Consider the following 72089-nt stretch of genomic DNA (forward strand, 5'->3'; position numbering starts at 1 on the left):
CTCTAGGAACCCAGCCCCCCAGGCCAACTTCTGACCCCTCTTCCCTGCTCCTCTCCCCTATGCCATCATCCCTTTTCCCTCTTCCCATCCCTCCTCCCCTCTTCCATCTCCATCCTTTCCTCCCCTCTCCTTCCCTACTTCCTCTTTCCTCTTCCTCCAGCCCTCCATTCTCTTCTTCCTTTCCCTCTTCTTCTCTCCCTCCTCCCTTCCTATCCTCCAACTCTCCTCTCTGCTTGCTTTGCCCAGGAGACAGTACACCAAGTGAGAACTGAACCAAACTACCCGGATCCAAATGTAGGTCTACCACGATTAACTAAGCCTTAGATGACTCAGATGTAAAATGCAGATGTTGCTAAAAAGCAGGACTTAACTCACAGTTGCTTTGAAAATTAAATAGATATGTAGGTAATTACTTAGCAAATAGACTTGCCCTCAGTAAAGTGCTCAAGTGTTATCCATCCATTTTCCTTCTTGCCCTTTTTCTTCCTTGTCACCGAAGCCCAGGGTGAAGATGAGAAAAGAAGTCTAAAGGGTACAGTTCACAGCAACAGCACCATGACTTTCAAAGAAAGAAGCTCTTTGTAGTCTAATGCTGGCATCAAATAATGAGTCATCTTATTCACCTTCACCACACATATTTCTGGCCAATCTAGATTTTGTGGTCATAGGTGAAGACCTGTGAAATTAACACCAGGTTTTCTGATGAAAAGCAAAGGGTTTGCTTTATATGACTTCGTTCTATTTGCAGAAGTACATTTTTCTTCTGTTCTTACTCAGGAAATACCAAGTATTGGGAAAGCAAAAGATTTCGTCTTTACTAAATTAAACCAAAAGGAGAATTACATGCTATTACATGGGACAGATCCCTCTTAAAATTCTCTTCTGAGACCAAGAAAGAAATCATGAAGAGGAGTACAAATCAAGATGTGGCCCTATAGACCAGAGACTGTGTATTGTTTGTGGCAAGTTAGCACAGAAATTGGAAATGTTTAGAAACTTTCACAGCCATTAGGCATTGTCTGGATGCCCAAGCCCCCAGTTAGTGGACTCTTCTTATTCAGCTGAGTACAGAGCAGTTCAGATGTTAGATTAGTCTTTTGAGGACAGATCTGCCTATTGGTAATGCACAATGGACCACGTACTGGTCCTAGAAGAATTGGGGGGGGGGGGGCAGGGGGCGGCAGCGACCTGGCCCTTCATCACAGACGTTTGAGAAGCACTGATGTAAACTATAGTTCCACAGTTTTATGTTCTCGGATCACTGAATTATCAATCTTTAAGAAGAGTTCACTTACACGAAGTTCAAAAATGTGGAAACATCAAATGTGTGGGATTTGATTGTACATTTCTTAGATGGAAAACTGTAAAACATTTTAATTTTGCCCCTCCTTGTCTAACCGGTTTTTGGCTAAACCAGCGTTGGAGCTAACCGCTCATCCTAGAGAGAATCCTGTCATCTCGTGGCCGAGAGCGTTGACTGTAAGAAAGAGTAGCGTGCTGGGGCACCGCCAGTTGTGATTGGGCAAAAAGACCTTTTTCTCGGGCAGTCCTCTTTTAGGTCAGTTTTTCCATTTCCCCGTTAAGTCCATTTTATAAACAACGGAATGGACTTTAGGGGAGGGAAAGAAAAACGGGTTCCTACTACTTTTTAAGCGTTTCCGGCCCTTAGCAAAAGGGTTTGGTTCATGGTAGGCGCTCAATAAATGCTGTATACGTACATTTTGAAAGAATCACTTTCTACATTATTTCATAGGAGGAACGGTGGAAGATGTGAACTCCTCCGGGAGAAACCAAACATTCTCATTCGGAAGAAGACGAAGAAGGATTGAAGTGAGGCTGTAGATTCCCACACACTAATTTCTGCCGGTACTTGAAGGCGAGCGAGGAACCTGCTAATCTTAGTCCACGGGAGTCGGGGGTTGGGGGGGGGGGGGCAGACCGCGCAGGTAAACTGCAATTCCCGGCATGCCCGAGGGGGCGGGCCCGGCGGCTGCGCAGATAGGCGCGCGGCCATCACGTGATTTCGCCATGGCGGCGTTTGCGGATTTGGACCTGCGGGCGGGTTCCGACCTGAAGGCGCTGCGCGGGCTAGTGGAGAATGCTGCTCACTGTGAGTCTCCCCGGCTTCGCGGGCCGCGGTGCCTGCCCAGTCTCTCTGTCCCCCCAGACTGTCAGGCCACGCTCGGGAGGCACCCGGGCGGGCCTCGTCCCGTCTCATGGGGTCTCCTGGCTGTCCCTGGAAGCTGAGGCCCCTGCGGTGTCGCTCTGATTCTGGGCGCGGGAAACTCGAAAGCACTGGGGAGCTGTTACCCAGTCTAGCTCCTTATTTCTTGCGAATTGAGGAAACTGAGGCCCTGACAGGACGGGGAATTTGCATAGGGCCCCACGGCTGATGGATGGCAGAAGCCAGGGCTTCCAAGTATAGTCTACTACGTCAGTGCTTTTAATATCGCCCGTTTCTGCGTCTCACGACAGTGTTCTGACACTCAGATGCAGGAAGCTGGTGCACCTGTGGGTCCGAGAAGTGAGGGAGGGACATGGGGTCGCGAGTGTTTGAAGTATACTATGTCGAGGGAGGGTTGGTGGGGGCGGAGGACATACTAGGAGAGTGAGAGGGGAGCAGGATGGCCAGAATGCTAGAATGTTACGCATATTTGAATCCAAGGGAAGCAAAAGCTCTGAGAGTTAAGACCCCCATTTTAATTACTGGAGTTAATCGCGACTGCTGTCTCTTTCCTTAGATTGTAAAATGTCTACGTGGGAATAGAGGGAGTTAAAAATAAAGAGGTTTCTGCAGGGCCTGTTAAGTAATGGTTGCTCAGTAAATAATTGAGGGAGGAAGAAAAGAAGGAAACTGGACAAACTAATGAGAGGGAGGACCACTATTTTGGCATTAATATGCATTAGCTTTTAATATTAATATCCTGTTGTTCCCATTGGTGTTTAAATAACTTAAAGATTGGAGTCATGATTTAGGCATGTTTTTGATAGTCCACATGTCCAAAACAAGGCTGTGTTGAGGCTGATAAAGCAAGGCCCTGGCTTCAAAGAGTTCCCAGTCTCTTGGTGGGTAGCTCAGAGGCGTATGTGGACAGTGGTGTGAGGGAGTCGTTACTACATTTTTCCTTAGCAAAAGGGCCTTTGAAGTAGAAAGGGTAAAAAGCAAAAGAAACGAGTAAGAATGAAGGTGAAAAAGTATACATGTGATGGGATGAAAATGAACAAAAGGACACGAAGGAGAATGATGGTTTAAAGGAGTTGCGCAAAGTGTCTTTGGTATAATGCTAATGATACACCACCAAAGTCAAACAAAGCCGTGACTCTGTGCCAGCCACTGTTCTAAAACATCCTTTGTGTGTTATCTCATTGAATTCTGCCAGTCGTATAAGGTGAGTTCTGTTATTATCACCATTTGGCAGACGAAGAACTTGAAATTTAAGGTTAAGTAACTTCTAAGTAGTAATGCATAGATTTGAAAATGGGCCATCTGACTCCAGAGCCCATAACCATTCTTGTTAGTACCTTCTAGTCTTGACATGAATTGGGATGAGCTTATGTGTAAAAGAGGTTGTTGTATTTAACAAGAATGTTCAATTTTTCTTTTCAGTGGGCTATTCAGTTGTTGCCATCAATCATGTTGTTGAATTTAAGGAAAAGAAACAGGTAAAATACAATTTCTTAAGTTAATAATAACCAGCATTTATAGTTATTTTGTGTATATTGGTAATATTGAAGCTACAGACGAGCGCTCTTTGTGCATTATCTTATTTTAATGTTAATAGTTGAGCTGATGCGTATTTGTACAAATGATAGTTTTTTGTGAAGTGCTAGGGCATGGTATAAGGATTCTTAAAGTTGATTTGATGTTAAGTAACTTTCAATAATTTCTTAAAAGTGCATTGTTATTCATTAAACTGTAATCACAATATTTAATCTTTTTTATTGTACTGTCATGGACTCATTACTAATTGATTTCCCTCCCAAACATACTAGTAAATATGTATATCTCCCTTTAGGCCAACAACTGTTCCTTACAGATTGTTTCATTCTAACAACTATTGTTCATCCCTCCTATCCATTGGTGTTCTCAGCTGCTTCTCTGCTTTAGCTTTCTTCATTAAAAAACACACACATGCACATACACACAACTTATTTAGTGTTTCTGAGTGCCAGAAATTAGCTTTTTAAAAAAAATATTCTTCTTTGTTGTAGGAAATTGAAAAACCAGTAGCTGTTTCTGAACTCTTTACAACTTTGCCAATTGTACAGGTAAGTGTTTTGTTTAAGAAACATAGTACTTATTCATCCAGCTCAGACATGCCCAGTCATATATGTGGTTCTCTAATCTGTACTGCCCCTTCCTCTGTCTACTAGTCTTAGCTTTCCATGAAGACTCAGCTCTTCCACGAAACATTATGTACATCTCTTTTTCTCTGGCTGTACAGGTATACCTCAGAGATATTGTAGGTCTGGTTCCAGACCACCACAATAAAACGAGTCACACGAATGTTTTGGTTTCCTGGTGCATATTAATTTACGCTTACATTGTACTGTAGTTCAATAAGTGTGAAGTAGCATTATGTCTAAAAAAAAAAAATCAATGTATATACCTTAATTTTAAAATATTTTATTGCTTAAAAATGCTCACCGTCGTCTCAGTCTTCAGCAAGTTGTAATCTTTTTGCCTGTGGAGGGTCTTGCCTCAGTGCTGAAGGCTGCTGACCGATCAGGGTGGTGGTTTCTGAAGGTTGGGGTGGCTGCGGCAGTTTCTTAAAATAAGACAACAGTGAGTTTGCTGCATGAATGGACTCTTCCTTTCACTATGATTTCTCTGTAGCATGCAACGCTGTTTGATAGTATTTTACCCACAGCAGATCTTTCAGAATTGGAGTTAGTCTTCTCATACCCTGCCATTGCTTTATCAACTAAGTTTATATAATATTCTGAATCCTTTGTTGTCGTTTCAACAATTGATTAAGTTCAATGTCTTATATGGGTATGGTTTTTTTCACTGAAAACAATTACAATAGTACCATCAAAGATCAGTGATCAGGGAATTCCCTGGCAGTCCAGTGGTTAGCACTCGGCACTTCCATTGCGAGGGCCCTGGTTCGCATTGATCATAGATCACCATAACAAATATGAAAATAATGAAAAAGTGTGAAATACTGGGAGAATTACCAAAATATGACACAGAGACATGAAGTGAGCGAATGCTGTTGGAAAATGGCGCCAATAGACTTGCTCAACACAGGGTTGCCGCCACCCTTCAATTTGTAAAAAATGCAATATCAGTGAAGCACAACAAAGCAAAACAAAATAAAACTAGGTACACCTGTATTATAAATTCCTTGAGAGTGAGGACTAGGTTTTACTGATCTTCACTATCTTTTATTGTTAGTACCTTTTAATGAGTACTTTCACTGCTTAGGAGGAAAATCAGTCATTTCTATTTTGTGCTTTTTTGATTACAGGGAAAATCAAAACCAATTAAGATTTTAACTAGACTGACAATTATCGTTTCGGATCCATCTCACTGCAATGTTTTGGTAGGTTAGTTGTTTTTCTTCTCTCTTGGCCTTGTAAGTTGTATTGATTTCTGCTGAATACTGTTGTTTTTCCAACTCCTCCCATTCTTCCATCTCCCCCGACCCCCAGTGTGTGACACTTGACTGCTTTCCTTAGCTCAGAATTCACATAGTATAACAGAATCTCTTCTACTCATGGCACATGTATAAGAATACCACAATTAAAGAATCTTTCAGCAAGTGGTTTTCATTGAACTTACATGAAGTAGACATAGGTGGGTACTGGGGATATTGCTATGAATAATACAGACACAATCCTTTTAAAAATGGGAGGGGGCTTCCCTGGTGGCGCAGTGGTTGAGCGTCCACCTGCCGATGCAGGGGACACGGGTTCGTGCCCCAGTCTGGAAGGATCCCACATGCCGCGGAGCGGCTGGGCCCGTGAGCCATGGCCGCTGAGCCTGCGCGTCCGGAGCCTGTGCTCTGCAACGGGAGAGGCCACAACAGTGAGAGGCCCGCGTATCGCAAAAAAATTAAAAATTAAAAAAAAATAAAAATGGGAGGAATGTTTAAAAAGTGGGAGGTAGCAAATAAGGAATGTCCTGGGAATGTGCAGCAGGAGGCCCACCGAGGAAGCTGATGTTCAAACAGGGGCCAGAAGAATCAGTGTTATAGGTGCCAAGTGAGGGAGAGAATGTTTCCACAGACAGGATGGATTATGCAAGGTCCTGAATCCAAGAAGAAACATGATGCATTCTGGAAAATGAAACACCAGTTGAGTTGAGCCTGATGAGCTGTCTATCCTGGGATGAGGTTAGGGAGGTGGGTCTGGGTGAGCAATTAGAAGAAGCCTTTGAAGGTTTTAACCAAGGGAGTACAATTATGAAGTTTGCATTATAGAGAATAGATTAGAAGGGATAAAGGAGGGGATTTAAGAGGCACTGGGGCTGGGGGAGATGGGAGGATTGATAGGATTTGGATGGATTTGTTGATTGGATAGAAGGTGATGACTCCCTGCCTTGGCCTGAGCAGCCAGGTAAGTAGATGGTACCATTTCCTGAGATGGGACATAGAAAGAGAAGTAAGTTTAGATCATCATGTTTCAGACGTGATGGGTTATTGTGAGAGTTCCAGTGGAGCTGGAGGGGTTGGAAAAAAAGGTGTGACCCTCAGAAGAGGGACCCTAATTAAAGATACTGATTTGGAAGTGGTCACCCTGTAGAGAGTAATTGAAATCATGAGACTGGATGAGACTTCTTGGTAAGAATATGTGGGAAGAGAAGGTCTAGGACAGAGCCCTGAGGAAATTCGGTATTTAATGGTGGAGTAAAGGATGAGGGATGAGCTAGGATTAGAGACTGAGGCAGGACTGTCTGAGAAGTAGGTGGACAACGAGGAATGTGAGAAGGCTCAGCAGCATCAAGGTGCCTAAGTAGTTAAGTCAGAGAAGGGCTAAAACATGTGTTGAATGGGCAAGTCTCCTAATGACGTGGAGGTCATTGGTTGCCTTAGTAAAAGCCATTTCCACGGAAATGATAGGGACGTGAGAACAGGCAGCCAGTGTGTGCTGCTGACTTTGCTTGAGAAAATTGCTTCTGTGGAGGAACAGAAGGCATAGGGAGGCTGGTGGATGAGAACCTGCTGTCTAGATTTTGTTGGTTAGATGGAGACTTGAGAATGCCTGGTGCTGATGGGATGGGTCCAGTGAGGGAGAGAGAAAGTGAGATCTCTGAGAAGGTGAGCTGTTTCATCTTTAGCTGGAATGGCCTCCTCTATCATAGAACAGGAGTAATCAAGGAAGGGCTGGCCTCCTTTCTAACATTAGCATTGCTAAAGAAATTACAGAAAGCCAAATTTTGGGATTTTATACAACTGCAGGCAGCATTCTGGTTATCTAAGCCCAGGGAGACATAAATGGAGCTGACTTTTTATGGTCACGAAGAGTTTGATTTTCTCTTGTTATCATGAACATCCTGGTGGCCCCTATTTGCTGGGCAAGCAGAGGACAAAGAGTCCTGGATCCTGACTTTTTCTGAGACCTGGAGCCTGCCCTGTCTCAGCGTACATCTGCCCAGCAGGTTTTCTTACCTGCTCAAGCACAGTACCTGCTGCTTCTCTTCAACCTATCTCTTTCCTCCTCTAATTTTTATCATGGCTTTTCTTTTTGCAGAATAAGAGGTAAAAAAATTTTTTTTTTTTTTGTGCTGTACGCGGGCCTCTCAGTGCTGTGGCCTCTCCCGTTGTGGAGCACAGGCTCCGGACGTGCAGGCTCAGCGGCCATGGCTCACGGGCTTAGCCGCTCCGAGGCATGTGGGATCTTCCCGGACCAGGGCACGAACCCGCGTCCCCTGCATCGGCAGGCGGACGCTCAACCACTGCGCCACCAGGGAAGCCCGGTAAAAAATTTTAAAGGTGCCAACAGGCAAAGAAGAAATATCCAATATCTCATCACTCAGAGATTGTACTCTTGAATATATATTTTTCCAGCCTTTTCACATGCATACACATATAAGTTTGAGACTTTCTTTTATAAACAATCTTTAACGGATAAATTCCTCTTCTTCTGTCTTAGAACTCTCGGGTATTTTCTTGCATGCTTAGCAGTTTAATTTGTATTTAACAGTATTCTCATTGTGAACCTAATCACATCACACTTAGTCACGTGTATTTCTTATCTCACCAAAAAATGGTGAGTTCCACTGAGAACAGACATATGCCTTAAGTGATTTTGTATCCCCAGTGCCCCACACACAGCAGGTGCTCAGTAAATTTCTGGCAAGCTCCTCCACTAGCTTGTAAGAGCAGCAGCTATCTAATTTGATTTTTCTATCTCAAACAAAATGTTTGGTACACAGTTAAAGCATAACAATGTGGGAAGGAAGGAAGGAGGATGATTCCTTCCTCCTTGGTGGGATGGAAGTTGGTATCTGGAGTCTCATGTGCTGAGGAGGTCTTTTCTGACAACATACGAAGCAAAGCAGAAATGTCGGTGGCATATTAGAAGTATTACACAATTGAAATATAAGTGCAGCCAGGACATTAGTCAGAATTCCATATGCATTTGTTGTTGCATAAGTATGGTAACATTCTTTTTATATTACTAGAGAGCTACTTCTTCAAGAGTCCGGCTGTATGATATCGTTGCAGTTTTTCCAAAGACAGAAAAACTTTTTCATGTAAGTAACAGATAGTAAAAGAAAATAATACTCATTATTTTATATAAGAAGTTTGATGTTATACCTTTGTAGGTGACCTGTATCATCTCATCTGGAAAATTTGAGGATTTTTCATTTATACTTGGTGTTCTGGAATTGCACAAGGGTGTATTTGGGTGACATATTTTGTTTTGTTTTATTTATTCTGCTAGATATTTGATGGGCTGAGATTAAAAGAGTCCATCAACTTTTCTTCTGTTTCTTTATCTCTGCTTCATTCATTCATTTGAAACTTCTCTTAGGTAAATGATGGTCCATCTCTTTCTAGCTCTAAAAGCGCTTCAGTTTCTGCCCTTCTTACTATTCGTTGCTGCCTGTGACAGAAGAAGGGAGCAAGGTTCTACTGTGGCATAGAAGATTCCTTCTCTGTTTTAGCTTTCCCGTTTGTGTGCTCTGAGGTGTGGTCCATATGCCAGCATGATCATATCAGCCTTTGGTCTTCTAGAAATCCTTCAGAATCAACCATCTGCTGATACTATTCCTTTTTGTATAAGAGAACCTTTATGAATTTAATTTCTTTTGTCCTTTTCAAATGGCCATTTCTATGACTTTTCAGGAGGGAAAATTGTTTAATGTGTATGGTCATTTTGTCAACTTGAGACAGAACACACTGGGCATTGTAAGTGATCACAGAAAAGAAAAAATCAAATGTAATATAGTTTTTCAGGAATATGTTTTACTGTGTAAAGTGAGGTATAGCTCCTTTAAGAAGTTTGGAATGTTGTCTTTATTTAGGTAGCCATCTACCAAAAGTGTATCCACTAAAGGGATATTATGGTGGGGGGGGAAGAAAGCACTGGTCTTTGATGTTTTACTTTTACAGCATAATTTGTTTTTAAGCAAAGTTCGTTCTAAAATTAAAAGATTTTCCCTAAGTTTATCCAGTAGATGGAGTTGCTGACTAAGGAGACTCGTGTGTGGCAAATTTCATTTTCAAGTCACATTAACAATTCTTAATTGTTTATACACTAAGTACCCTATATACGAATGAGCTCCGTTCCAAGAGCTCGTTCGTAAGTCCAATTTGTTTGTAAGTCCAACAAAGTTAGTCTAGGTACCCGACTAACACAATCGGCTATATAGTACTGTACTGTAATAGATTTATAATACTTTTCACACAAATAATACATAAAAAACTAACAAACACAAAAAATAAAAACATTTTTAATCTTACAGTACAGTACCTTGAAAAGTACAGTAGTACAGTACAACAGCTGACATACAGGGGCACGTTTGCATCTTTGAAAGTTCGTAATTTGAAGGTTTGTATGTAGGGGACTTACTGTATTAATGCAGAGAAATAGTACAAGTTATCTGTGAATTCCTGTTTTTTGGTGACTCCTTTTCTAAAATGCTCAATTATAGTAATTCTCAAGAATTTCATTTCAGAAAAACGGGGAGTAGGATTGAGTAGTTCTTAGTCATCAGAGACCCCTGTGGAAACTTTTAAAATCAGGCACGTTCAGATCTCCACTGTTGGAGATTCTGATCCAGTAGGTTTGGGGTTGAGTTTGGGTATCTTTTTTTAAGTTCCACAGGGGTTCTAATTCAGTGCTGAGACCCTAAGATGGACCATGGATATGTCCAAATTTGTTAAAATAGCTATTTAGTTTTGTTATTAAATATTAACAACTCAGTTATACTGTAGACTAAAAGTTGGTAGTGTACCCAGTTTTTTATTGTACACTTGTTTTTCGAATGGATTTTGAAGAGCATACAACTTAAAATTTCCATAGCCATTTACTGGTGATTAGAGAAAACAACAATCCTGGGGATAATTGGGACAAAGGCCTATTATTATCCCCATTTGTAGAAGAGAAAATTGAGACTTAGGCTCAATGATTTGCTCTAAACTTAAGGTAGTTATGTCATAGAGATAGGACTTTGGAGTCTTAGAATACATTATAATTTGATTTAGTGAATTTATCTTATTACTTGTTTTTCTCAGATTATTCACAAGTTTTAATTCAAAACTGTGAACACGTAATTCATGATGATGGGTGGAACAGTCAGAAATATTCTGGAAGATGGAAGAAAGCTATAAATAATTGACAGAGTATTTGTTTGGAATTGACTGCAGAGAAAACAGTTTTTAAAATCAGAACATCTTATCTTTCCAAATCTTACCCATCCTTTAAGATTCAGTTGAAGTTGACATTCTCCCCGTTTTATATAGAAAACCAATTTAAAAAGACTTTTTTCTTTTAATTATAAAGCTTTTGTAAGCATATCATGGTTTGGAATTGGGTCAGATGCAAGCAGTTTGTTGCTTAACAGGTTATGTTCTGTTAAGTGATTTTATTTGTTTGGTTTGTAAGTTGATTATCTAAAATGTAAACAAGTGTCCGTAGATACGATATTCTGTAACTAAGGTCTCCAAAATGAGTTATAAAAGCATTCCTATACACATGTTAACAGTTAGTAGTATAAAATCTAACCACCTTAAATAGAGTTGTTTCCATGGGAAATAACATACTCTTTTCCACAGAGTATCTGGAAGATATCTCATAGATAAATCCTTTTTCTCCATAGTTACCCCAGGGGATAAGGCAAAGATGAAAGACTGTAAGCAGATTCCATTGGCTGGGGCTTCTTAGGATGGGGGTGATGGTGGAATTTGGCAGAGAGAGATACATAGAAGTTTCAGGAGCTTCTGAGTTAGTTATTCCCATTTAGGGTTTTTAAAAAAATTTTTATTGAAGTACAGTTGATTTACAATGTTATGTTAATTTCTTCTGTACAGCAAAGTGAATCAGCTATAGACATATATCTTCTTCTTCATATTCTTTTCCATTGTTACTCCCATTCAGGACAAGACAGGGTGAGGAGAATTCAGGTTATTTAGTCCAATGGTCTCCAAACTACCTTGAGTGTGTACTGTATCAATTAAAAAAAATAGTGATCTGACATCCCCAATATGTGTATGTTTATTTTCTTTTAAATTATTTGCATGTAATTTCATAACTTGTATGGGAACACGGAAGACCCCAAATAGCCAAAGCAATCTTGAGAAAGAAAAATGGAGCTGGAGGAATCAGGCTCCTGGACTTCAGACTATAGTACAAAGCTACAATAATCAAGACAGTATGGTACTGGCACAAAAACAGAAATATAGATCAGTGGAACATGATAGAAAGCCCAGAGATAAACCCACACACATATGGTCACCTTATCTTTGATAAAGGAGGCAAGAATATACAATGGAGAAAAGACAGCCTCTTCAATAAGTGGTGCTGGGAAAACTGGACAGCTACATGTAAAAGAATGAAATTAGAACACTCCCTAACACCATACACAAAAATACACTCAAAATGGATTAAAGACCTAAATGTAAGGCCAGACACTATCAAACCCTTAGAGGCAAGCATAGGCAGAACACTCTAACATAAATCACAGCAAGATCCTTTTTGACCCACTTCCTAGAGAAATGGAAATAAAAACAAAAATAAACAAATGGGACCTAATGAAACTTAAAAGCTTTTGCACAGCAAAGAAAACCGTAAACAAGACAAAAAGATAACCCTCAGAATGGGAGAAAATATTTCCAAATGAAGCAACTGACAAAGGATTCATCTCCAAAATTTACAAGCAGCTTATGCAGCTCAATATCAAAAAAACAAACAGCCCAATCCAAAAATGGGCAGAAGACCTAAATAGACATTTCTCGAAAGAAGATACACAGATTGCCAACAAACACATGAAAGAATGCCCAACATCATTAATCATTAGAGAAATGCAAATCAAAACTACAATGAGATATCATCTCACACTGGTCAGAATGGCCATCATCAAAAAATCTACAAACAATAAATGCTGGAGAGGGTGTGGAGAAAGGGGAACCCTTTTGCACTGTTGGTGGGGATGTAAATTGATACAGCCACTATGGAGAACAGTATGGAGGTTCCTTAAAAAACTAAAAATAGAACTACCATATGACCCAGTAATCCCACTACTGGGCATATACCCTGAGAAAACCATAATTCAAAAAGAGTCATGTACCACAATGTTCATTGCAGCTCTATTTACAATAGCCAGGACATGGAAGCAACCTAGGTGTACATCAACAGATGAATGGATAAAGAAGATGTGGCACATATATACAATGGAATATTACTCAGCCATAAAAAGAAACAAAATTGAGTTATTTGTAGTGAGGGGGATGGACCTAGAGTCTGTCATACAGAGTGAAGTAAGTCAGAAAGAGAAAAACAAATACCATATGCTAACAATATATATGGAATCTAAAAAAAAAAAAGTCATGAAGAACCTAGGGACAAGACAGGGTTAAAGACGCAGACCTACTAGAGAATGGACTTGACACGGGGAGGGGGAAGGGTAAGCTGGGACAAAGTGAGAGAGTGACATGGACATATATACACTACCAAATGTAAAATAGATAGCTAGTGGGAAGCAGTCGCATGGCACAGGGAGATCAGCTCGGTGCTTTGTGACCAGTTAGAAGGGTGGGATAGGGAGGGTGGGAGGGAGGGAGAAGCAAGAGGGAAGAGATATGGGGATATATGTATGTGTATAACTGATTCACTTTGTTATAAAGCAGAAACTAACACACCAGTGTAAAGCAATTATACTCCAATAAAAAAAATTATTTGCATGCTCCGTTATATCAGTGTGCTTTATGAAATAATATACACACACTGAACAAAACATTTTAAGGGAAGGAATTAAAAATAAATGAAAATAGAAGTTCTGTTTTCTTCCTGCTTCCAAAATCCATGCCTTACTCTTTGCAGAGCATTATTGTAGTATATGCTGCTAACACCGGAGGCTACTGAAAAGGCGTATCTTTCAAGGCAGTTCTTCTTAAGGTATGCTCTGGCTCCACTGGTGTCAGATTTCCCAGGAAACTTTGTTAAAATGCAGGTTATTAGACCCTGCTTACTGAATTTACTGCTGAGAGTAGGGCCTGGTAATCTCCATTTTAAATAAATTCTTCAGGGAGGTTTGTTTTTTTTCTTAAAACAGTTTAGTTTGGGAGGCCCCATTTACGGGCATCTCTTTTTTCCCTGGGCAAGCCTGGCTCTCCCTTGAATAAAATATTAGAATGTACTAACCTGACATCCATGAAGGGGAGTTGGGGGAGACTGAACCCCCTTCTCTTATTCCGCTTGTTCCATAAAATCAAAGATAAATGTATGTGTGTATATGTGCAGTTTGGGGAATACCTTCCTTAAATCCTCATAGGAATCCTTGGCCAAAGAAAAGGTTAAGAAGAATTGATATGAATTCATATACAACCTGCCAAAACCACTATAATCAAATTCTTAACCACAAATATATTTGGACGTAATTTAATCTTTTTAATGATTTAGAAAGCATTTCATTATAGTGTGAACATTAGCTCTTATTTTATAGTTATCTAAATGTATCAGTTGAACATTTGGATTAATAGAAAGCTAAATAACAAAAGAATTCGGTTTGAAACATTTTAAGTCTGAGGTGTCAGAGGGAGCCAAGTGGAGCCATCCTTTGTAACTGAAAGTTTATTATAATGCGTGTACTTAAACCAACACAAGGGATATTTTTTAATTAGCTACTGTTATATAAAAGAGGGAAGAAAGGAGCAATACATAAATAAAAAGGTAACCTAATTTAGCTTTACTCTGGGGAAGAATGTTTAACAGGCTTTTAAGAAATGAATCAGCTTTTTGAAATGAAAAATAATTTGTGTTTGTAATAATGAATTGAAACAGTGCAAAGAGGTATGCACTGAAAAGTACACCTTCCTCCCACCCAAAACGCTCTCTCCCTTTTCTCCAGAGGCAGCCACTGCTAGCAGTTCTTGTGTTTCTTTTCAGAAGTATTTTTACCTAGTCCTTCCTTCCTTTCTTCATTCTCCTCTTCCTCTCCTTCCTTCCTTCCTTCCTTCCTAATACCATAGTTTTTTCACCTGGCAGTATATCTCGGAGATGGTTCCATAATGTCCACTAGAGAGGTACCTCATTCTGTTTAAGGAGTCAGCATATTCTCTTGCATAAAGGGACCATAATTTGTTTTAAGTAAAATTGAGGGATGTTTAGTTGTGTCTAGTCTTTTGTGATTGGTGTTGCAGCGACCGTCCTTTCACCAATATCCTCAAGCATTTGTAAGGTATATGGCTATAGAATGCATTTCTAGTCTCTGTAGGATACGTTCCTATACGTATAGGAATTTGCTGATGTGTGCTTATAAAATTTTGATACCTATTGCTGAAATGCTTTTCAAGACCCTGTACTGATTTAAAGACCCTGTGAGCCCCTGTTTATTTATTTTTGTGTCACCTGTATATTGCTAAACTTTTTGATCTTTGCCAATCTGGTAGTTTGAAAATGGCAAACAGAAGCTGAGCGTGTTTTATGTTTTATCTGCTATTCAGACCTTTACTTCATCCATTCTTATCGAATTTTCAATGACTCTTTTATGAGTTGGACAGCGGTAGCAGTTGGGATGGGGCAGATTCTTTATGAGCCAAGTGTTTCTGCCAAACCAGCCTTACTTCCCAGGCTTACTAAGTTACTCTGACTGTCTTAAAGCCAGGCAGCCTCTGATCACTACCTGCTTCCTGGAGCCCTGGGGTGGGGGTAGGAACGACTGAAGTGGGGATTCTGAAGAGAAAGGATAAGATGTGATATTCCTGTCACTGCTGAAGGTCGAGCTGACCGTGTGGGGCATTGTCACCCCCTCTTGACCCCTTTCTCTTGGTCCGTGCCACGGATGTTAGTTTGCCAGCACAGCCACCCTGGCAGCTTGGATTTACACCAGCATTGATAGTAAGGCTTATTTTTGTCATGGTACAAAACAGCCAATTCCTTTTATTGCTGTAAATCAAATAATGGCAAAATGAGAGCCGGGTATGCAGCTTCTAGCCCTGTCTTTTGGCCTGTACTGTTATGCTAGTAACCTTTCCCTGGCTTTATGTTCCTTCCCTGATTTTCCTTTCATCCTCATTTCCTTATCTATTTATTTTATCTTGCATGTCTTTTTTTATAAGCAGCTTCAAATCTCTTTTGGAAGTAAATGCAGAGTATCAACAAATAATAGCAAAAATGAGAACAAAGGAAAGGGAAATTAAAAGTTGAAAAAAATGCATTCTGTGTCATTTGATTTATAACAGCTCTGCTTTGACCATTTATGGAGATGCTCTGTTTCTATTAGCATTTGAACAAAATGCCATTAGTAGTGCCATGTATTTCTTTGGCCAGTCAATAGACTGATAGGAGCCACAGGTGTGGGCCAATTGCTGGCATAAAAATAAATAATTTCTGGAGTAAGTGGACCATGCATACATTCCTTTTGGCTTATTTATTTATTTTTTCTTGGATTTCAGAGCAGTTAGTTTCCTTTTTCTAGAACAATCTGAAGTAACCTTCCAGAAACTCAGCCTCTCTTAGCAACCTCTCCTTATGTAGCTGACCATGAATTAGAGGGTCTCTAGACCCTATCTGTTGAGATGGTCTATAGACATATCACTCTGCTTCAGCTAGATTACAGCTAAACCATTCAAACCAAATGTGAAGGAATGGCTAAGCATTGACTTTGTAAAGGGACAGATGTATTTGAACACAGAACCGTGTAATGCCTATGGAGTGAGCCATATCTATTTACATTTCTTTGTATCACGTTTGACCCTACCCCATTCTTAACATGTGCCAATTTTCCTTTTGGCTTTACCTGTTTTTTTCTTCTTGACAGGTTGCTTGTACGCATTTAGATGTGGATTTAGTCTGCATAACTGTAACAGAGAAGCTACCATTTTACTTCAAAAGACCCCCTATTAATGTGGTAAGTGTCACAGTTTCCATTCTGTATGTGAATCTCTACATGTGCATTAACACACTGGAAAAGGGGCAGAAGAAACTGCTGTTCTTGGAGGGGAAAAAACAAAGGCTAGTAATAAATAGGCAATTTAAAAAGAGGATTTTTTTTCTAAGCTGACTAAAGGTAGAAAAGAAAGCTTAAAATAAAAAATATCCAGTGAATTACCAAGATGTGTTTGAAAGGCCTTAGAAGCTCAAATTTGTGAAGGAAATTTCCTAAGAGGATAGCTAATAATGATGGACACTTACAGTCTGAATGTTGAACATTAAGGAGACAGAGCAGCCAAGAAAGGCGTAGGACAAAATAGAGAGAGGGTTCCCAAGGCACCAGCAAACGGGAAAGGTGGGGTGGCAGGGACTGGAGGGGGCAGGGCCTGGAAAGCACGGTAGGCGTGGTCTCTGCAGAATTAAAATCTGCATTGAAATGTGCTGGCTCACACAAAAGCCCAGGGTTACCTTTATGATAACCTAAGAGGGGACCATGCATTCAACAGATCTTGTGCTCCTTCCTCTGCTATAGAATTTTTCTCGTTACCGTTCTACGTAATTTCTCTTGTTTTCCTCTACTCCTTATCTTCCACCTGTCACACCTTTTTATGTCTTACTCCATCATAAAAGTGATATTGTTTCACAATGGGAGCTGTAAGGTTGGCAGAGCTGTCAACTATTTGCATTGACAACCAGATCCTGGGAGGAGTTAGGATGCTTTTTTAGAATAGAGGCTTCCAAAGCTCTCTCCCATTCTCAAGAAGTGCTGTTGAAGGAGAAGAAAGGTTTGACAGACAATCTAGATTACATCCCCAATCCTGTCAGAATGGGAAAATTAAAAATTTATGGATTTTCAGGATAGATAACTCCCCTATTCTTTTGTCTCTGTAGAATCACAAGTTCTTCAATTTTTGTTTCCCTCTCCACTGCTAAGGAATTAGCTTGATGCTGAGAGTAGGGAGATACCGTGAGAGGAGAAAATGATCTGTATGGTATGGAAAAATTGAATGCAGTGTGGAAAAATTTAAGATGGCTTGTGTTCTACCCCTAAGTGTGTGCTACTAAAGCTGTACTTGAAAAGTATTCAGAACTTTAAAGTTATATATTTAAAGGGCAAACTATAAAACAGCTCTTTTCTGATCAATAATGAGAGTACTACTGAACATATAACAATATTGGTTAAGCTCAAATCATTGTTTCCCCACATTCTTGCCGGTACTTAAATAAGTAAACACTAAAAAAAAAAAAGACCCTTAATCATCACATTTTAGAATTGGAGATATATGTTGTTAAAAGTGGTAAAATGAAGAAGGAGAAGCTGTTCAGCTCTCCAGACACAGGGGTGGGACAGACCTGGTTGACTCCCCATCAGATGAGATCTCCGATGTGCCCCAGCTACCATGATAAAAGGCTCAAACTAACATAGTTCCCAAGGTTATGACAGTCTTACTGGCCTCACATGTTGTTGCTCCCCAGAGCTAGTAGTGTCTGTCTCTAGAAGTTGCCAAAGCTTTTTACCAGCTTCACACTGCCAGTCCATTTTCCATGTAGATGGCACCCTCCTTAAGTTGCTCTTAAACTTACAACTGTTTTGCTTTTCTCCTCACCTTAATGAACTAGGAAGGCCATTTTCTAGATGGCTTTGCCTGAGTAAACCCACATACGATACTGTGTCCTTGGCTGGGAGGAGATAGTGCATGTGATGCTAAGGCCAAGTCCATGGAATGGACAGCAGTGCACAGCACATAATTCCTCATGTCCCACAACAGTGATAAGCTGCCCAGTGACTGTTTTGGCTTCGTCCTTTGATTGGTTTCTTAGGAATGTGCCCTGCTGTCCAACCCAGATTGTGAGCTTCTAGAGAGCACCAACTGTGTCATGGTCCTTTTTTCATTACCCAAATACCTTGCTTATAAGAGGTCTTCCCTAAAATCTGTCAATTGAACGAGTATATGTCTAATTTTGCATGTCTGGGTACAGCTTGGGGAACACAGCCAAATCCTGTGAACCGTTAGTCCTTAGCTGGTTGTCAGGGCTTGGCAGGCAGCATTCACTGTGAGGGGGGGTGGGGCATTGGGGCAGCGTGAGGAGGAGATGCACTGGAGGCGGCAGCACTAGTACAGCCCACCTTCTGATTCCATCTGTAAGTTCCTGAAGGTGCTATTTTTTGATGGATATTTTTGGCTTCATTCCCACATTTTTCAATTTAAGAATTCTGAAAAGTAAAAATTTGACAAGTGAGAGGGATAGGCAGTACTTAACACAGTGTCTGCTTTTTTAAAAATCTGGTATGAACATTTTACATATGTTGTTTAATAAAAACTAGATGATGGAGTAGAGGGAAGGCTGTGCAGGATTATTTTTAGCCCTCGTCTAGTGTAGAAGTAGGCTGCGGTGTGAATTGGTCAGGAAGCAGAAGAGTCCCTATTAATTCATTCACCTCTTTTTCATTTAAGAGAAACTGGAATTAAAAGTTAAATTAATTAAAATTAAATTAAAAGCTAGAAGCATACAATAAAAAGTGTCCACCTTATTGTTCAGGGTAAATAATAGTAGTTGTATAGGTATCTTAATTTGGATGGGGTGGTGAGAAATAGGAGCATTAAGATATTTAATTCATTAGGCTTTAACCTAGAGGCCATAAGCCATGTGCGAATTATCAGCTCAGAAGGTTGGGATTGTAGGTCAAAGGTTATAGATTTTCACTTAAAAAAAGAGCAAGTTCTGAGGCTCTAATGTACAGCATGGGTGACTGTAGTTAATAGTCCAGTATTATAACTCAGAAGTAGTTGAGAGAGTATCCTAGGCACTCTCACCACAATCACCACACACACAAAAAAACAAAAAAACAAAAAAAATGGTTAACTATGTCAAGTGGTGGATGTGTTAATTATCTTGATCTCAGTAATCATTCTACAGTGTAGAGTGTATGTGTATCAAATCATCACGTTATAGACTTTAAATATATGCATTCTATTTGTCAATGATCCCTCAACAAAGTTATAAAAAAAAAAAGAAGGTTGGGATTATAAAGGAGGGCCCAGGAGCTAAAACATACCAAAGCACTCCTTATGTATAACTTTCAGCTCTCAATCCTTTTGTTATTTTCACCACATGCTTAGGGCACCATAATTTCAATTATGTTAATTCCCTCTAAAATCTCCTGCAAACCTCCTCTGGAGTCTTAAGTAAGTTGTATGGGAATTATTTTATCATGTAATAGTTGGGTTTCAAAAAAGTTGAATTCAACTCCTCTTCTTGGATAGCCAGATGGCTTCTAATTATTTAGCATTTTAAGGCTTAAGCACTTTCACATCTGCTGTAGCCCAGCAGCTTTAGGGTGGGGTAGATGTGAATTACCTCTGTGATGCAGGTGATGGAATTGAGACTCAGGTAGTTTGTGGCTCACAACAGGTACATGTCTCTCTCAAAGGTTGACTTGGGATTTGTACTTAAGCTTTGATTCTAAATCTGCTGTCATTTCCCACTGGGAAATGCTATTTAAAATTACTTTACAGCAGAGCTCTTTGTTACGCACAGAATAATTTCATATTTTAAAACATGATCTTTATGAATTCAGGTTTTGAGAAGAATTTTTTTAAGCAGCACGTATCTTCACCTTTGATTTTTTTTTTACAGTGTTAGTGCCATTCAACAATAACTTCAAGTTTATTGAGCCATTTCCAGTGATTGTATGTTTTATGCTCTCTTTCCAATGTTTTCCCCTCAGCATTTCCTTTAACCCTAATCCATTTCTGTCTTCATGGTCCAGTTAGTCCCCACTGAGAGAAATCCAGTAAATAGTATCTGAAGCAGTGAGGTTGTTCCAGGAATCTTGCCATATATCCTTGAGTTGGGTGTGAGTGCTCTGTAAACTTTATTTTTCATCACACATATTGTGAACCTAACTATGTTAAGTACTTTATTGATCCAGTACTTGGAGCAGTGCCAGCAAACCTGTCAGTATCAAAAAAATGTCTGTGTGGCCAAAAAAAAAAAAACCATCAGAAACAAAGTTAAAAGGACTAATGACAGACTGGTAGAAATAGTTTCACTTATATCATAGACAGGTGACTAATCTCTGTAATATATAAAGAGCTCCTAGAAATTGATAAGGTTAAAAAAAAAAGAGAGAGATGATCAATCCAAAAAAATGGATTAAGAATATGGAAAAGACATTTCACAGGAAAGGAAATACAAATGGCCTTTTAACAAATGAAAAGATGTTTAAATTCATCATGCTAAGAGAAATTCACGTTAAAATCACCTATCTGATTGGCACAAACCCAGAAGTTTGATGATACACTTTTGTGAGGCTGTGGGAAAGCAGGCATTCTCATACTTTGACGGTAGCAGTGTAATTGGAACAGTCCTTATGGGGCAGTGGGTAATTTGGCAACTATCAAAATTATAAATGCTTTACCCTCTGACCTAGTGTATTAGTTTCCTGGGGCTACCATAACAAAGTACCACAAATGGGGTGGCTTAAACTAACAGAAGTGTATTGGCTCACTGTTCTGGAGACTGGGAGTCTGAAATCAGGACATTGTTGGGGTTATGGTCCCTCTGAAACCTTAGGGGAGTCCTTCTTTGTCTCTTCCTAGCTTTTGATGGTTTGCTGGCAATCTTTGCTGGTCCTTGGCTTGCAACTGCATAACTCCAATCTCTACCTCTGTCTTTACAACATGTTCTTTCTCCCTGTCTGTCTTCACATGGCCATCATCTTATAAGTACACCAGTCCTACTGGATTAGGGGTCCGCCCTATCCCAGTGTGGCCTCATCTTAACTAATTACATCTACAATGACACTATTGCCAATTAATGTTACATCCTAAGGTACTGAGGATTAGGACCCCAACATAACCTTTTATGGGGGGAAACAATTGAACCCATAATATCCAGCAATCCCCCAAAACACTAAAAAGTTAGTGTTTATGCTATAGATTGACTGGAACGACCCAAAATCTATCAGTAGAGGCTTGGGTAAATGCCATACTTCTGCAGTGGCGTACTCTGCAGCTGTAAAGCAATGCTGAAGTTAGGAGCTGACGTGGAAAACCCTTCAAGTCAGAACCAGAATGTAGTAGGCTACCTTTGGGGTAAGAGAGAGGAAAAATAATAATATATATTCATATTTGCTTGTATCTGAAGAAACGCTAGAAAAAGACACAAGAAGTTAGTGAAAGTGATTATGGGAGGTGTGGGTGGGGCAAGTGGGAGCAGAGATACAGTGAAGGCTTTTTTGCTTTCTTATGTTACTTGATTTGTGAATCATATGAACAAGTTACCTATCTCAAAGAATGAAACCAGGAATGACACCAACAGTATCATCCTTTCGAATTCAATAAAGAACTAATTTTTATGAAATTAACAGGGAATCTGTGTATTGTCCCAGTAATCAACCCCCTATTTCCTTTCTCTCTTCTTTCTCTTAAGCTTTGCTTAGTTCTTGGAATTTTACCACCACCATCTCTTTTCAAATATCACACACCTGTTCTTGGTTTGTAGCATCGTTACGACTGTTATTTCTCATTAGTAAAGAAATCATCTGCATACTCCAGAACCTTTGGTCAGAGATGCAAACAAAAGCCAATCAGGCAGGCACTGGCATTCTTTATGAGAAGGCTGTTAGGAACAATCAGGTGATGAGCTTAAGGCAATTTACATTAAAATGGGCTTAGAAGCAGGAGCTCAGGTAATGAGTCTGTATTTCATCTATCTAAAAATTTTAAATAAGGTGTTATGAAAGAAATGTTCACAGCCTTCAGTAGCACATTATCTTCAGTTTCTGAGAGTTTTCAGCTTGAAAGTGAATTTGATTAATGTACTAAGATCAGAATCAGAACTTTTTTCTTAAAACAAATTAAGTGGATAATTATGTCCATCTAACCCTCTCCAACCCCCAAAAAAGGAGTTTGTATTTTGATCTGGTCCCCAAGGAGGGGGGGCAGCAAATTTTCCAGAATTCTTTGGGACCTGGTCACCTAGTTCTGTGTGTCATCCACGTCTTTTATGTCCCCTCTTCTCCATCCTACCGACTTGTGTTTTAGTTCAGCAACTAGAGGGGTGAGGAAAAGAAATACCTGTAAGTAAGCCTCTTTGGCTAATTAGTAGCTTTGGTAAGAGAAATAGCCAGGGGGATAGTTGAGACTAAGGTTAAAGGACATGTTTTGGTTTATCTGTGAATTTCAGTTTGCCAAGTTAACCCTGGTTTCTTTTGTGATGGCTAATCCATAGTGAACAGCATTATCACATGACCTCTTTTCCTTAAGCTACTATTTATTCACTCAGAATATAAATACATTAAATGCTTTTTGTATAAAAGACAGTTCTGTGTTACAAAGAAGTATCATGATACCAGCTCTCAAGTGTACAAGTTAGGCAGGGAGAATGAGATATATATTTATGGCACAAAGAGTATCATAACAGACATCATTCCCAGATATAATTAACACAAGCCAAAGAATTGGAGGCAGGAAAAAGTTGTCTGAAAAGGGGAGACGGGGAGGTTGCAGTGTGGAAAATAGCATGTAAATGCTAATTAAACTAATATCATATATATAGGGTAATCTAAAATAAATTCTGGGCACCTCAAGGCAGGCATAAAAGTTAAGGAAAGGGAAGATTGGGGGGTGGGGCAGAAGAAAAGAAGTCTTTGTTCAGGAAGGGCAAGTGGAAGGAATCTGCCAGTACATGTGAATTAAATAAGGTGGACTGCCAGATCTGAAGAAGACAGGTTTTTCCAGTCCTTGTAACACGCAGGAGTAGACCTCCAGCAGTCACAGCTGGACCAGTCCCAACTCATCCTCTGGGTAATAAATAGAAAATCGTTTGCCAGGCAGAGACTTGGACCATACTGCCTGGTCTTTGCCTGCTTTTCCTCCTTTGCTCCTTTGAAAGACCACTGAAACCAAGCGACTTTGCCGTCCTGACTCTGATTATCCCCTCCATGCTAAAATCCTTAGATGCTTCGTGTGGCTGTTAAGATTAATTCTGTCTCCGTTTGGCAGTTCCCATCCTCTTCAGCCCCCACTCCCACCACAGGGCTCTCCTCATTCTCTCCTCTCCAGCCTACATGCTACATGCATCCTCCAACCCTAGAGCTTCTTCACATACTGCCCCCTCCCTCTGCAGACGCTCCTCTCTGCTAGTTAATTAAGCCCTTCCTCACCCGCTCCCAGACTTCTGGATGGCACTTAGCACAGTGGAAGTTTTGGATTTTTGTGTAATTATTTGATGGTCTCCTGCACTAAACTGGAAGCTCTTACAAGAGAGGAACCATGTCAGCTTTTGCTCACCCATTCCCACGCACAGCTGGCTTAAATACGTATCTGTTGTGAATGGATGAAGATTTAAATCACTCATCAGGGAAGCTGCATAGTGTAGTAGATCCCATTGCCACTTCTTCCAGGCTGTTTTCTTACCTGTGGATGCCTGCCTATTAAGAACATCTTAAATATGAAAGAAGTTTCTTTTTCTCATGTAAAACGCCAAGCTAGTATGGTAAGCTTGGCAGAATTGTCAAGGGCCCAGGTTGCTTTCATCTTCTTTGCCAGGCATCCATGAGCCCCGTTTAAGATCAGGGGCTCTGTTAGTGAAGAAAAAGGGGAGAAGAGAAGAGATAGCGGGGCAGTTAGCTGTCTCTGCCACAGTGCCTTCTAAAGGTATTGTAGGGGTTAAATAAATACATAAGACTCTTAGCACAGTGCCTAGCACATGGCACTCAACTGTGGCCCGTTAGTTTCTTCCTTCAACATATGCATAATAAATGACTTACCCGAGAGGCGTTCCACTCCTGTTCTTTGGACGTTTTTCAGCTCATTTCTTTGTCTCTTCATTCTTGGGTCAAATTACTTGGTTTACTATGTTTGCAAACAGTTTATCCTGCGTGTAGGGAACACATCTCCGGTTTCCTTTTGATAATTCATGGAGTAGTAGCCCTTCTGCCACCCCACTGGGACGTTGCTCTCCTCAGCCTCTTGATGATTCCTGTTTATATAAAGTCAGCTTCCCCACAGCTAAGATAAACTCTGTTGAGACAGAGCCACAGATCTGTTTTCTTCTCCTGTAGATGGTGCCATTCGGGCACAAATCCGCCTTTATTCAAGGCTGTACCTGGACATGCAGGAGGTGGGCAGTGCGGGGGAGGGGTGTGAGGTGAGGGGGAAGTTCAGTGAAAATAAAGTAAGACAGTGTGTGTTTAGCTTTAACAGTTTATTTTCTTCATTTCCTGTGAAGGCAATTGACCGAGGTGTGGGCTTTGAACTTGTCTATAGCCCCGCTATCAAAGACTCCACAATGAGAAGGTACACAATTTCCAACGCCCTCAATTTGATGCAGGTCTGCAAAGGAAAGGTATGGTTCCATAATTTTAGGATATTTTTCAAACCTAGCAGTTTATTATTATTAATATACTGGGGTTATCAAGCTGACCCCATATCCTTAAAGCAGAAACTTCTCAATGCACAGCAACAAATTCTCCCATTTCAATGAGCTCTGCAAGTTTTAAGAGAAAGAAAAATATCCTAAGGAAGAATAATATGAGGGGGGAAAAGTTATATTGAAAGTCTTTATCTTTCAGTAAAGAATTGGCCGTTTACCTACTGTGAAAGAATCATCTAGATACAGTTGTCATCATTGAGTTGAATGAAGGTTATATGACCTTTTCAACTAGTTTTTTAAACTAATGCATCTTTTCTAAGAACTGTTGGGAAGGCTTCTTGTTCTGTTTCTTATTTTAGGCTGCTTTAGTTTGACATGAGGTCTTTCATCCTTTCACTTTATTTACCTTAACTTTAGAAGTTGGTATTTATGTTAAAACTTGATTACTGGTTATTTGTATTATAAGACTTCAATTTTTTGACATTTATCTGAGATTAATATTGATTACTTTCTATTTCGTAGAATGTAATTATATCTAGTGCTGCCGAAAGGGTAAGTCTGGCATTAAGTACTTTATTTTTTCCCTTTTCAAGTTAAATTAGTCATGTAATAAAGGTTTATTGCATGTTTTCATTTTTAATTGCATTTGCTCATTTTAATTGCTGAAGAGTAAAATTTATCTCCATTCCTTTGGGGCTTCAAATTTTGTTTATATAAATAGTTTTTCCTTTAAATTGTTGCAAAATGCTTTTCAGGGATCTTTTATATTTTCAAAAATGTAAGTAACCCGTCAAAATTATAAGGACTTAAATTTATGCAGTTGACTTCCTTGTTTTTAGATACTTAAGCATCCTATTTACTGCAGATGAAGTCACTGAAATGTTACGAATAACTTCTTTCATATCTATTTTTTGTTCATTTTATTTTAGCCTTTAGAAATAAGAGGCCCATACGATGTGGCAAACTTGTATCCTTTTCTGAGTAAGAAGTCATTGAAATTTTCTTTTAGGAAATTTGGAATTTGGTATGTTATACTTTAACAAGATTTTTTAACCTTTTACTATAAATTTATCAATTAATAGCTTCAAAACCAAATTACATCAGGTTGTGAAAACTTCATCCTTTTGTTTTCTGGATTAAGGGTGAAATAGAAAAAGGGGGAAAGAAGGACTCTATAAAAGCTTAGAGTTAAATGAGTCTTTTCTCAAATGCCTGTTCCATTTGGAGTAAGAACTATAGAATTAAAGTGTCTCTCTCAGTGCCTCTCTCTGGTGAACTGGCATTGTCAGTTATGTTTCTGTTAGTCTCCTGTCCTCAGCTGATGCTGGGTTGAAATCTTTAACGACCCCCCAGAGGGTTGCTGTTTGGGCTGTCGGAAAGTGACGCCAAGGCCGCAGTGTCCACCAACTGCCGAGCGGTGCTTCTGCACGGAGGTGAGCAAGTCCTTCCAAGAAAAACACCGAGTGGTCATGTTAAGAGCCAGTCATTTCTGTGAAACAGTTGAGCCATATCTACTTTCATTATCCTGCCCCTCAGAGTTCCATTAGGATCATCTTTTCTGAACCTGTTTAGCCATACCCATCAGTGCTTTCTCGCCCTTTACTTCAGGCTTTATTTTCAGTAGTTTGTGGAATGAATATGGTTTGCCTTCCAGAAATGAGTATTGAATGCGTTCTTTCCAGTTCTGCACGTGTGTCCCCACCTGCATTTTGATAGGCTTCTCATCTCCCTTTTTCCTCCATAGGGACATGCTTTCCCTGCTGAAAATCACTGTTTTAGAGAACTGAACGGTGAAAAATATATGTTAAGCCAGTTATGAGGAACACAAAAGCACCAAATACATTTTTAAAAATCCCGCTAACAAACTCAAATCATAACTTTTCACATTTATTACAACTTGTGATTATTTTCTCATATGTGGTTTACCTGTTCAATTATGCACAGACTACACATTTTTTACTCACATTTCATTTATATATATCTTCCTCCTCACCTTAATTTCACTACTTGAAGGCACTGAATTTCTTACTCATCAGATGATAAAAATTGAACTAGAAGTGTTTGATATGCTAGGACTTTGGAGAATAAAAATGAGGCTTTTTAAAAGAAAAAAGTTTACACTTTTCATCTGCTGTTTTATCTTCATTCTCTTTGTAATTTTTAGCACTGGTGGTAGTGGTCAGGAAGCAATTGACTTGATATCACCCAGATGAATGTTAAACTTCAGAATTGGTTGCTACATGTAAATTGGGTGATTTAGCATATGAATAGTTAGGTTATTGAGAGCTTGTGTATTACGTCTGGATTTTAGTGATCTGATTTCCACTTCGTAGAACTGGTTACTGTATTACCATGAATTAGATGATTTTGCTTTTGTTTTCAACATTTTTAGTTTGAGATTGTTGTATTACATAGCCTAGACCCATCACATAAGCTCTGGGAATGACCAAATTAATTAAAATTTTATCAGGATTTTCTTGAAATTAGGGAACAGTTGGTTCACACTGGTAGTTCTGCCATTATTTTTGTCTATTTTAAATGAACATAAGGAATCGTCAAGATTTTGGATAACAATTAGTGGTTTAAAACAGACTGAGACAAGGAAGGGAAGTTAATTTTTAAAATTTAGTAGGGAAAAATATGAAGATCTGTGCTTCAAAAAACTCAGCTATTCAAAATAAGTTATATATAAAGCTAGGCTTTTACAGATGCTAAACTAAAAGAAGCCTTGTGGACTTCAGCATTCCCATTCATTCTAGTTGTGCCCAGGACAGTCCTAGTGTATGCCTGCTGTCCCTGAAGAATTAACAACACATCTACAGGATGTTATAATTACCCTGACTTTAGTTGACATTGGGATCAATTTGAGACAGCAGTTTCAAAATTCAGTCTACTAGGATTGCAAATTCAGCCTAAGGTTACATTAGAAGAAATACAAGATTCTGAGGCAGGAAGATTCAAAGTGTCATCATTATCCTCTGCACTGATAAGTCCTGGCTGGCATCTCTATCACCCAGAGTGCCACATTTAAGGACAGCACTGCACTGAAGCACTACCAGAAGATGGTTAATTCTTGGAGGGTGTGAAAACCTTATCATGAGAGCAATTGTTGAAGGCAGTGCAGGAATGGATACCTGGAAAACAGAAGACTTGGGACATGCAGTAGCTGGGCTTCTACATGGGAAGGCTTGCTACAGGGCATCACAGTTAGATGGGTCCTGTGGGATTCTAGAAACCAATGAATAGCAATTCTAAGGAGGTTGTGGGGAGGGGACAGAGGAAAGAGGTTCAAGATCTAAAAGAGTTACTTTATCTGATAATTATAAAAGTCTTGTTTTTCAACGGTTTATAATCCGTTGTCTTAGATTAAGAAGTAAATGTTCATGTGATGTAAAAAAAAAATATTTCTGAGATGAAACTAATATAATTTTGAAACTAATGCATTTAGTTTTGTTACAAAGTGTTGATTTTCACAATTTAATTTTTATATTTTTTATTCATTCTACTGATTTTTAGACGTTTACTCATAATCATAGTGATAAACATCTCTAAATGTAACATTTTTTGGAAATCACGGGCAATTGCTGTTTATTTTGAGGTTCTCTGATTATGTTGGTATTTTAATGACCTTGAGAGCAGTTTTGTCCCTTTTATAAATTAAAATGCTTTTAAATAACTGGCAAAGATTTAGTAGACTTGGTAAATTAATCCTGATAAATGAGAAGGTAATATTTAACTTTTAGAATTGACTTTTGTACATGAAATAAGAAATAATTCTTAACTTTATGTTTAGTTCTTAAAATTCTTAAATTTATGTTTATCAAATCCTTTTGATTTTTATCTCCTTTGTATCCAAGGGGTCTCTCTTTCTCTCCTCCCCAGTCCTTCCCTGTTTCCTAAGGACTCAGTTTAAATCTCTTTTCACGGCACTGTGGCCCTTCACAAGTACCAGCCTCGTTTCCCCCTAATTTTTTCATGCTCCTCCTTTACACTGGCCATATTGTCCCCTAAGTATATTAGATTCTTCTTACCTCTCTCCCTATGCCTTTGCAAAGGAACACTTTCCTCTCCTTTCCTTTTCCTTCTTCCCTATTCTTAGCATCACTTCTTTCATGATACCTTCCTGATTCATCCAGGCAGAGTTACTTCTTGTGGTGCCTCCATTCCTATTATATTTGCCCCTGATGTGCTATCTCAGTGTGTGGTAGGAAGAAGTACTGTGTTAGGCATCCTAAGATCCTCTGTAGATGACACAGAGCCTGGCCCCTTAGTACATTTTTAGCAGAAGTTAGCTACATTTAAGTGGAACTCTACTAGCAACCTGACCTAAACTTTCAATAATTCCCATTCTTCTTTGTTCATTGTCACCAATATATAAGAGATCAATAACCATGTGCGTTATTCCTCGTTCACTCAACAAGTATTTCTTAAACACCTGTTAAATAACCAGGCATTGTTGGATGTTCGCCATACAATTGATTCTTCAGAGGTATAATCATGATCTAGTGGGGAACACAGATAATGAATGGTCTGTGCTATAAAATGAAGTGAGCACACACACAACCGGGGAAGCAGACTGTTGTAGTTGCTGTCTTGATTCATTTGTGTTTCTACCACACTTTAAGCATGTGCTGCACCAAGCTCTGAAACTTGGGTTCTGGCTACCTAAGATGCCTCGGACAGACCATTAGAGATAACCTGCCCTATATAGTTTTACCCTTGGGGTAGCCCCTTTGGAATGAACTAGATGTTAAAAATATACAGATATTTGTAGAAGCTGGTGGTGGGGCAAGGTGAGAACTGTAAATGGCATCAACACTCATAGCAGTTTATTATGGTTTCATCATTTACTCATGCTGTAAGTCACAGTAACATGGGGATGCTTGTTAAAACCACCTCTTTTGAAATCATGGCTTAACTTCAGGCACTTTGGTTTCCCTGTTTGTCTTATAGAAACTAGAAAAACTGCTTTTGGAATTATTTCCACGGTGAAGAAACCTCGGACATCAGAAGTAGATGATGATTCTCTTCCAGCCTGCAAGAAAGCCAAGTGTGAGAGCTGAAATGAGTCCCCGTCTCTGTCAGCACTCCCTTCTGCCTTTTGAGAATCCATCAGCCGCAACAGAAACGGAACCTCCGTATGACTCACTATTTTCACTTGGAGCTAGATACCGGTAGTCTATAAAAGCAGTCTTATATTTAAGCCATTAAAATAACAAAACCTAGTAAAACATTTAAAAAAAAAAAAAAAAAGGCTGTCTCCATAAAGAATTTAGATATTTTAAGAGAAAAGCAAAGACTAGTTCATTTATCCTTTCCGTTAAGTGATAAATGGAAGGTATAATTGAATAAGATGTTTCAATATTCAAGAGACTCTTTAAAAATGTTTCTTGCTCATTTAAAAGTTCATGCTTTTCAGCTTTACTTGATATACATGGCTTATTTAAATTTTACTACTCAAAAAGTGGTTATTTTGAGGACTCTTAAAACTTATGTTAAGGGCTTGGCTTTTAGTTGATCTCCTCTTGCTTTAAGCCTCTCTTTCATTATAATCGTCAAGTCCAAGTCCTTTCTAAAAGGAATTGCTATAAAATTTGCGGAAGGAAAGGAAAAGTGCACGTAAAATCACACTTGGCCTCTTCGTTTGCTGGTTCTTACCTCCGTGATGTCCTTGAAATAGGATTCCTTTGAGTTGGAAGCCCCTGAAAACCTAATATTGATTTTTCTAATTGCTATAGTAAAAATCTCAAAGCACTGGACTCAGTCAACTTTGGAAATAATTTTTTTAATAGCAGGATCATTATATTAAGTAGAAGTAGCCTTTTTTGTAAATATCTGCATTTATGCTATATTGATATTAAGAAAATCATTTAGATGAAGATATGAACACTGTTCTGAGAGTCAGAGAATAGATAATTTTAAAAAGAAAGCTTTACACCAAACTCACTTATGAATTTAGATCCTTAAATAAGATATTGGTAAAACAGAGTATACCATAACCAGGTGAGATTTATTCTAGAAATGTAAGGATTTTTCAGTTCTTTTCAATGTACTACACTTTATCATATTACTAGGTCAAATGAGAAAAATCAGACTCATCTTAATAGATGCCTGTAAGACATTTGATAAAATTTAAAGTCCACTCCTGATTTTTGAAAAATAAACAAGAATAAAAACCCTTGACAAAATACAAATAGAAGAATATTTCACACATATTTGTATATGTTCATTTCTCTTTATATATGGTATATATATTAAGCATCATGGTTCTAAAAATAAAGCATTTTTTACTTCTTCTTAAGCAATATGATGGATTAGCCTACTACACTCCCTCCATAAAACTCATGGCCACTGCTGCTGAGCCCTCACACCCAGAGTCTGCCACTTCCTTGAGTGCCAGCTTGCTTCTGCCTTCACCCCACTTGGATTCACCAAAAGTTAGGTGTGTGTTTATTCACAAGTCTGTTTATGCCATTGTATTTAGCATTGTAAAATTAATACAAGTTAATTTAAAATTATAAAAACTGATGAACCAGGAGGGGAAAAAAAGGAATTCCCTGGAAAATTAATGCTTTTGAAAAGTTTGGAAAAGATGAGTCATTAAAAAGAACTGTCAAAATAGTTGTGAGCAAGACAACTAGATTTAGAGGAGATCCAGTGGAAATTCTGCACTTGGATTGCTTTACCAGAGTCTTTATAAGTTCTCTTTTTTCTTCTTTTTTTTTAAATTGAGGTAACATTGTTTATAACATTGTTTTATGTGTATACATTATAATTCAACTCATGTGTACATTACAGCTTGCCAGCAAAAGTTTCCATCCATCACCATACAGTTGACTCCTTACCCGATTTGCTTTCCCCCCCATCCCTCCTTCCCCTCTGGTAACAACTACTCTGTTCTCTTTATCTGTGTGTTTGTTTCATTTAGTTTGTTCTTTTTCTTTTTTTTTCCCCACATAAGAGTGAAATCATATAGTATTTGTCTCTCTCTATCTGACTTATCTCATTTAGCATAATACCCTCAAGGTCCATCAGTGGTGTCACAAATGGCAAGATTTCCTCTAACTTTATGGCTGAGTAGTATTCCATTTTATATATGTGGGGTGTGTGTGTGTGTGTGTGTGTGTGTGTGTGTGTATACACACACACACACACACACACACACACACACACACACACACCACATCTTTATCCATTCATTTGTTGATGGACATTTAGGTTTTTTCCATATCTTGGCTATATAAGTAATGCTGTAGTGAACATAGGAGTATGTATATATTTACGAATTTGTGCTTTCATATTCTTTGGATAAATTCCCAGAAGAGGAATAGCTGGATCATATGGTAGTTCTATTTTTAATTTTTTGAAGAATCTCCATAGTGTTTTCCTTAGTGACTGGACCAATTTACATTCCTACCAATAGCACATGAGGGTTCCCTTTTCTCGACATCCTCTCTATAACATTTCTTATTTCTTGCCTTTTTGATAATAGCCATTCTAACAGGCTATCGGGCGTGACATAGGTATTAGCATTATCTTTCCACATATATCTCCTCAGGCAAGGGAAACAAATGCAAAACTAAAAAGCTGCACAGCAAAAGAAACTATCAACAAAACGAACAGACAACCAACAAGGACCTACTGTATAGCACAGGGAACTATAATCAGTATTTTGTAATAACCTATAAAGGAAAAGAATCTGGAAATATACATATATATATGTGTGTGTGTGTGTGTGTGTAAAAGTTTTTGTCAGGTTAAAAAAAAAAAACTACCTACTGAATGGGAAGATACTTTAAAATCATATATCTGATGAGGGGTTAATAGCCAAAATATATAAAAAACTCATACAACTCAACAACAAATACCAAACAACCCAATTTAAAAATGGGCAGAGGGGGCTTCCCTGGTGGCGCAGTGGTTAAGAATCCACCTGCCAATGCAGGGGACATGGGTTCAAGCCGTGGTCCAGGAAGGTGCCACATGCTGCAGAGTGACTAAGCCCATGTGCCACAACTACTGAGCCTGTGAGCCACAACTACGGAACCCATGTGCCACAACTACTGAAGCTCACGTGCCTAGAGTCCATGCTCCACAGCAAGGGAAGCCACCACAATGATAAGCCCACACACTGCAACCAAGAGTAGCCCCCGCTTGCCACAACTAGAGAAACCCCACGTGCAGCAACGAAGACCCAACGCAGCCAAAAATAAATAAGTGAATAAAATAAAAATGGGCAGAAGATCTGAAAAGTATCCAATATATCTTTGGAAGATGTACCGATAGCCAATAGGCACATGAAAAGATGCTCAACATTACTAATTATGCAAATCAAACCTAATGAAATATCACTTTTCTTTCTTCTTTAAAGACACTGGAACTCAACAAACTGTAGATCTCCCATCAGTGGAGCCATACTTCCAAGAATAGGCTTTGACCTTTCTTTAAAAGATTGGCACGTGAGTGTACATTTATATATTTTAAACTTAAAATGTTTAAGGGGATGTATGTTCAACTTTTTTTTGATGCCCCACAATGATCTACTTTTTCAACCAACTGACTATATTTTAGCCCCAACTGTACCAGGTATAACATTGAGGTCTTTCGTGTTATATTAGAAAGGAAGAAAAGTTAATGGCACAATGTGAGTCTTGAAAAACTCAAGAAAAGCAACTGGGTAAAGGATAGAAATACAGGTGCTTTTTAGCACCTGTATTTCAAATACATTTGTTATGTATTTGCAGTTGTGCCTGCTTTCTGTTTATGAGCAGGTGCTTATCCTATTATTCAAAATAGGAGGGCATGATGGCTGGTCACCAGTGAAGAACAGCAAGTGGGTTTCTTTAAAGTTTGCTTTTGTTAGAACGTGAACTGGTTTAGTTGCAACAAGGTGACATTACCTTCAGTAAAAGTTCAGCAAAGTGGTCAATTATAAAATAAATATAAAAGCCAGTAGTTTTCATTAACAATAACATGTTATAAAATACCATTTTAAAAGATACCCCTGAGGGAGGAGCTTCAAGATGGCAGCAGAGTAAGACATGGAGATCACTTTCCTCCCCACAAATACATCAGAAATACATCTACATGTGGAACAATTCCTACAGAACACCTACTGAATGCAAGCAGAAGACCTCAGACCTCCCAAAAGGCCAGAAACTCCCCACGTACCTGGGTAGTGCAAAAGAAAAAAGGAAAAACAGACAAAAGGATGGGGCCAGGACCTACACTATTGGGAGGGAGCTGTGAAAGAGGAAAGGTTTCCACACACTAGGAAGACCCTTCATGGGTGGAGATTGCGGGTGACAGAGGGGGGAAGCTTCGGAGCCACGGAGGAGAGAGCAGCAACGGGTGTGGAGGGCAAAGCAGAGAAATTCCCGCACAGAGGATCGGTGCTGACCAGCACTCACCAGCCCAAGAGGCCTGTCTGCTCACCTGCCGGGACGGGCAGGGACTGGGAGCTGAGGCTTGGACTTTCGAGGTCGGATCCCAGGGAAAGGACTGGGGTTGGCTGTGTGAACACAGCCTGAAGGGGGCTAGTGTGCCACAGCTAGCTGGGAGGGAGTCTGGGAAAAAGTCTGGAGCTGCCAAAGAGGCAAGAGACCATTGTTTCGGGGTGCGTGAAGAGAGGGGATTAAGAGCACAGCTTAAAGGAGCTCCAAAGACAGGCACGAGCCGTGGCTATCAGTGCGGACTCCAGAGACGGGCATGATACGCTAAGGCTGCTACTGTAGCCACCAAGAAGCCTGTGTGCAAGCACAGGTCACTATCCACACCTCCCCTCATGGGAGCCTGTGCAGCACACCATGCCAGTGTCCTGTGATCCAGGGACAACTTCCCCAGGAGAACACATGGCGCGCGTCAGGCTGGTGCGTCATGCTGGCCTCTGCCGCCGCAGGCTCACCCCACATTCCGTACCCCTTCCTCCCCCCGTCCTGAGTGAGCCAGAGCCCCCAAAGCAGCTGCTTCTTTAACCCTGTCCTGTCTGGGCAGGAACAGACACCCTCAGGCGACCTACACGCAGAGGCGGGTCCAAATCCAACGCTGAAACCCGGGAGCTCTGCAAACAAAGAAGAGAAAGGGAAATTTCTCCCAACATCCTCAGGGGCAGCGAATTAAATCTGCACAATCAACTTTATGTACCTGCATCTGTGGAATACCTGAATAAACAATAAATCATCCCAAATTGAGGAGGTGGACTTTGTGAGCAACGATATATTTTTTTTCCCCTTTTTCTCTTTTTGTGAGTGTGTATGTTTCTATGTGTGATTTTGTCTGTATACCTTTGGTTTTACCATTTGTCCTAGGGTTCTGACTGTCCTTTGCTGTTTGTTTTCAATATAGGTTTTAGTGCTTTTTATCATTGGTGGATTTATTTTTTGATTTGCTTGCTCTCTTCTTTCTTTTTTTATTTAAAAATTTTTTTTTAATAATTATTTTTTATTTTAATAACTTTATCTTATCTTCTTTCTTTCTTTCTTTCTTTTTCTCCCTTTTATTCTGAGCCGTGTGGATGACAGGCGCTTGGTTCTCCAGCCAGGCGTTAGGCCTGTGCCTCTGAGGTGGGAGAGCCAAGTTCAGGACACTGTTCCACCAGAGACCTCCCATCTCCACGTAATATCAAATGGCGAAAATCTCCCAGAGATCTCCATCTCAACGCCAAGACCCAGCTCCACTCAATGACCAGCAAGCTACAGTGCTGGACACCCTACGCCAAACAACTAGCAAGACAGGAACACAACCCCACCCATTAGCAGAGTGGCTGCCTAAAATCATAATAAGGCCACAAACACCCCAAAACACACCACCAGACGTGGACCTGCCCACCAGAAAGACAAGATCCAGCCTCATCCACCAGAACACTGGCACCAGTCCCCTCCACCAGGAACCCTACACAACCTACCGAACCAACCTTAGCCACTGGGGACAGACAACAAAAACAAGAACTACGAACCTGCAGCCTGTGAAAAGGAGACCCCAAACACAGTAAGTTAAGCAAAATAAGACAGAAAAACACACAGCAGATAAAGGAGCAAGGTAAAAACCCACCAGACCTAACAAATGAAGAGGAAATAGGCAGTCTACCTGAAAAAGAATTCAGAATAATGATAGTAAAGATGGTCCAAAATCTTGGAAAGAGAATGGAAAAAATACAAGAAACGTTTAACAAGGACCTAGAAGAACTAAAGAGCAAACAGTGATGAACAACACAATAAATGAAATTAAAAATTCTTTAGAAGGGATCAGTAGCAGAATAACTGAGGCAGAAGAACGGATAAGTGACCTGGAAGATAAAATAGTGGAAATAACTACCGCAGAGCAGAATGAAGAATGAAAAGAACTGAGGACAGTCTCAGAGACCTCTGGGACAACATTAAACGCACCAACATTTGAATTATAGGGGTCCCAGAAGAAGAAGAGAAGAAGAAGAGGACTGAGAAAATATTTGAAGAGATTACAGTTGAAAACTTCCCTAATACGGGAAAGGAAATATATAATCAAGTCCAGGAAGCACAGAGAGTCCCATACAGGATAAATCCAAGGAGAAACACACCAAGACACATATTAATCAAACTGAAAAAAATTAAAGACAAAATATATTAAAAGCAGCAAGGGAAAAACAACAAATAACACACAAGGGAATCCCCATAAGGTTAACAGCTGATCTTTCAGCAGAAACTGCAAGCCAGAAGGGAGTGGCAAGACATATTTAAAGTGATGAAGGAGAAAAACCTACAACCAAGATTACTCTACCCAGCAAGGATCTCATTCAGATTTGATGGAGAAATTAAAACCTTTACAGACGAGCAAAAGCTAAGAGAATTCAGCACCACAAAACCAGCTTTGCAACAAATGCTAAAGGAACTTCTCTAGGCAGGAAACACAAGAGGAGGAAAAGACCTACAATAACAAACCCAAAACAATTAAGAAAATGGTCTTAGGAACGTGCATATCGATAATTACCTTAAATGTAAATGCATTAAATGCTCCAACCAAAAGACACAGACTGGGTGAATGGATACAGAAACAAGGCCTGTATATATGCCGTCTACAAGAGACCCAGTTCAGACCTAGGGACACATACAGACTGGAAGTGAGGGAATGGAAAAAGATATTCCATGCAAATGGAAATCAAAAGAAAACTGGAGTAGCAATTCTCATATCAGACAAAATAGACTTTAAAACAAAGACTATTTCAAGAGACAAAGAAGGACACTACATAATGATCAAGAGATGAATCCAAGAAGAAGGTATAACAGTTGTAAATATTTATGCACCCAACATAGGAGCACCTCAATACATAAGGCAAATACTAACAGCCATAAAAGGGGAAATCTACAGTAACACAATCATAGTAGGGGACTTTAACACCCCACTTTCACCAATGGACAGATCATGCAAAATGAAAATAAATAAGGAAACACAAGCGTTAAATGATACATTAAACTAGATGGACTTAATTGATAGTTATAGGACATTCCATCCAACAAAACAGAATACACTTTCTTCTCAAGTGCTCATGGAACATTCTCGAGGATAGATCATATCTTGGGTCACAAGACAAGCCTTGGTAAATTTAAAAAAATTGAAATCGTATCAAGTATCTTTTCCAACCACAACGCTATGAGACTAGATATCAATTACAGGAAAACATCTGTAAAAAACACAAACACATGGAGGCTAAACAATACACTACTTAATAACCAAGAGATCAATGAAGAAATCAAAGAGGAAATCAAAAAATACCTAGAAACAAATGACAATGAAAACACAATGACCCAAAACCTATGGGATGCAACAAAAGCAGTTCTAAGAGGGAAGTTTATAGCAATACAATCCTACCTTAAGAAACAAGAAACATCTCAAATAAACAACCTAACCTTACACCTAAAGCAATTAGAGAAGGAAGAACAAAAAAAAACGCCCCAAAGTTAGCAAAAGGAAAGAAATCATAAAAATCAGATCAGAAATAAATGAAAAAGAAATGAAGGAAATGATAGCAGAGACCAATAAGACTAAAAGCTGGTTCTTTGAGAAGATAAACAAAATTGATAAACCATTATCCAGACTCATCAAGAAAAAAAGGGAGAAGACTCAAACCAATAGAATTAGAAATGAAAAAGGAGAAGTAACAACTGACACTGCAGAAATACAAAGGATCATAAGAGATTACTACAAGCAACTATATGCCAATAAAATGGACAACCTGGAAGAAATGGACAAATTCTTAGAAATGCTCAGCCTTGGAATGAGCAAGGAAGAAATAGAAAATATAAACAGACCAATCACAAGCACTGAAATTGAAACTGTGATTAAAATCTTCCAACAAACAAAAGCCCAGGACCAGATGGCTTCACAGGCGAATTCTATCAAACATTTAGAGAAGAGCTAACACCTATCCTTCTCAACCTCTTCCAAAATATAGCAGAGGGAGGAACACTCCCAAACTCACTCTACGAGGCCACCATCACCCTGATACCAAAACCAGTCAAAGATGTCACAAAGAAAGAAAACTACAAGCCAGTATTACTGATGAACATAGATGCAAAAATCCTCAGCAAAATACTAGCAAACAGAATCCAACAGCACATTAAAAGGATCATACACCATGATCAAGTGGGGTTTATCCCAGGAATGCAAGGATTCTTCAGTATGTGCAAGTTGATCAATGTGATACACCGTATTAACAAACTGAAGGAGAAAAACCATATGATCATCTCAATAGATGCAGAGCAAGCTTTTGACAAAATTCAACACCCATTTATGATAAAAGCCCTCCAGAAAGTAGGCATAGAGGGAACTTACCTAAACATAATGAAGGCTGTATATGACAAACCCATAACCACCGTCATTCTCACTAGTGAAAGACTGAAACCATTTCCTCTAAGGTCAGGAAAGAGACAAGGTTGCCCACTCTCACCATTCTTATTCAACATAGTTTTGGAAGTTTTAGCCACAGCAGTCCTAAGAGAAAAGGAAACAAAGGAATCCAAATCGGAAAGGAAGTAAAGCTGTCACTGTTTGCAGATGACGTGATACTATACATAGAGAATCCTAAAGATGCTACCAGAAAACTACTAGAACGAATCAATGAATTTAGTAAAGTGCAGGATACAAAATTAATGCACAGAAATCTCTTGCATCCTATACACTAATGATGAAGAATCTGAAAGTGAAATTAAGATAACACTCCCATTTACCACTGCAACAAAAATAAAATAGGAATAAACCTTCCTAACGAGACAAAAGACCTGTATACAGAAAATTATAAGACACTGATGAAAGAAATTAAAGATAATACAAACAAATGGAGAGATATACCATGTTCTTGCATTGGAAGAATCAACATTGTGAAATGACTCTACTACCCAAAGCAATGTACAGATTCAATGCAATCCCCTATCAAACTACCACTGGCATTTTTCACAGAAGTAGAACAAAAAATTTCACAATTTTTATGGAAACACAAAAGACCCCGAATAGCCAAAGCAATCTTCAGAAAGAAAAACGGAGCTGGAGGTATCAGGCTTCCTGAGTTCAGACTATACTACAAAGCTACAGTCATCAAGACAGTATGGTACTGGCATAAAAACAGAAATATAGATCAAGAAAGCCCAGAGATAAACCCACACACATATGGTCACCTTATCTTTGATAAAGGAGGCAGGAATATACAGTGGAGAAAAGACAGCCTCTTCAATAAGTGGTGTTGGGAAAACTGGACAGCTACATGTAAAAGAATGAAATTAGAACACTCCCTAACACCATACATAAAAATAGACTCAAAATGGATTAAAGACCTAAATGTAAGGCCAGACACTATCGAACTCTTAGAGGAAAACATAGGCAGAACATTCTATGACATAAATCACAGTAAGGTCCTTTTTGACCCACCTCCTAGAGAAATGGAAATAAAAACAAAAACAAATGGGACTTGATGAAACTTAAAAGCTTTTGCACAGCAAAGGAAACCATAAACAAGACGAAGAAAAGACAGAAGACCTAATGGGCAGAAGACCTATATAGACATTTCTCCAAAGATGATATACAGATTGCCAACAAGCACATGAAAGAATGCTCAACATCATTAATCATTAGAGAAATGCAAATCAAAACTACAATGTGACATCATCTCACACCAGTCAGAATGGCCATCATCAAGAAATCGACAAACAATAAATGCTGGAGAGGGTGTGGAGAAAAGGGAACCCTCTTGCACTGTTGGTGGGAATGTAAATTGATACAGCCACTATGGAGAACAGTATGGAGGTTCCTTAAAAAACTAAAAATAGAACTACCATATAACCCAGCAATCGCACTACTGGGCATATACCCTGAGAAAACCATAATTCAAAAAGGGTCATGTACCACAATGTTCATTGCAGCTCTATTTACAATAGCCAGGAAATGGAAGCAACCTGAGTGTCCATAGACAGATGAATGGATAAAGAAGATGTGGCACATATATACAATGGAATATTACTCAGCCATAAAAAGAAACAAAATTGAATCATTTGTAGTGAGGTGGATGGGACTAGAGTCTGTCATACAGAGTTAAGTAAGTCAGAAAGAGAAAAATACCATATGCTAACACATATACATGGAATCTAAAAAACAAACAAACAAAAAACGGTCATGAAGAACCTAGGGGCAAGACTGGAATAAAGACGCAGACCTACTAGAGAACAGACTTGAGGATACGAGGAGGGGGAAGGGTAAGCTGGGAGAAAGTGAGAGAGTGGCATGGACATACATACATTACCAAATGTAAAATAGCTAGTGGGAAGCAGCTGCATAGCACAGGGAGATCAGCTCGGTGCTTTGTGATCACCTAGAGGGGTGGAATAGGGAGGGTGGGAGGGAGGGAGATGCAAGAGGGAAGAGATGTGGGGATATATGTATATGTATAATTGATTCACTTTGTTATAAAGCAGAAAGTAACACACCATTGTCAAGCAATTATACTCCAATAAAGATGTTAAAAAATTTATAAAAATTTTTAAAAATAAAACAAGTCTACTTTAAAATGGGAAAAAAAAAAAACCAAAAACGTGGCCCTAATCACAAAGACATAAATTACCAAGAAATGATGGGACTCTGTGAGGAAAACTGTTAAATAAAAGTGACGTGGGAAATTAGACTGGAATACATGAAGGGAGATGTGGTACATCAAATTCTCCCCCGATTTAATCTATGAATTTAACAAAATCCAAAACAAAGTGTCTGTATGTATTTTTGTTTGCTTGTGTATGGGTTTTCTTTTTAGGCTTGCTATTTTGAAAGAAAAAAGTTTGAGAATAGCTAGGGAAATTTGTAGAAAAACAATGAAAGACACTTGTACAGCTGAGTATTACAGAGTACAACAGAACTCTAGTAACTAAAACTGTATAATTGGTACAGAAATTCATATAGAAGAATGAAAGAGCTGGGAGTCCGGAACACTTCAGTTATAGGAAGTAATGATGGATTGTTCAGTAAGTGGTGTTGGAACAACTGGTTACCTGGCAGGAGAGGCAGGACAGCACAGTACAGTACAGTTAAGTGCAAAGACTGTAGACACACTGCCTGTGTTAAAATTCCAACTTGCTAGTACTTACTACCTGTAACCTTGGACAAATGACGTAACCACTCTGTGCCTCACTTCCTTCTTCTCTTCTCCCTATGGCATTATTGCAAGGGTTAAGTGGATTAAAATTTGTAGAAGGCCCAGAGCAGAACCTGTCTCATAGAATGTACGTACTAAATGTCAGCTGTTATTCTGTCATTTAGGGAAAACAACAAGTCCATGCCCTACCTCATACCCAGTACACACGCATAATAAATTTAGGTGGATTAAAGATTTAAATTTTTTTAAAGTGTAAAATACTAAAGAAAAAGGTAATTATTTAAAAAGAAAATAAGCTTGGATTGGAAAAGACGTAAACGTGGTCACCAGAGCCAGGAAACATAAAAGCTTGATCAATTTGTCTATAAAAATTTAGTGTTAGAAAAGTACGAACAACTAGGAAGGAACATTTACAGTGCATATTCCAGAGAGGAATATGCTTCTTTGAAGAAATTGCTTTTAAAAAACAAATATGCAACATGACAAATACTGCTAGTGTCCATCCAGATCCTTTTTTTTTTTTTTTTTTTTTTTTTTTGCGGTACGCGGGCCTCTCACCATTGCGGCCTCTCCCGTTGCGGAGCGCAGGCTCAGCGGCCATGGCTCATGGGCCCAGCCGCTCCGTGGCATGTGGGATCTTCCCGGACCGGGGCACAAACCCGTGTCCCCTGCATCGGCAGGCGGACTCCCAAACACTGCGCCACCAGGGAAGCCCCAGGTCCTTTTTACCAGGCTGGTGTACCCCTTCTCCAGCTGCTGCAGATGTTGGATATTAATGGTTTATCCTCACCCTCCCCTGGAGGTTGGCCCATGGTGAATGCCTGAGCAGGGCCTTACAGCCTGGCCTTCTGGCCTCTGTGGTGCAGTTTATGCTCCTGAGCTCCCCATGGGATTAGGTTTAGGAGAGACTTCTTAAACCATGTCTTTGCCTCTTTTCTTTTCTTCTCCTGCCCTGTCCTGTTTTCCTCAGTCCCTTATAGACCACTGTCAAGAAATCACTTCCACAAGAATCCTTATTTCAAGCACCGCTTCCAGGGAACCTAACTTAATAGAAAATTGAGCAAGGAAGATTGGCCCAGAAAAATGCTCAATAAACCTGAAGATGCTGAACTTTTTTAGTAATCAAGGGAAAATAATCAAAAATATATCTTTCTTTTGCTAATTGGGTTGAAAAAATAAAACATTTATAAAATGAGTATTTTCATGATTGTGGGGAAAGGCAATAACATTGTGGAAGGGATAATTTGATACCAACCTTATAGGTATTTCTATAAATGTATTTCTTCAGAAATAACTGGTTAGGTGTAAAGGATGCATGGATAAGAATATTCATTGCAACAATGTCTAAAATGGGAAAATGGAAACAACCTGAATGTCCAATAATGATAGGATTGGTTAAATGATCCATTGTACATTGAAACATAAGACTACCATTTATGAAGATGTCTAGAATAAGCTGTTCAATTGAAAGGAGTTATAAAGCTAAATGTACAGTGCCCATATGTAATGTGCACAGAAATAATCAGCGTCATTAAATTAGGATTACTGGTGATGTTTGCTTTCTTCATTCATTTCTGTAATTGGCTTAATACTTAACGAGCATGTATTGCTTGTTCAAGGGGAGAGGAAATTTTTTCATTTGGGGGATAAAGGCAGTATGACAGATGTTATGACATGGAGAAAAAAAGTACAGCAGGAACACACCTGAGACTAACAAAGTCTTAGTAAGAGTTAAGGATGGCTTCCTGGAGGACATACAGCTACCCTGAAGGGGAGGAATGAGGAGAAATGATGCAGTGGGGTGGGAAGAAGAGCCTTCCAGGGAGTTGGCACAATATATGAGAACAAAAGCTAGTGCCTGGATTTTTTAAGAAACTGAAAATTCAGTAGAGTTGAAATTTGCTGTTTAGCTAGGAAAGTAATGAGAAATAGATGAGAATAAAGAGTTAACGGCAGCCAGATTTCAAGAGTTTTAGAAAACGTTAAGGCACTTTTATTTCATCCTGAGAGAAGTGGGCAGCCACTGAAAAATTTTGAAGTGAAGAATGACTTGATCATATTTGCATTTTAGAAAAATCACCCTGGCTGCAACTTGAGGACCAGACTGGAGGGAAGTAAGCTGAGGGCATTTGAGTAATCTGGGAGCTGCTGTGGTGATCTGAACTAGGGGAGTCGCCCCTAGGATGAGAGGAAGTGGACAGATTACAGCACCCCTTAGGTAGTATGCTTGGTAAGAAGTCTTGGTGGTTGGTTGAACGAGGGATGAGGCAAAGGGAAAGTCTAGAACAACTTCCAAGAGTCTCCATCGGCCAGTGGGACATTCCCTTCACTGGTAAAAGGACACAAGACGCAGATTGTGGGTCTGGCTTAGGTGGGAGCTGGCTTAGGTGGGAAGACAGGGAGCTTATAAAAGGTGACCGCCAGGGCCTTCCCTGGTGGCGCAGTGGTTGAGAGTCCGCCTGCCGATGCAGGGGACACGGGTTTGTGCCCTGGTCCGGGAAGATCCCACATGCCACGGAGCGGCTAGGCCCGTGAGCCATGGCTGCTGAGCCTGTGCGTCCGGAACCTGTGCTCTGCAACAGGAGAGGCCGCAACAGTGAGAGGCCCGTGTACCGAAAAAAAAAAAAAAAATGTTGACTGCCAGTATGACAGAAACTTGAAGATTTTGCCTGAAGTGTTTATCTTTTCCATTAGCAAAGGTCACTGAGTTGGCCTTGTTATAATGGGACTTATTCCATGTTGATTCTCATGCCCCCTCCTCTGTACTAGTGCAAATCTTTATATACAGCAACACAAAAGTGTTTTAACCCCTTACTTCCTTCTCTCCTTTAGCTTCCAGCTCTTGTGGGGAGGGGAATTTGAGGAAGACATCAAGAGAAAACTTAGCCACGTAAATAATAACACACCCAAGCTATGCTGTGGGAGACATCATTGCAGCAGTGGAGATGCTGCCTATGTTGTAGGTGCTTTACTTGGAAGAAATGGAAGGACCCCCAAGCCTTAAGGATCTGACGGGTTAGAGCCAGGACCCTCAAGGGAGAGCAGGGGGTGGCAGAAGGGGATTGAGAGGGAGATAACAGAGAGAATGAAGCTCCTGACGCCCCCAGGAGGTGGACTCTACAGATTGTTCAGAGACTAGATAGAAAAGGTACAAAAACATTTCAAACCATCCTCACAACTCCATGATCAGCTAACTGGAGGATCTTCTGGGTATGGACTGTGCCTACATGCCCTCTCAAAGTGTTAGAGGCATAGCAAAGAGGTTATGAGTTTTATCCTCTCTGGGGTGTTTTATGGGAGGGGTACTAGTGCGAGTGTTTCACGTTGGCCTTCATACTTTTCCCATAACCTTGCCCTTTTCTGTGTTCTCTCTGCTGCCTGAACGCTGTGCTTGAATAACTCCAGTTTATCCTTCAGACTCCCCTGAAAGGTTCCCACCTCAAAGAAGTCTTTGTAGAAACCCTCTCCGCAGCCTCCCCATCGAATGACGGGCCTCCACAGCTTAGACTCTCAGCACTCTGTACTTTTTACTTCTTTATATACTTACTGCAGATTGTTACCGTATATTTATTTCTGTGATTATTTCTTTAATATTCATCTATTCCAGGAAGGCAGGACGGGGACAGTTTGGTTTTCTCATCACAGGTCATAGCACCTGGCCCAGCACGTGGCGGCAAAGTAGCTCCCCTTGGAGGTCAGCAATCATTGGCCAGGTGTGTTTTCTCGTGGGCAGGCTTTGCCATTACCGCGGGTGTGCACAATAATTGTTAATCCTCAGATTAGTCAAGCCCCAGGGGAACATCTTAAGGGAACACCTTAACTTGCAGTAATCATTTTGCCCACCAGAGGTCTCTTTCTCCCCATCACTGGGGCCAAAAAAGCTTGAACTCCTGGGTATCTTTATGGTTTTCACAGCTGTGCTGCTCAATGTGGCTGTGCTATACCACCACTTCCGCATCGCCTGGGGGCTTGTCGGAAATGCAGAATCTTAGGCCCCACCCACACTGGAGGAATCGGAATCTGAATTTTAACAAGATCCTCAGGTGATCTGTGTACACGTTAAATACTGAGAGGTGCGGTTCTACGGGACACTCCTAATATGAAAAGCTTGGAAGACAAAGAAAACCCCATCTAAATGGCCTTTTTGCATGATTCTCACTGAAAGGAGGAAAGAGGGTTAGGATTTGCTTTTATTATGAACATAAAATATACATACAGCATAATATACATTTACACATTTACAATTCGCAGTTACTTTCATCTCTTTTGAACTCATTCAGTTCTGCACGGCCCAGCGGCCCGCTCCTTCCACTTACACTCAAAACATTCTCTTTACCTTGGTACGTACAGCGTGTGACCTAGCAAGAATTACCAGGCCCAGGCGTCGAATGGCGGGCTTTACAGTCCTCACAGAATCACTTTCATTCTGTTTCCTTTCCTGTCGCTACAGGCTTTCCATGGCCTCACACTTCAGCATGAAAAATTCAGGAGAAAAGAAGGCTGCAATAATCCCCTTTGTCTTTCAAAAACACCCTGAAACATCTTCCATGAGCGAGGTGACACGTAAGTTGGCACTGACAGCGCTTCTGGTTAACACAGTTTAAGGGCTACCTATGGGAAGAGGCTCTGATGCATCCCATAGAAACTAAGCTTGTTCTCCAAATGGGTGACCACAAAGGATCTGAATGTCGGTGGTATCACAGTAAATAAATAAATAAACAGTAATAAATACAAATAAATAGAGTGGGTTTCACTAAGGGAAATGTCAATACCTACGTCCCTGTGCTTTCTCAAAACATAATTAGGTGCCGCTTTACAACAGTTGATAAAGAGAAGCTGGTTTTCATGATGAGTTGCTCTTCGGGGCGGTGAAGAGCAGCCAATGGAAGCTTCTATCGTCGTTTTCCTCAGAATGTCTCTATGCGAGAGGCTTTGTAGGAGTTCTCTTTGAGGCTGTCAAATATTGCTTTGGTTCCATTCTGCCACTGTAGCACCAGATCTATCGGGGTCTTCCCAGCCTAATCAAAATAGAGGAGGGAATTTGACTTCCAGGGGGGAGGCGTCTATAAATTCATCTCGTGAGTGTGTGTGTGTGTGTGTGTGTGTATTTAATGAGGTAATGGATAGGTGTATGTTATTGAAGTGTTTTATGTTTTCCATTATGAGTGATTTGCAGTTTATATTCAAACCAGCCCTTCACTGTTTCTCACGGGAATGCTTTTGGCATTTCAGATTAGCAATGGTTTTCTTTCCTGTGGGATATCCCAGGTGGTGGTAAAAATCCCCAGTCCCTAGACACTAAACAGCAAGAGTAAGCCAAGTCATTTTCAAACTCAAAAAATGCCTCCATACTTACCCAGTATCCTGCAAAATGGGTGTGGGGAGGTAGTAGTATCCCTCTTGGTCAAGAACCACTTCCTATCAATTTGGAAAATGATTCCTGATTGATAAAAACTGGTGGAGAATGAGCTGCTTCAACACCTTGGCTTAAGTACACAAGTACCACTCCAAGGGGTAGATTTTTCACAGCTGCTCAGAACTTACATTGGTCTCTCCCAGGAAATTTATTTTTCTTGGAGATGATATCAATGATGTATGAATAAATAACTTTTGAGACCAAAAGTTTTTTACCTTAAGCATACATCTCAAGATATTTACAACAATTAAAACTGTGTCACCTCTCAACTCTTGTCTTTAAATTTGAGAAGTCCTAAAATTTTCCATCTCTATTCATTCAGAAGTCTCTCTTTATCCCAGAGACTGCAGACTGGCAGCTTTGAGATGCAAATAAAGCTAGAGACCTGTTTTGGCCCAAACAGAGCTTAGATTTTTTTTAAACCTGGAATTAATTGGCAACAGTTGGAAATTAAGAGATTTCCCAGCTGAATTTGTGATCTCTGTGAAAAAACTGGGAGACCTGGCAGCACAATTCCCATGGTTTCACGGAGCAGCAATGGGCCGAGTTGGGGAAGGGCTGCTACCTTTAAGTAAGCTGTGTGCATGGCACCAGCAGCCACCATGTAAGTCATCTATGCCATCTGCCTGGAACCTGTGCGGATTTGAGTTAGTGGCCCTGCAACCTTCATTCTGGACCTTCTCACCTTGTAGCATCGCACCTTGAGGGACACTCATCAGCAAACATGAAGACAGAGTTTTGGACAACAATACAGTAATGTATTGTTTCCAGTTCCCTTCAAGATGGTGTCCAATAGCTTAGTGGTCTTTTTTGGGAACATCCATCCATTGGGTCAGTGACATTAACAGTTCCAGAACCTTTATGCTGGGGTCTTACTGATAATTCAGAGCCCTGAGCACTATTTGTATATTTGGAGCTATTCTTTCATGAATTCCTCGAACTCCTCTGTATTGAAATTTATCTCGTGATTCCCTGGCTACTTACACAGTCTCCCCAAATCTGTACGCTATTTATCTCTGCAGGTAGTGTCTCTCACTGCCTGAAAAAAAATCATATTTTCTGCAGCCTTGGGGATTTCATTAAATCTACTCTTTCTGATAGTTTAAATTATTTATTTATTTATTTATTTTTTTGCGGTACGCGGGTCTCTCACTGTTGTGGTCTCTCCCGTTGCGGAGCACAGGCTCCAGACGCGCAGGCTCAGCGGCCATGGCTCACGGATCCAGCCGCTCCACGGCATGTGGGATCTTCCCAGACCGGGGCACGAACCCGTGTCTCCTGAATTGGCAGGTGGACTCTCAACCACTGTGCCACCAGGGAAGCCCCCTCCCAGTGATATTTTTAAAGCTTAGATGATGCTTGAGTGGGAATTGGGACCATGAGGAAAATTTGGTTACATTCCCTGGCTTACAGATGAAGCTTAATTAATACGTACTTATAAAGGGGACTTATACAAGCATTTTCAGGGCCTAAATACAGGAAAGTATTTTGAGGGATGTGCAGATAAACCAAAGAGGAGAATGAACAGAAATTATCTCAAAAATATAGGCAATGGAGCTTCCCTGGTGGCGCAGTGGTTGAGAGTCCGCCTGCTGATGCAGGGGACATGGGTTCGTGCCCCGGTCCGGGAAGATCCCACATGCCGCGGAGCGGCTGGGCCCGTGAGCCATGGCCGCTGAGCCTGCGCGTCCGGAGCCTGTGCTCCGCAGCGGGAGAGGCCGCAACAGTGAGAGGCCCGCGTACCGAAAAAAAAAAAAAGAAAAAAAAAAAAGGCAAAAGCATGGCTCCCCCTGGAAAAAGTGGTAGCCTGTCATGCTGCTGTAAGGAGGGGAGGACTATTCAGAATTACTTGGATTAGACGTTGATTAATTTGAGTTCCTTGGCCCTTGGTTGCATTGACCACTGTGGAATTTTCACAACTTCAGCAATGGTGGGTGTCTTTATTCCTGACTACCCCAAACCTTGCTCAGCCAGGGATGGCCAAGGCAGACTGTGCTTATGTCTGTAAGCGTGGGCGGTTTGGCCATCTTTTATCTTCAAGGCCAAATTTTTAAAGAATTACTACAGGCTATATTAGGCACCGAGGTCATAGCAGTCACGATGGCTTCCCCATCTCTGACCAGGTGATCTGAGTCCTTGCCAAACTCGGCAATGTCCTTATGGGAATGACCAGGGGCATTTAAACCAACAAGAGACCCCTGAAATGTCAACACTACCGTTGTAAGAATCTTTTCAAGTGTGTGAGCCATCTTTCTGTTCGTTAGAAAGCTGGCAAGCAGGGCCCCTTGCTTGAGCACTTACACAGTTCTTGATGTTGAGGTCGGCGCCATACATGATCAGGAGTCTGATCATCTTGTAGCGGTTCAGCCTCACGGCGTCATGCAGGGGGGTATCTCCTTCCTAGAGAAGCGGAGTGAACAGACAAGGTGGGCCTGAGGCCAGGAAGTGGGTCCCGCAAGGGTGCCCGGCTGGGGCAGTTATTCCAAATATGTAAATGAGTGAAGCTTTAGGAGGCCAAACTCTGCCGGGCTACTCACTCGGTCCTTGGCGTTGAGTTCCGCCTCGCAGGCGATGATATGCTCTGCGCACTCGTAGTGGCCGGTCCTCACCGCCACGTGCAGCGCCGTGCTGAGCAACTGCAAAATGCAAGAGCCTGCTGTGTCCCTGGGCTTGAGGACAAAGGCTGCCCAGACCCCAAGGCATGTGTGAAGGGGAGAAGTGGAGGAGGGACAGGGTGGAGGAGGGGAAGAAGGAGGGGGACAGGAGGAGGAGAAATACCTTATCCCGCGCACTGATTTTTGCTCCTTTGTTCAGCAACAGTTTTAAGACATCCAGGTTTCCTCCGCGGCTTGCCCAGTGAATGGCTGTGGATTCAAGCTATACCGGGAAGGTAAAAGGACAGGAGTTAGTGAAAGAAGAACCTAGACAGAGGAATTAGTACTTCATTTCTAAAGCCCAGGAACTCCAGGTTTGCTAGGGCATCCGTGAGTGACACTGGGCTGTCCTTGTCTAGGTTGCCAGTTGTAACTATTGTAGTCGAAGGCTCTTGCCTAATGTTTTGGCTAAACTCTTAAGTGTGTGAATGTGAGTGTATGCGCTCCTGTGTATGTATCTATGTGCGTATTTGCATCGTTAGGAGGTTCTTAATAAACCTAATAAATCTTTTTAAAAGAGGATAAGAACTACAATTTATTGGGAATTTCCTCGTGCCAACATAGTGCCGCGTACTTCAGACACAATGATGCTCCCAGCAACATTATGAAGTGGGTATTCTGTGCTCGTTTTGCAGATGAGAAAAACAAGGCTCCGAAATATTCAAGTTTCTTGCCCAAGGAAACACAGCTAGTAAGTGGCAGAAGAGATATTCTAACCCACAGTCTGCCTGGAACTTTTAACCGCTTTTGCCAGATAGACTCAAAAGTTCTAGACAAATGTATTTTAAAATTCTGGCAGAATAAAAGTAGTCCCTTCCAAAAGATGTTCATCTGGATCTGACACCTCTCCCTTGTCCCTGTTGTTTTTTCCTCATCCCTTGCTGGTTCTCTCCTGCCATTTGTGCCAGCACACCCTCTGTACCTTGACCATCATCACTCGTGGTCACTGCGCTTACTCATAGGAGTAAGTCTGGTATATCCCTGGCCCTCCAAATCCCATGCTCGTGAATTTTTGTGTCTTTCTATACAAACTTTATATTTTGTTTCTTTTCTTGTTTTTCTGTGTGTACGTCTTTTGGGTTCAATTTTGGCCAGTTCCTTTGGACTTTTCCAGTCCCTTTTCCACTTTGCTGAAAAGTCAAATTGAGCTGTATTTAAATAAAGCATTTTCCCAGCTCAATCTTCAGGTCGTAAAATATGCTGTGTACCGGTCTGTGTAGAAATCACAGTGGTTGAATTACTGAGGTCTGAATAGCAGCTACTTTCCGTAGATGAAATTCATTTTGTATGCAGTCTAGCCCCAAATCTCACAGATGGCAATCAGCATCTATCATATAAGGTGTGCAGCTAGAGAATTCTGAGATGCTGTTGGCAGCCAAGGGGCCAAGAGCAGGCGGCCACATATGGTGGAAGGACATGGAGGCTGAAAGGCAAGTGTTGACTGCGTTACTTCTCAGTAAGGCTACTGACTTGATAATGACCCAAGTCTTCGATGAGGATATTGAATTCTGTCCAGCAGCTCTCACTTCCTTCGTTTCCCTGGAACACTCCTCTCCTTTCAGTATGTGTAGAAAATACTTCCCACATGACCTAGTCCCATCTCCCAACTTCCCTTTGTATGGAGAAACGAGCTTCTGCCTAGTTCTTGCAGATCAATTTTCAATACAGTCAGCCCCCTTTTCCATTGTAGGTTTTCTCAAGTTTCATATAGTCTACTTACTTTGGCTCACTTCCAAACAAAGAAATATATTTACCATATCACGGAATTCAATCTGGGCTCCAGCTTCTATTAACTTCTCCACAATTGCCAAATGTCCTTCTAAGCATGCTCTATGAAGAGCTGTCCGTTTATACTGTCAAAATAGAGATTTAAGAAAGAGAGAGGGAGCGATGCATATAAAAATGAGCATAAATCCTTTCTAAGAAGTATGAAGCTGGGGACTCTGATGACCTAGCTGATAGAAACTTGAGTGCTTCTTTATGAATTAGAAATGTCAAATTTACTAAACTCGTTGTCTACAACAATTATTCTGCAACTGAGATTTGCGCCTCCTGCAACATACATTTCTAAGTGCTTCGAGGTCTACATCGAGGCACATGGGCTTAAAGATTCAAAACTACCTAAATGCTGACATTTCCCTTTCTTGTATTTTGTGCCTTCATGGTGTCTGTAGTATTTGCCATGCAGTTCAGGCTGTTTTCTTCCATCTGGGACAGTTGATAGGTTGAATATCAAAAAGCATTCAATTCATTTTTAAGAAAATGGGAGACATTTTTCATTCAACTTCAGAAATGATTCCTTATTCCAATTCATGTGGGAAAGGATACAAAAAGGGTTAGTGATTTCTGGTAAATGGCTTCATATAAATGGATTAATAGACCGTGCTGGAACACCTTTTAGGCATTTCACTCCAATGCCCTCTATTTTCAGATAAGGAAACTGAGGTCCAGAAAATGCAGATTGGCTGCTAAAAATCAAATAGGCCAGTAGTGATAGAGCTAGCACTTGAACTCCAGTCTACAGATTCCCTGTGTGGAGCTGATGTATTTGAGTCCAGTCAAAGATAATGCTAATAATATATTTCTCCATTGGTGACTCGTTGGTCCTGCCATATTAAGAGTCTATCCCAAAGATCTAAAAATTAAAGACAAGCTGAAAAAGCAGTCAGAAGTATATTAGAGTGCAAAAAATAATGCAATCCCTAGCACTAATCCAGCATTTTCTTTTTTTGGACCACTGCACTCCCCTGTTATGCTATTGGCATATGTGGCAACAGCTGGGGAGACTGTTTCAGGTGGATTGATTTTTGGCACTAGATTAGCAAGGCTGCAGCAAAGCATAAGAAACACAAAATTAATGAGCTGGATTTTGCAGTGCTTTGTATAAGCCTTACCTCATCACAGACATCTGGATTGTTCTTGTCTGACAAGAATTTTTCTACTACTGGCAGTTTATTCTCCAGGGCAGCCTTCAGAAAACTAGGCACATCCACAGGTTCTGTCTAAAGCCAAAAAAACAGTGTGAGAGTTACCATGGGTTTTCCAACATTCAATCACACCCTCCACAGATATTTATTCCCCTGTAGCCTAATGCCGAGGTGTAATACTGCAAAACCAAGCAGCCCTTACGATGATTTCGGCTTCAGGTTCCTTCACAACTGGAACTTTAGTTTTCCTGTATTTTTTCCTTTTCTTCAGTTGAATGATGATTTCAAGGTCTTCTAAATTTTCAAGCTTTGATCTTTGTTCTAGTTTTTTCTTCTTGAGCTAAAAAAGAAATCCATGTTTCAAAATACAGCGAGTTCTACTGACAAGCATTCTGGTTGTGTCAAAACAGAATCTGCAAGGTCTGAGCTAAGTACGTGAACAGTTTGCGCAAAAAGATAAAAAATTTATAATAAGTCTTTGACTTGGATTTAGTGATTTCTTATTCAAGTACTTAGGGGTCAAATTTTTCCGCTAATTGCCTTCATCTTCACTTTCCTTTCTCATAGCATCAGCTTTTCACTGGAGATAGGATCTAGTCTCTAAGTGATGATTTTGTAATTATTTCCATAAACAAACCCCAGATTTCTGTAGAATTTTGTATCATGCTCATGAATTTTTTTTTTTTTTTTACCCAAAAGACTCCACTAATAAGTTTTAAGCTCTAAAATTTCAATGCCATTGTCTTTCAGGTGGCCCACTAAGCAGGGCTCATGAAATAGACTATCCTGGACTACAGCTAACAAATGCATGTTTTATCTGTGGTTAGTAAGTAATGAAAATTCACCCAGCAACACATTTTGTCAACACAGAAAGCGGCCACAGTCAAACAATGATCCTTGGACCACAAACCACATTACTAAGAAAAAGAAGGCTCCCTTGTTTGGGATTAACCAGACAGTGTAAGACATCAGAAATTCACTGGACACATTTCTCTTTCCAAGTCTTTCAATCAAAACACAGTCACAGAACATACAGTGATTGATTTGGAATCCAGAGGTCATAGTCTTGCCAAAAAATTATTTTCTGCAACCTGTCCCATAGAAGTTGCCTCTTTATAGGTTAGAATCTGGTAAAGAAACATCTTTGGAATGGTTGCATTTGTTTGGTTTCTCTCTCTTCTCCTTCCTGTCTGGCACCTCCATCTTCTGCCCCGTCCCCAACCTCCCACTCATGAATTTCATGGAAGGGTCTTACCTCTGCCTCTCGCTGTTTCTCAGTTTTCCACTGTTGCTCCCGCAGGCTCACAAAGTGGGCTGGAAGTGTTTTCAGGTCATCTTGCTTCTCTAAAGTGACAGCAGCTTCATACTCTCCATCTCTGAAATCCTCAGGAAGGAACTCCCCAGCGTCCCCACTGCCATTCTTCTTCCCTGTAACCTACAAGGGAAGATGGCAGGGTCAGAAGTAGCAGGCCTGTCCTGGGGTCATTCTCCACAGAAGATGCTGCAGGCAGCCCCCAGCCCTCCCTCCCTGCTGACAGTGGCCTCCATTGCAGCACATTCTCCTATCTCCGGCAGCAACGAGTTGCTGCAGTGTTCCAGGATAACCTTCACATGCTTGTCCCCCTCTCTTGGTTAAATCAAGGTTTAGGTTAGGTTGAAATGTTTAAATCTACTTTTAATCTACTTAATCACATTTCTCCTAGGAAAATCACAATCTGTCCTCCGCATCCCCACCGATTATTTAAAATTCTTTCATTTTAGGTTGATGATCCCTTGCCTTGAGTTATAGTTTCCAGACATATATTCTTGCAATAGAACTTCTCCCCTAAGGCATTTTGATAACTATACATGATTGCACACTTTAGTAATAAAAGCAAAGGAGAAGATAATAGATAGGAAATATGTAGAGAATTCATTACTGCCAGCTCTCTTTTTCCAGTTTCACTTATTTCATCACATAAACCAACCATTTTCCATATATGACATTTTCAGAGTACCAGCACATTATGCAAGAAAGAAAAGGGCATTTCAATTTTCAAATAAAAATCAAGGCTGCCCCATTTTTCACTTCGTAGAAATAATGTGCTTTACATACCAGCTCTTCTACTTTCAGAACCATCATGTTGACCTAAAGTTCCTCTGTCTGTTTTCCTCCTGGGGGTTGAAACGTTGAGTCGGCCCTGGGGAGCCCCCTTGCTCTGATCAGCTTATATAGCTAGGGCCGGGTGAGCTAATCTTCCAACCTGGGAACCCAAGTAACACCCCTGCCCCCACCCGGGGCCAGCTCAGAGGCAGGTGAAGTTTCATTCCAGACTCAGTGTCTGGGAAGCAGGAGAGGGAGGGGATGACAAGTAACCCCACTGAATATGTGAATCAGGAAGAAATGTGAGAGGGCCATTCCTTTGGCAGTGACCACACCGCTCAGCAATGCAAGTCATCCTATTTATCGGGAAGCCAGGGGACAGCTGTCTGTTGACATTGCACCACACCACTGCTCCTTTTCCTTCTTTGTCAGCTTTCATATGACTAACCCTATCAAGAAAATGTAAATGCCCTGCGTATCACACCACCAATAATATCTTTCTGATAACCAGACTTATCGACACGTCACTTGAGGGAAGTGTTGCTTCAGGACATCCTATTCCCATGGGTAAACAGCCTGAGAGGAAAGGATCCGGGTCCTAATTGCCCTTGTCTATATCTGTTTGGAATTCTCTGGAGTGATGTCTGGGGCTAAAAAGGCCCCATGACATGCCACCTTCCCATCATTATAAGAAATTGAAAGCATTCAGTAATGCACTTTTATTTTATGGTGTCACAGGCCATAATTAGCACATGACATGCTTACTGTCTTCTTAAACAGCATGCTTACTGGAGCAATTTTTATTCAAAAAGTTTCCAAAATGTCCCAAGATAGGTTATATGAGACCGGTTATTAGTAACAATATAACCTTGATTAGGTCATAGAGCCAAAGTGCTCAGGTGCTGTGGATAAAAGACTAACCTGTGGGAGCTGGTCAATGGAAAACTGATGAATTCATAAAAGTGCTAACAAAAGATCAAGATAAAAAAATTAATTATATGGGACCGAGTGAACTGATGAGGATGATTATAATTTTTGTGACTCTCCGTTTTAATAAAAAAAAAAATCCCACAAGGACTCAGAGGCAAAAAATATACAAATCAATTTTCACTGCAAAGTAAAGGAGCTGTTACAGTGGAGGATTCCTGGATTGAATGTCAATATTATGACATAGTATGAGTGTGTTTCGTGTTTGGTAATTGCAATCATTGTTGCTTTTGTTGCGGTCATCCATTTACAATGCTTGGTGTCAGTTTGTTTGTCTTGTAAAAATAAAATACAGTGTGTGTGGGTGAGTTGTGGGGAAAAAAAAAAGGAAATTTAAAATTTCTGGAAAAAAAAGTTAATTAGTAAGTAAAAAATAATAATAATAAATGCATATCCCTGGGCCCCACCTCAGGCATTCTGAGTTGATTTGTGGTGAGTCCTAGGAATCTGTATTTTTCAAAGCACTCAGGTAATTCTGATGCATGAATGCTTGAGACAGGTTGCCAGAGGGGCAAAGAGCTTTACTTTGGGATGGGGTGAAAAGACCTCTGTTTCTGGCTTCTCATCTCTGAGGTGTTTAATTATGTGAAAATACTTAGGTCTCTTTACAGTTCAAGGAGAAACTGAGATTACTATCTCCAAAGCCATTTAAAACCTAATTTTTCTTAGTAAAAGAAAGGAGTGGGGGAGTGAGAGTCTGAATGGAACAAGTGTGTTCATTAGGATGTTATGTTGACCTGTGTTTATCACTCCCTTAAACGTGCCCACACAACAAACATGGCTGCCAGTCTCTTCCCCCTTGAACTGATGTTTTTTCTGGAACTTTCAGAATGAGACATTGACACACACACCCCAAAACCAAAGTGCTGGCAAAGAGGGACCCTGGCAATAACTCCTGTTATCTATTCTGGTCTCCTAAAGTTCTATCCTAAAAGGTTTTACTTAAAGGAAATTTCCTGGCATTTTCTTTGAGGTGGAGACAGCTATAACCATTTTCATTGGTCTCATTAAATAAGAAGTGGCCATTTAAGGTTTTCCTACCATTTGTGTTATGCCTTTTTGTTCCAGGCCTGACCCAAACTGAGGGGAGCCTTAGGAGATATCTTTGAGGGAAGGGTTGTGTGTTGTTTAAGCATCTTGGATATAGAATCCCAGAGCTGTTAGTGCCCTCAGAGTTCAAACAAGACCAGTGCTTTCATTCTACAGAGAGGATGCCGAGGCACAGAAATGTGTTGTCACTGGCTGCAGACACACAGCTAGTTGGTGGACGCTAGGCTGAAGAGTTTGGATTCCATCCATCAGAAGCAGAGAATCACTGAGGCCAGAGCAGATTTCCCATGGTGCTTCATACCTAGACCCACTCAGGGCCCAACCAAAACTGATTAAAGGGCTCTTCTGTGTTCAGATCACCTCAAAAACTGGAAGTGAAAGTGGGTGGGACGGCTCACCAAGCCCATTCCTTCCTCTGGTCAATTAATCATCCCCTCAAACCTGACTGGTTGTATGCAGGAGAGTCCAAGAAGTATTAAAACTTTGCAGAGGATGACGCTTGAGGAAGGGTTGATGGAATGGGCAGAACTTAGAGAAGGAGCCAGCTGGCCAGATCCTCGGGTATCTTCAGACGAGGAAAATCATAATTTGTCATTATAAAACATGAGAGGATTTTGCTCTTCAGAAAGAAATTCTAGATACATTTAGCTCCCTAACAACACATCAGACAAGATTGTATTTTCAAATCATTCTTATTCATCAAAATTGAGAACCAGACTTTGCAACTGGAGGAGAGTTCTCTGTCACTTGTTTTTCAGGAGCTTCCCTCCCATAAAAGTTCCCCTAGTGGGATAAGTTCTGAAATTTGTATATTTGGCTCGATCATAACCTCAAACTAGGTATAACCTTCCTTACCAAGATGAATTAAGACAACAGACCTGCAAGTTGGTTCTAGAATGATTTAGCAACCCAGTGTCAACTATCTATGGCTGGAATGAGCAGGGGAATAGTCCTGAGCTTGGCCAGAGTTACCTGACGAACCTTTTCCCTCCCCTCAGGATTTATGCATTTCAACAAGACCAGACTTATAACCCTGTTTACAGGTGAGGAAAGTTAGAGGCAGAGAAGCAGGGCCTAAAGCACCTATTGCTGTCCCCCAGGGTTTGAGAGACATGCCCAGACACCACCAGGGTTCGTGGGCCACAGCTCAGCTCCAAAGACAATTTTGTCTTTCCAAATTTTAGGATATTATACTTCTACTCAGACTTCTTACTATATTTTCTTGACTGTGTAAGTAATATATAAATATGTTGTTGAAAATTAAAACAACACAGAGAGAAGGTTGCTTAATTGCAATCTTGCTGAGTGTTGATTCGGTGCTTGGTTTGTTTCACTTGATCCTTGTCTTAGAGATCATCTTCTAACAGCACAGTTAAGTCTGTTTCATTATCTTCAACAACTATACGGATTTCTCTGTGTGGACATACCCTTGCTTATTTAACCATGTTCCTATTTATGGACATTCAGGCTGTGTTTCAAAATGGTCCTTTTATTTGCTACAATCCAAAGTATTTTATAGCACAAAAATGTTATTGTTATTAATACTCCTTGCCCTTAGAGCACCCACCTTGATACTAAAAGGAAGGACTTGGGGGACTGTAGCCAGATTCTGACTTGGAAGCCACATTGTTCTGCTGTTGCACCTGTAATTGCTCATTTTGCCGTCCCTCCTAATTGCCTTCCCAGTCCCAGCTGCTACTCACCACTGTTGGCTCAGTGAAATAGCTGACTTTGTGCAACTAGGAACCCAAGTATCCCTACAAGGAAGCCAAGGCTCAGTTACACACTCAGAAATACCAGAGGGAGGTCATAAGGCTGAAGCAAATGAGGTTCAAGGTTGTTTCCCCTCCCCTGCCAACCAGGGATGGAATCACCTGCATTTGAAAAGCCGCACGTACTGAGACATTTTGAGCAGGGTTGTGGCATCTGCCTTTATCTCCTCTCAAAGGACAGAGTCAAGGGCTTCCCTGGTGGCACAGTGGTTGAGAGTCCACCTGCCGATGCAGGGGACACGGGTTCGTGCCCCGGTCCGGGAAGATCCCACATGCCGCGGAGCGGCTAGGCCCGTGAGCCATGGCCGCTGAGCCTGCGCGTCCGGAGCCTGTGCTCCACAACGGGAGAGGCCACAACAGTGAGCGTACCGCAAAAAAAAAAAAAAAAAAAAAAAAGGGACAGAGTCAAGACCAAAGTCCTCCTGTATCCAGGGCTCTGTATAGAAAGTGCATGCACATTGCTGTGACCAACCCAGGACAAGCTGCCTTTTTGCAGATATCGGCGGCCTCCTTTGGTAGATGTAGGTGAAGGCTGTAGGTCTCTCTTCCACACCTTACAGCAGCAGGTGCCTTGTTGTAAATTATGTAAATTGTGTCTCCAGCCAAATTCTGCCACACATATGGATTCATGTCAGCCAACAGGTACACACAGCCACATGACTATTCTGTAAACTCAATGAAGCAGCCCCTGGCCATTTAGATCCTAAGACAGTGCCCGGCACAAAAAGTTTACTTGAGGCAAATGAAAGCATTCTAGCAGTAGATTTCAGCTAACTTTCTAGTCTAATCAGATGACAGAACCTTTCGTGGATGACCCAACACAAGATCTGACCAATTCCTATTACTGAATATAGGCCTAGGAATCTAAAGGGCACAGCAAAGTGCCTGACACACAGTGAGGCTAAATATTTAGTTGACACCTGGCAGGAGTCTTACATTCTTTTCTAGCCAAACCACATATCTTGAATCCTCCTTTCTTAAATAACAAATAATCTGCTAATACTAATTAGAGGTAAAGATAGTTAAAGTGGGTGACCTACTCTGGAGTGTGAGCAACTTATTAGCATCTTTCAAACGCCAACTAACCACAGCAAGCGTAACCTCCCAGTTAGGGCACCTCAGAAGCGCCCTTTCCTAGGGTGTGATTCCAAGGCTGGGTGTATCTTAGAATCGTCTGTGAAGCTTTTAAAAGGTGCTGATGCCCTGACCTCAACCCAGGTGAATGAAATCTGAATCTTTGCTTTAATATCCAGGTATTATCTTGGAAAAAAAAATACTCTCCAGTTGATTCTAATTTCCACCCAGCATTGAGAACACCGCTCCAGGGTATAGATTTAAATGAATATGTACGTAAATATACATACGTATATCCTTGAAGATGTAGAAGGCAGTCAAGCCATCCTTATCCCAGTCTCAGAATTCTGATCGTGAAAGGCTTTGCCTTTACTACGACTATGGGAAACAAACACACACACACACATAAAATTTACTCATCAGTATTTATTTGGCCCTACTATGTGTCAGGCATTTTTTAGAGCTGAGATATACCAATGCACACAAGAGACAAACTCTCCTGCCCTTGTGGAGTTTTCAGTTTTACTGAGCTATTTAAGGAAAACTGCAGGCAATAGAATATGCTTCTTCTGGCACAAAGCCAAGGAGGGTCAGGGAAGGCAGCAGTTGTATATATATGAAGTTGTAAAGGATGAAGGGTGTAGGATGAGGAATTAGGGAACCTGGCTTTTAATCCTGCCTCTGCCCTGGGACTAGTTGAGCAAGTCCCTTCAACTCCTCAAGTTACCAAAGGAGAACTTTGAACAAAATGATTTCTGGGCCCCTAAAGTTTTATTGAGGTCTCAAAACCACTGAATCAAAAGATAGAAATAAACAACACTCACGTGTGAAGGTCACTTGCAGACCACAAAGTTGATTCTCCAAAACCTCTAAAACAGGAAATGGCCGGTAAAGCCTTCACTTGCCCAGTGTATTTCAACCATTTTTAAGACATGCCCCACTTGATAAACATAAAGATCTCACACCCTCTGTTAACATGAATAGAAATGTCAAGATCAGCCTGGGGCCCAAACCAATGAAAGAAATGGTAATATGCTTTCCCAAAGTTTCCCAGGCCTTCGAGATATTGATAAGGCTCCTTCCCTCCTCCTTCCCCTCTGAGAATCTCTGCCCAGGTTCTTGCTTTTGCCAGAGTCCATGCAGGAAAGGTATCAATAAGCAGGAAGAGCTGTCAGTGACTTTATTTCCTCAGTGTGTTCTCTTTTAGGCTTCTGTCCTAATTCCCAGTCTTAGGAAGGCAGAGCCTTTAACAACCAACATTCTGAGATGGTGATAAAGATGAGTGGACTGCCTGTTACCACTCGGAGGAGAATGGGTGTGTGGAAGAAGCAGCTAATGTGAGTGCATAATGACTCCCCCTCCTGCCCCTAAGCTTTCTGAAAAGCTAAGCTTACTTCATGCGATGAAATTGTACTGAATGGACAGTGGGATGATGGAGAGTTTGCATTGAAGTGGTTTTTAAAAAAGAAGTCTGATTGTCATAGTAACACTCTGAAAAGATTTTGATGCAACTTTGGAATTACTTCACATTCAATTACATAGGACATCCACTTGGGGTGAGAGATAAGTGCTTCTGTCACTGCAAACGGAAAGAAAGTCCATTTAAGCTTTCTAGTCCATTTATTAAAGCAGAGGAGAATTATTTTTTAAATACAGTTTCTGACTTTAAGGAGTGTTAGAAAAAAATTTTTCTTGGTGTAGTTTGGAGTTTCCTAATAAAAGAGAAAATGCTGCAAAACATCTTAAGTTTGGGAAGAAGAGAACTCGAGGGCCAGGAAAAGCACTGAGCACTCATTGAGTCCATTTGCTAACCATCAGGAAGGGCCAGGTTTAGGCAGGTAGGACCCTCTTACTTTAAAGATTAAAACCTCCCTTTGTAAACATCCCAATGCTTAAACTCTCACTTTAACATAGTTTTTTTTTTTTTTTTTTTTTATGGTTTACCTAAATCTTGGCAGTTCAGTCTGTTTGTTTCATTCTAGCTTCAGGAAAGATCATCACCACCAAAAACATTGATTGAGCACATTTACAATGAGTTTTGTTAGATCAAGAGGAGAAAAAGCTAAAAGGTGAAGTTTCTGCCCTTGAAATCTTACAGGAACAATCCCCTCTATGGGCTCAAAACCCTTCTTATAACTATGTATTGTTAAACTCTTCAGGACATCAAATTTTGGAGCATAGAAAGGGTTTCAGTACTGTCTAGCCCAGTCCCCAAATTAAACACAGTGGAGCAAGTGACACCGGAAGAGGTTAAGTACTTCATCCCAAATCACACACAGAGTCAGGATCCAAGTCGAGGTCTCCCCACTTCCAGGCCAGTACTCCATCCCCAGCTGACAAGTATCTTGGTTATTTTTCTTCACGCTAGCTGATATTCAGTGGTCTATTCCCTTCCAAGTATTTAAATGCCCACACTGTATCATTTCATGTTTTGTCTCCTCCTATACAGAGGTTTATACCTTGGTCACTTTAATATATATAGGCTCCCATTCCTTGGAGAAATAGCTGATTCCAGGTCTGGAATGGAGAAGGTACAAGATGAGCTCAGACTACACTGTGCTGGAAAGCAAGGAGGTACTCATGGAGTATGGGGAACTTGCCCAAAGATGCAGCTGTAACGGCTGTAAGGGCTCCTGCTCTCCAAATTTGGGATATGTCATGTCAAAAAGAATGATGGGGGCTTCCCTGGTGGCGCAGCAGTTGAGAGTCCGCCTGCCGATGCAAGGGACACAGGTTCATGCCCCGGTCCGGGAAGATCCCACGTGCCGCGGAGCGGCTGGGCCCGTGAGCCATGGCTGCTGAGCCTGCGCGTCCGGAGCCTGTGCTCCGCAATGGGAGAGGCCACAACAGTGAGAGGCCCACGTATCACAAAAAAAAAGAAGTAGCATCACTTATGTAATATTCTTACCAAAAATGTTTAACCTGAATCCAATCATGAGGCAACATTCCGACAAATCTAGAATGTTGGACAGTCAACAAGACAACTAGCTTAGGCTCCTCAAAAGGTCAATGACTTGAAAAACCAAACAAAAAAGAAGTGGGGAGTTGTTCTAGACTAAAAGAAACAAAAGGGACAGAACAATCAGACAAGATGTGTGAACTTTAGTTGGATCCTGTAATTTAAAGAACAAAAGCCATAAAATACATTTTGGGGCCAATTAAAGAAATCTGAATTTGGGCTGTATTTTAGGCACTGTATTTGACTTGATGATAGTTTTCTTGTGTGTAATAATGATTTTGAGGTAGTATAGGAGAATGTCCTTATTCTTAGGAAATACATTCTGAATTATTTAGGGGCGAGGTGTCATGATACCTGCTTTCAAATGGTTCAGCAAAAAAAGTGTGTGTGTGTGTGTGTGCGTGTGTGTCTGTTTGTGTGTTGAGAGAGAGAGGTGGAAAGAAAAAGAGCACAGCTTTAAAATATTAACAGTTGAATCTAGGTGAAGAGTATACAGGTGCTCACTGTACTATTTCAATGTTTCTGTCCCTTTCAAAATTTTAAAATAAATAAATAAAACCTCTTAGTAAAATAGGAACCTTAGGACATAGCTCCATGAAGCAAGGAATGTATGTTTGTCTGTTTCTCTCACTGGTGTTCTGCAAGTCTTTAGAGCAGCCCCTGGCACATAGTAGGCACTCAATAAACATTGTTTAATGAAAAACAAACAAAAAAGGTGGCCCCAGCCTGGACTCAGGGGGCTGGATGGAGGCCAGAGAGCAGGCGTGTCTGCCCAGCAGCGCCCTGCCTGTCAGCCTGGTTCTGAGCTCCCTCAGGAGGCTCCAGCGCTGCCAGCTAGGTAGAAGGTTGGGGGAAAGAAGAGTCACTCAGCCAGAATGGCTTTCCCATGACCTGCTTTCTCACCATTCGCCACGATCCAACTGGAAATGACACGGAGATGTTTCTGATGAGAGTATTAAAATGTAGCACCCGTCGGCACACACGGGTTCAGCCACCCCGTGGACTCAGGGGAAAACCTCCTGGACCACAAGCTCCAGGAGACCCCGGGCAAATGGGGAAATGGAAAGTCTTACAGGAGAGCCACAGCTGACTTCTTTTCTGCGTTTTATCTCCTGTAATGCCACCAAAACAATACATTGTTTTTCAATGATGAGTTTTCTAAGATTCTACCAGTTGATGGCTTACTACTTTGTTTTTAAATTCTGGGGTTAAGGAAACGTATATATTAAGGAATGATACAATATGAATTCAAAAAATGAACTGGAAGTTAATGGAGGAGTTGGTGGTGAGGGACTAGGGGGCTCAGTGAAAGTCCTGCCACTAAAAATGTCTCCATCCTCCTCTTTATTTTTCTTTCTCCTTCTCTTCTTTCTTCTATCCTCTTACTGTCTCCTTTCTTTCTTTCCTTCCTCCCTCCCTCCCTCCTTCCCTCCTTTCCTCCCTTCCTCCCTCCCTCCCTTCCTTCTTTCCTTCTTTTTTTCTCTTTCTTAAAAAAAAATCACGTGAAGCTCAGGCTGAACCCAGCCTCCACCCCTACACCTCCCATAAGTGGAGCCATGTCCCTCCTAATAGTGACAGTTGGAGAAAGAGGTTCAGACCCTCTTAACTCAGAAAATCCCCCCAGGCCTGTCATCTCTTTCCTGTGTAGACCTGCAAAGGAGGTGATCTTACCTCTCCCACTTAGAAGGAGACTGGCAGTGCTTTGTGAACTGAATTCACATAAGAAAGGGAAGAGCCTGTTTGGAAGAACATCCCCTTCTGCTGCCAACACAAGCAGATCTTTAGAGAGGAGGGAAACTGTAACCCCTCCAAGATCTTTGCTCCCCTTCGGAGCCCAGGCGCTCAGGTTTCACAAAGGAATTTATAGAGCAGACTGACGCCTCTGGGGTTGGAATGGGCTCAGGACTGAGTGGAGAGCGTGAAGAGGGACAGGCACCCCTCTCTGCTTTGTGTGGACTGGGATTGTTTACCAGGGGATGAAAACGTCCTCTCACTGAAAAGGAATGTTTGGCAAGGAAATGACCTCTGGAGGCTCAGCCCAGTGGCTCCCTGGGGAAGCAGTTTGGGTGAGTGACAGATCAGAACCGCCAACCTGGGCAGAGCACACTAGGTGGGGCAGGCGAGGGGGCTGGGATCGCAGGAGCTTTGTGATGTTTAAAGCAACTCCTGCCTTCAAAGGACAGCTGTCCTCTTGGTAAATTATGTTTTGCAAAAGAAGAAAAAGAAAAAAAATTTGAGAGGTGAGAAAGCATATTGAAAACTAAAAGAAACGTTTCCTAATGTACCACTTAGCTCAGAGCTTGTCCTAGATCCTTTCAAAACCACGTTTGGGGTTCCTGAGATGGTGTGGGGTGAGTTGCTCTGGTGGCTGACATTTACACTTGGGTGAGATGGAGAGAGATGACATTCTTCCTTATTTGGTGGCTCTGGAAGCCACATTCCCTCCTCATCTCTCATCCCATAAGACCCTGGCCCTGGTCAGCAGAAGCCCAAGCCATTCAGCAGCTTCCCCCCTTGGCACTTCCTTATCTCACAGTCTTCACTGTGGAATTCCCAGGCCCACCCCAGTGCTCCGGATGTGCTTCAATCCATGGCCTGCCACTTGGCTCCCCTTGTGATGACAAGCAGATAACATAGCTCACATGCCTTCTCCTTTTCCTGCATACCAACCAGACCCCAGCTTCGAAAAGGAAATGCACCACAAACCAAGAGAGATGGAGTTTTTATTTTTATATAGACATTGTTAAGACTCTGCAATAAGCCTAGTGCTTTCCCATGTTACCACAGTTCCCTGAGTTAATCCCCTCAATCATATCAGGATTTTTACAGATGAGGAAATTAGTGGGTGCAGAGGTTAATTAAATATCCACAGTCACATAACAAATGTGTGTGTGTGTGTGTGTTGACGATGAGGGGCAAATTCAAACCCTAGGCTGACTCCAAGTCCAAAGCACTTTTATTGTAGTTAAATCCCATCACAACTATGCACGACCCCGATGGCAATCACTCTCAAGAAGATTCACCAAGTTCGGACATCATTAACTTCAGGACAAGTATTCTTTCTTCAAGGCATGCTAGCAAAAGCGGCACTTTCATTATTCATCAACATCACTATGGTTACAACCACAACTCAAATGCAATTTACAAATTTACAAAGACTCCATATCTGAGAAACAACAAGAAAGCAGAGAAAATATTTGCTAAGCACGTCAGTAAATGAATAGGTGTAAACGTGAAATAAAGTGGCAGGAATATGTCCAAATCAATAAATATGAATGAGTTAAATGCCTCTTTTGAAAGACAGATGCTCTTATATGGGGTATAACAATATGAACCAAACTATCTGCTGTTTTGTAAGAGACACACTTATATCAGGATGACATTGAGAGAATGAAAATAAAGGGATGGACAAAGAGATACCATGTAAATGCTACCAAAATAGGCAGAAGGGGCAATGTTAGTATCAGACAAAATAAATTCAAAGCAAAAAAGCACTAAATGAGACAAAGAAGGTTGCAAAACACCATCCAACAATTATTTCTACCAATAGTTATTTTTATGCAGTCAACAACATAGCATCAAAATTTCTAAAGACCAAATCTGTGTACTCAGGCATGCTAAGAACGGGTACACTTGAGTAAAAAGTACTCTTTGGGCTCGATAGGAACTTGCTGTCTCTTCCAGTGGATAATTTGTATGCAGTGTATTTAAAGCAGGGAGCTTAAGCTCAGACTTCCAGATTGGAAAGATTCAAAGTATTTCAGGGAGAGCTTATTTACGCGTTACCAGTGTTTTACGTCAGGGAAGCATTATAACAAATAGACCGTGAAGATCACACCACATCCTAAGGAAAAACAAAAAGCCACAGAAGGTTCTTGGAGTGTCTCTTCAGGAAATCCTCAAGCACTCAAGGCCCTTGCCAGTTAGGGTAATGCGTTCATAAATTTCCCCTAACAAACTCATTCCAGCATCAGAAAATGACAAATCAATCAAACTTTAAAGGATTGATAGCTAAACTCTTCCAGGACTGTGGGCATGAATCCAGGAAAGGAATTTATGCCAGAAAATTGAACCCCTTCCTGCCAGAAATGGAAATACGTACAGAAAGAAACCCAGTTACTTCAACTCATATATACCATGTTTTAGGCAAGAGAGTGAGGATGTAGCTTAGGGCTTCTCACAGATGAGAAGCAAGTAAGGAAAAGTAAGGAACTAAAGTGTTCAGTTCTTAAACAAACCTCATCTTCTCCAGCAGGGCTTGGGCCAGTGGAGGAAAGGGGTCAAGAGGCTGATGAGGGTGAAGGTTGTTTGTGGACTAGGCACCTAGGTTCTAAATGATGTCTTTTGAGGGGGACACAATTTGAGTTGATATTAAAGGAAACTTAAAACTAGTAAGTGCAAATCTATAGTATTTTGTCTGGTAAGTGTAAATTAGGCAATGAATAAATTAGGAACACTTGAGGGAAAATTAATGTAGTTGAGCTCACAGGTACCTTATGTTCTACATCCAAATCCAATAAATACTTCCGGGACTTCCCTAGAGGTCCAGTGGTTAAGACTCTGCGCTTCCACGGCAGGGGGCAAGGGTTGGCCCCTGGCTGGGGAACTAAGACCCCACATGCCACGTGGCAAAAAAAAACACAAAAAACAATAAATACTTCCAAACTCTGTGGGAATGTAGAATGGAAATCCTACTAGGTGATGGACAAACAAGGTTTTTTGGTGTGTAGATGGATTGAACACACGCGCACACATATGTATTTTTATTTGTATATGTGTATGTCTATACATGTATATACCTATAGGTAGATAGGCAGATATTAATTTGGGTCCTATTTCTATCTCTCCCTTTCCATTCCTTGCGTTCTCTTTTCTCTTTTCCCCCCTCTCTCTGGCCTAACTCTCTGCCTCTGCTTTTCATTCCCTGTGTGTCTGCCAGTAGGTAGTTCTTTTCTCTGCGTGTCTCTTCATGGAGCTCAGTGCATTTCTGTCAGTCATAGGCTGTCTGCCCTTCTCTCTTTCTCTCTCTGTCTCCCTCCTCTTCTTACTTTTGCCTTTTGCTCTGGATGTGCTGCTGCCCCTGCTGCTATGATGCATTTTCTGTTGATGGCGTGAGCATTCAGGATGACCAAATACGGTAACAGGTTTCAGTCAGGGTTGAGATCATGGTAGCCAAGCAGTGATTGTACCCTGCACAGTGCTCAGGAAACTCAGGACTATCGCAAACACTGGCCCACCTCACATCCAGGCTCCTGAGATCAAGAGGAGACAGAGAGATGTAGCCAAATCCTGGTTTATAAAAGGCATCAGAGGCTCTCTGTTGGCAGCAGCCCCTTGTTAAAATCCAGTCAATTTTCCATCCCAAAGCAATTTACATTCATGTCTCCATAAGGATCACTTTGCTGTGCCCTTACTGGAGGGGAAACTCTCTTCCTTAGAATCATTTAGATAATTAGAGTAAATCCACTGGATAAGGAATGCTCAGGTACAACAATGAAACTATTGAAAGATCTTTTTTTTTTTTAATTCACCCTCCTTTTAAAAGAATGTTCAAAGAAATTGCCACATCAGAGTTCTGAAATGTCAAGAATTCCTCTCATTTCTTGCTGTAGCTAATGCCAGGAACATTCTAGAACACTGCAATTGCTTGTTCTTTAGAGTGAAGGATAAAGGGTAATTTTGTTTGCCTGAGCTTTAACCCACCTGAGAAGTATTTTTCCAAGGTCCTCCTTGAGCAAAAGGCTGATGGAAAAACGTTCAACCAACCTATGGGGAAATAACTTTTTTGTTAAAGGACTTTGCTTAATCAAGCATTCGTCTATGGTATTTTAGGGATTTCACTTTTACTGAATCCTTCCAGAACCTGCAGAAAGACCAAAATGGACAGCACTAACTTCAGCTGCAGAACACAGCTGCAGTGAAGGTTAGGGGAGATAGGCTATAGTGCAGTATGTCAAGGGTACAGCTTCATTTTTCTGTATTTCCCTTTTGTGATTTATTTTTTTAAAGAGGAGTCCAAATCAAAAAGGCAGGGAAGCCTTTCCCTTAAATTCATGGCTCATGAAGTTGATTAGAAAGGTTTTCTTAAGTCTTGTGGAAGGGCTATGTAGTGTGTGAAACTTCCCACCTATAGGACAAATTCTAAACTGTAATGGGAACTTCCCCTCAACCCAGCCTATTTATTACCATTTACTGAGCATTCACCATATGCCACATCATGGGATAAATGTTTAATTAGCTCATTTAAATCTCACAATAATCCTTTTATACAGATAAGATTAATATTCCCTATTTTACAATGAAGAAACTGAGCCTGATGAGTTAAAGCAGTTTGTTCACACAGCTAAGAAGGAAGAGATCTGGGACTCAAACCCAGGTCTTCTGACCTTATAGTCTGTATTTTTAAATACCTATCCCAGGGCTAGACTTGACATCAGGAGTTCAGCTACAGGGAGACAATTGGCTCCAAGCCACAATGGGAATGAATGTCCCAGATGGGAAGATTATGGAGACCATTGTAGTAAGAACTATTTAGCTTTGTTAAGCGCTATACATTTGCAAAGCCTGATATCTGTTATCTCAGGTGATTTTTTCTAGAATTTAGTGATTTAGAGGTTATTGTTCCCATTTTAACAGAAAAAGAGACTAAGACTCAACGAGGTTAAGTGACTTCTTCAAGGTCACATACCTGGGAACTGACAGAGCCAAGACTTGGGCCAAGGTTCATCTCACTTGTCCTTTGAGTGGCTTCTCCTGGGCCAACTACACTCAATTGAGCATTACTAGTCTGAAGGGTTGTTTTGAAAAATAGTCTCAGGATGGATCAAGACTTGGCAAGAAAAAAGTGTCATGATTGATTAGTCATGTCGGCATGGACACCAGAATGAGGATTGGCAGCACACTTGCCACAATTATGTCACCACTGATCTATTTTGTGCAGTCCCATAATTTTACAGAAGAGGAAATGGAGGCCAGCTTCAGAAATTCTGAGAATTCTCAGAGTTTGAATTGAGTTGATTCTAACTGAAATGGAACTGAATTGAATGAACTAAGGTAAAGTACATGTACCTGGACCAAAGTGAATACGGTAGGCCTGGTGATCGATGTATTACAGAGAGGAATAGTTCATAAAACAGGAACGAGCTAGAATTTATGAGAAGGAAAACACAGAACATCTCCCTATCTGACATTTCCAATATCCAGAAATCACCAATCAATTAATAATATTAAATATTATTCATTAATTTGTACCTGTAATAAGATGTTACATGGTAAGGAGGGCAGGTGCCAAGAGAATTGAGTATAGAGATTGAGGAAGCATGGAAGGGACATTGGCATCTCTTTCCCCCGGCTGGGTATTCACAGCAGACCAGCTCCTCTGTCTCTGCATCAAAGAGGATTGGAGAGATGTGGAAGGTGCAGAGAAATGATCCACCACTTGGAGCTGCATGCCCACCACTGGGCCTGGCAATGAGCTTGAGCTGCCCATGGGACAGCTGGACACAGTGCACTGCAGGGAGCTGGGCCTGAGCCATCTTGCTGTTATTCCACCTAAGAGGGCTTTCCATCCAGTGCAAGTACCCACCAAGAGGGTGTTGCCTATGCCACCTTCAGTGGGAGCTGAGATGGAAGGAGAGCCCAGGAGCAGAGCACATGGAGCTGGAGCCAAATGTTTTAGTCAGGGAGTTACACAGCAGCAGGGGGAACGGGGTGGCATAAACTGGATAATTAGCAACGCAACAGGTGAGGACCTTAACTAGTTAAGTGAAGACAAGTTTTCCGTTTCTTCCTTCCTCTTCTCCACTTGCAATGGCTAATTTTATGTGTCAACTTGATGGGCCACAGGGTGCTCAGATATTTGGTTAAACATTATTCTGGGTGTGTCTGTGAAGGTGCTTCTAGATGAGATTAACATCAGAATCCATAGACGGAGTAAAGCAGATTGCCCTCATCTAACCCGTTGAAGGTCTGAATAGAATAAAAGACTGAGTGAGCGAGAATTTGATCTCCGCCTGACTGTTCTTGAGCTGGGACATCCATCTGTCTTCACCTGCCTTCAGACTCAGACTTGGACTGGAATTATACCATCAGCTGCCCTGGGTCTCCAGCTTGCCACTGCAGATCTTGGGACTTGTCAGCCTCCATAATCACCTGAGCCAATTCTTACAATAAATCTCTGTGTATATATTTATTTTTCTTTCTTTTCTTTTATTTATTGAAGTATAGTTGATTTACGATGTTGTGTTAGTTTCAGGTGTACAGCAAAGTGATTCAGTTATACATACAGATATATCTACTTTTTTCAGATTCTTTTCCTTTATAGGGTATTACAAAATACTGAGCATAGTTCCCTCTGTATATATTTAGCACCCTGACAAGTGGGGAGGAAAGGTATGGAGCTTTGAACCACGTAAGAGGTTGAAGTTTTACACTGTATCAGGCTAAATTGTAACAGCAGAAAGTGACAGGAAGGTTATGGAATATACCTAACTTCTGTTAAAGCCTAAAGAATGATTCGATGGAGTATAATTGGAACTTGGGAACAGCTATTGAAAGAAATCAAAATGTTTCATGTTTATACTCCAACAAGTCAAAATTCTTCAGTAACCTAGTTACATGCCTGACCTTGTCCCACAAAAGACTTAAAGTCGTTTATAAGAAGCCATTTGATACAATGGAAAATGAAAACTATGATAAGAAAAAAAAATACAAACTGAACAGTATGATAATCAAGAAGAAAGAAAAGTCGAGTCAAAGATCCACAGGCCTTCCAGTCCTGCCCTGCCATTAGGGTTAAGTCACTAATTTGGTTCTGATTTTCTAGCAGCCAAAGCAGAAAGAGGAACTTGACCCCTTAACTGATAACAGGGATAAAATACGCTAACAATTTCCAAAATAAAAATGCTCTGGACGGTGTGCAGTGTGATTAAGCAATGAACACCAGTGGCTGTCACCATCCAATTCCCTGTCCTCCATTGCTTTAATGCTTAGCTATGCCCTCCAATTAATAATATGCATTAGATGAAAAGTACTGATGACCAAATTGGAGAACCATGTGCTGAGTACAGCGCTAGTACTTCTAGTTGCTGTCCTCATTTTATAGATGGGGACCCTGAGGCTTGGAGAGATTAAGTAACTAGGCTATATCGACCCAGCTAGCAAGTGGCAGAGCCAGAGTCTAAGTCAGGTCTGCTGGTTCCTAAGCCCACACTCTTCACTAAACCCAACTCTGTAATGCTGTTATGAGAAATGAGAAAATACTGATAGCTCCCTCTTAGCCCAGATGCTCAAGGACCAGGGTGCTCTGGTCAACTGAGGAGTGAATACACTGGTGACATCTCACAGTATGGGAAACACAGCAATATGATGACGATGGTTAACAGTGTTTGAAAACTCCACCCACTATGGGATACGCTCCATGCTAGTTCGTCTTTCATGCCACAAAATGAGAATCCATATCCCTGTCACCAAATTTAGGGCAGGAATTTGAGAAATATATATGTATATAAACGTACATACATACATATATATTTAAAATATATAAAATATATTTATAAGTAAATATTGGTTTAAAAAATAAGTTGACTCATAGAGCTTTTACAGTGAAGCTTTGGTTTCACAACTTAAGGTGAGA

The 72089-nt window shown here is 40.8% G+C and overlaps 2 protein-coding genes across 3 annotated transcripts; one reads left to right on the forward strand and one right to left on the reverse strand.

The window, feature by feature from the left end:
• Positions 1–1996: 1996 nt before the first annotated feature.
• On the forward strand, positions 1997–31071 carry RPP30 (ribonuclease P/MRP subunit p30). Of its 2 annotated transcripts, XM_027112021.1 has the most exons (11): positions 1999–2110; positions 3608–3663; positions 4213–4269; positions 5475–5549; positions 8633–8704; positions 16433–16522; positions 24784–24900; positions 25450–25479; positions 25857–25894; positions 26281–26360; positions 29881–30690. In XM_027112021.1, exons 1-11 carry the CDS (start codon positions 2029–2031, stop codon positions 29988–29990), a joined length of 807 nt encoding a protein of 268 aa, XP_026967822.1. In that variant the 5' UTR covers positions 1999–2028; the 3' UTR covers positions 29991–30690. The 2 variants fall into 2 exon arrangements, with proteins under 2 accessions (XP_026967823.1, XP_026967822.1); XM_027112022.1 differs by lacking the exon at positions 5475–5549 and having other exon boundaries at positions 1997–2110; positions 29881–31071.
• A 14634-nt stretch (positions 31072–45705) lies between these two features.
• On the reverse strand, positions 45706–54883 carry ANKRD1 (ankyrin repeat domain 1). The gene is made up of 9 exons (XM_027112023.1): positions 54626–54883; positions 53786–53965; positions 52733–52870; positions 52498–52605; positions 51358–51456; positions 49728–49826; positions 49487–49585; positions 49251–49349; positions 45706–46551 (listed from the first exon to the last, which is right to left on the reverse strand). Exons 1-9 carry the CDS (start codon positions 54650–54652, stop codon positions 46441–46443), a joined length of 960 nt encoding a protein of 319 aa, XP_026967824.1. The 5' UTR covers positions 54653–54883; the 3' UTR covers positions 45706–46440.
• Between the last annotated feature and the right edge of the window lie 17206 nt (positions 54884–72089).

This window comes from Aethalodelphis obliquidens, unplaced genomic scaffold (assembly GCF_003676395.1).
Source record: "Aethalodelphis obliquidens isolate GAN/ISIS:26980383/991018 unplaced genomic scaffold, ASM367639v1 scaffold11, whole genome shotgun sequence".
Classification (NCBI taxonomy): domain Eukaryota; kingdom Metazoa; phylum Chordata; class Mammalia; order Artiodactyla; family Delphinidae; genus Aethalodelphis; species Aethalodelphis obliquidens.

Excerpts from the sequence above, each read along its gene's own strand:
- RPP30 (XM_027112021.1), top strand. The coding sequence starts at position 2,029 with ATGGCGGCGTTTGCGGATTTGGACCTGCGGGCGGGTTCCGACCTGAAG. Across the intron at positions 8,705-16,432 it reads AGACAGAAAAACTTTTTCAT|GTTGCTTGTACGCATTTAGA; the intron begins GTAAGTAACAGA and ends TCTTCTTGACAG. Across the intron at positions 25,895-26,280 it reads CCATACGATGTGGCAAACTT|AGGGTTGCTGTTTGGGCTGT; the intron begins GTATCCTTTTCT and ends ACGACCCCCCAG.
- ANKRD1 (XM_027112023.1), bottom strand. The coding sequence starts at position 54,652 with ATGATGGTTCTGAAAGTAGAAGAGCTG. Across the intron at positions 53,966-54,625 it reads TTCTGAAAGTAGAAGAGCTG|GTTACAGGGAAGAAGAATGG; the intron begins GTATGTAAAGCA and ends CTTCCCTTGTAG. Across the intron at positions 46,552-49,250 it reads ACCTCAACATCAAGAACTGT|GCTGGGAAGACCCCGATAGA; the intron begins GTAAGTGCTCAA and ends TATTTTGATTAG.